The following is a 72,089-nucleotide window of genomic DNA, read 5'->3' on the forward strand; positions in this document are numbered from 1 at the left end:
CCCCTACTAGAATATCTAACAGTTAGTCATATAAACCCCCTGCTAGAATATCTAACAGTTAGTCATATAAACCCCTACTAGAATATCTAACAGTTAGTCATATAACCCCCTACTAGAATATCTAACAGTTAGTCATATAAACCCCTACTAGAATATCTAACAGTTAGTCATATAAACCCCTACTAGAATATCTAACAATTAGTCATATAAACCCCTACTAGAATATCTAACAGTTAGTCATATAAACCCTACTAGAATATCTAACAGTTAGTCATATAAACCCCTACTAGAATATCTAACAGTTAGTCATATAAACCCCTACTAGAATGTCTAACAGTTAGTCATATAAACCCCCTACTAGAATATCTAACAGTTAGTCATATAAACCCCCTGCTAGAATATCTAACAGTTAGTCATATAAACCCCTACTAGAATATCTAACAGTTAGTCATATAAACCCCTACTAGAATATCTAACAGTTAGTCATATAAACCCCCTACTAGAATATCTAACAGTTAGTCATATAAACCCCTACTAGAATATCTAACAGTTAGTCATATAAACCCCCTACTAGAATATCTAACAGTTAGTCATATAAACCCCTACTAGAATATCTAACAGTTAGTCATATAAACCCCCTGCTAGAATATCTAACAGTTAGTCATATAAACCCCTACTAGAATATCTAACAGTTAGTCATATAAACCCCTACTAGAATATCTAACAGTTAGACATATAAACCCCCTACTAGAATATCTAACAATTAGTCATATAAACCCCCTACTAGAATATCTGACAGTTAGTCATATAAACCCCCTACTAGAATATCTAACAGTTAGTCATATAAACCCCCTACTAGAATATCTGACAGTTAGTCATATAAACCCCTACTAGAATATCTAACAGTTAGTCATATAAACCCCCTACTAGAATATCTGACAGTTAGTCATATAAACCCCCTACTAGAATATCTAACAGTTAGTCATATAAACCCCCTACTAGAATATCTAACAGTTAGTCATATAAACCCCTACTAGAATATCTAACAGTTAGTCATATAAACCCCTACTAGAATATCTAACAGTTAGTCATATAACCCCCTACTAGAATATCTAACAGTTAGTCATATAAACCCCCTACTAGAATATCTAACAGTTAGTCATATAAACCCCCTACTAGAATGTCTAACAGTTAGTCATATAAACCCCCTACTAGAATATCTAACAGTTAGTCATATAAACCCCCTGCTAGAATATCTAACAGTTAGTCATATAAACCCCTACTAGAATATCTAACAGTTAGTCATATAAACCCCTACTAGAATATCTAACAGTTAGTCATATAAACCCCCTACTAGAATATCTAACAGTTAGTCATATAAACCCCTACTAGAATATCTAACAGTTAGTCATATAAACCCCCTACTAGAATATCTAACAGTTAGTCATATAAACCCCTACTAGAATATCTAACAGTTAGTCATATAAACCCCCTGCTAGAATATCTAACAGTTAGTCATATAAACCCCTACTAGAATATCTAACAGTTAGTCATATAAACCCCTACTAGAATATCTAACAGTTAGACATATAAACCCCCTACTAGAATATCTAACAATTAGTCATATAAACCCCCTACTAGAATATCTGACAGTTAGTCATATAAACCCCCTACTAGAATATCTAACAGTTAGTCATATAAACCCCCTACTAGAATATCTGACAGTTAGTCATATAAACCCCTACTAGAATATCTAACAGTTAGTCATATAAACCCCCTATTAGAATATCTGACAGTTAGTCATATAAACCCCCTACTAGAATATCTAACAGTTAGTCATATAAACCCCCTACTAGAATATCTAACAGTTAGTCATATAAACCCCTACTAGAATATCTAACAGTTAGTCATATAAACCCCTACTAGAATATCTAACAGTTAGTCATATAACCCCCTACTAGAATATCTAACAGTTAGTCATATAAACCCCCTACTAGAATATCTAACAGTTAGTCATATAAACCCCCTACTAGAATATCTAACAGTTAGTCATATAAACCCCTACTAGAATATCTAACAGTTAGTCATATAAACCCCTACTAGAATATCTAACAGTTAGTCATATAAACCCCTACTAGAATATTTAACAGTTAGTCATATAAACCCCTACTAGAATATCTAACAGTTAGTCATATAAACCCCTACTAGAATATCTAACAATTAGTCATATAAACCCCTACTAGAATATCTAACAGTTAGTCATATAAACCCCTACTAGAATATCTAACAGTTAGTCATATAAACCCCTACTAGAATATCTAACAGTTAGTCATATAAACCCCCTACTAGAATATCTAACAGTTAGTCATATAAACCCCTACTAGAATATCTAACAGTTAGTCATATAAACCCCTACTAGAATATCTAACAGTTAGTCATATAAACCCCCTACTAGAATATCTAACAGTTAGTCATATAAACCCCTACTAGAATATCTAACAGTTAGTCATATAAACCCTACTAGAATATCTAACAGTTAGTCATATAAACCCCTACTAGAATATCTAACAGTTAGTCATATAAACCCCTACTAGAATATCTAACAGTTAGTCATATAAACCCCTACTAGAATATCTAACAGTTAGTCATATAAACCCCTACTAGAATATCTAACAGTTAGTCATATAAACCCCTACTAGAATATCTAACAGTTAGTCATATAAACCCCCTACTAGAATATCTAACAGTTAGTCATATAAACCCCCTGCTAGAATATCTAACAGTTAGTCATATAAACCCCTACTAGAATATCTAACAGTTAGTCATATAAACCCCTACTAGAATATCTAACAGTTAGTCATATAAACCCCCTACTAGAATATCTAACAGTTAGTCATATAAACCCCTACTAGAATATCTAACAGTTAGTCATATAAACCCCCTACTAGAATATCTAACAGTTAGTCATATAAACCCCCTACTAGAATATCTAACAGTTAGTCATATAAACCCCCTGCTAGAATATCTAACAGTTAGTCATATAAACCCCTACTAGAATATCTAACAGTTAGTCATATAAACCCCTACTAGAATATCTAACAGTTAGTCATATAAACCCCCTACTAGAATATCTAACAATTAGTCATATAAACCCCCTACTAGAATATCTGACAGTTAGTCATATAAACCCCCTACTAGAATATCTAACAGTTAGTCATATAAACCCCCTACTAGAATATCTGACAGTTAGTCATATAAACCCCTACTAGAATATCTAACAGTTAGTCATATAAACCCCCTACGAGAATATCTGACAGTTAGTCATATAAACCCCCTACTAGAATATCTAACAGTTAGTCATATAAACCCCTACTAGAATATCTAACAGTTAGTCATATAACCCCCTACTAGAATATCTAACAGTTAGTCATATAAACCCCCTACTAGAATATCTAACAGTTAGTCATATAAACCCCCTACTAGAATATCTAACAGTTAGTCATATAAACCCCTACTAGAATATCTAACAGTTAGTCATATAAACCCCTACTAGAATATCTAACAGTTAGTCATATAAACCCCTACTAGAATATCTAACAATTAGTCATATAAACCCCTACTAGAATATCTAACAGTTAGTCATATAAACCCCTACTAGAATATCTAACAGTTAGTCATATAAACCCCCTACTAGAATATCTAACAGTTAGTCATATAAACCCCTACTAGAATATCTAACAGTTAGTCATATAAACCCCTACTAGAATATCTAACAGTTAGTCATATAAACCCCTACTAGAATATCTAACAATTAGTCATATAAACCCCTACTAGAATATCTAACAGTTAGTCATATAAACCCATACTAGAATATCTAACAGTTAGTCATATAAACCCCCTACTAGAATATCTAACAGTTAGTCATATAAACCCATACTAGAATATCTAACAGTTAGTCATATAAACCCCTACTAGAATATCTAACAATTAGTCATATAAACCCCTACTAGAATATCTAACAGTTAGTCATATAAACCCCTACTAGAATATCTAATAGTTAGTCATATAAACCCCTACTAAAATATCTAACAGTTAGTCATATAAACCCCTACTAGAATATCTAACAGTTAGTCATATAAACCCCTACTAGAATATCTAACAGTTAGTCATATAAACCCCTACTAGAATATCTAACAGTTAGTCATATAAACCCCTACTAGAATATCTAACAGTTAGTCATATAAACCCCCTACTAGAATATCTAACAGTTAGTCATATAAACCCCTACTAGAATATCTAACAGTTAGTCATATAAACCCCTACTAGAATATCTAACAGTTAGTCATATAAACCCCTACTAGAATATCTAACAGTTAGTCATATAAACCCCCTGCTAGAATATTTAACAGTTAGTCATATAAAACTCACACAAAAAAATCTAAACATGCAGTCACATGTTGTCTGCCTTCTAGACCAATACATCTGTCTCGGGTCTTTCTAACACTGGATTCTGTTACTGTAATTGGAGCTGGAATATATTACAGTCTGGATGGGCCTCACAGTCTAGACAGCTCCATTCCTCTCATGTACACAGTTTGTTAGTGCATGTATCTGCCTGTGTCTATGTGCCTGTGTCTATGTGCGTTTGTGTGCGTGTGCGTGTGCGTGTGTGTGTGTGTGTGTGTGTGTGTGTGTGTGTGTGTGTGTGTGTGTGTGTGTGTGTGTGTGTGTGATTGTGGGTGTGCGTGTGTGGGAAGGGAGGGAGGTTACCCAAACAGACCTCTCATCAACATTCCGTGACACTCATCTCATAGATAATGGTGTCTGCTAACCAAACAAATATTAATGAAATCAAATAATGGCTAGGAAACCTGACAGAGGAAAGAAAACGTGTCGAGCTCCCACTTTTCCTCTGCATTATGTTATTGGTAGACGAGCACACACAGCACCAAACCTCACTGCTTCTCTGACAGAGTATATGAGTGTGTAAGAGTATGTGAGAGTGTGTGGGAGGGATCACACGAGCAACTGAAGGGCCTACTTCAAGAGATTTCCCCCTTGAAATTGCCGTAGCAACTGCCCTACTTTCCAGCCATTTTGGGGGCAACCAGCGCACCTATCTAGCGCCCACACCCTCCCCATCCCCCTCTCACACATCCACCAACTAAAAACATCCTTGCCCTGTGTGGGGTTGAGAGCCTCTCCACTAACACTCCTGTTAGAATAACACACTCGCTCCTAAATGCACACGGTGATTGAATAAGAAGTGCCTGTGTTTAGTTTCATATTCAGCTTGTTGGATCATTAGCAAGGGTGCTTGAGGCTAACTACAATTTAGCATAGGACTTACAGTATAATCCTAAACTATGTACATGTGAATTGAATAATGGCACAGCAGTACAAGTAGAGAATAGCACAGTGAGGCTGGTTTGAAGCCAGAGCTTATTTCACAACTTCTGTTATCAAACCCGGGACAAATTGTACCAATCATCATTGTACTACAGGAGTACTACATAAGCCACTCCAAAGCCATTAGGTCTAATAGATACTGGCAGCCAGAGGACAATATGGAGCCATGTCTCCATAATGTCACAACTTGACACAGTGCACGTCAATTAGTCTTGAATTTCAACAAAAACAGCTAGAGCTTAATCTTGATCTACTGTTCTTTCTCCCTATAAACTGTTCTGGACTGGGTGGAGAGATCAGAATCAGATGAGCACCAAAGTTTGAAATAATTTAGAGCTCTTATTATCATGGAGATATAGACCACTGAATTGGAATTGTCTCAAAAACAGGTACAGTTGGTGAAGCAGGGTATCACTACGCACAGTACAAGATATTCCATAATTTCAATGCTATTACGTGTATCAGGTACTGTAGTTTCTAAAAATATCCACTGGAGAGCAGTGTTGCTTTTCAGATATTCTCGTTCTTGGCTCCCGAGGGCACAGATCCAAATTGGTCACAACCATTTAAAAATCTGTGGCTGTGTTGGACTTTCCTCGTCAAATGTTCCTAATACTGAATAGAATACATAGACAAATAAAATTTGCTTGAATTGGATTTCCAAACTTTTGATTTATTGCAGAATACATTGTAGCTGTTGTTTCCAATATTAGTGATAAAACACATTTGACTGGTTAGACACTACACTGGCAAAATGTAAAAGCATTATATAGTCTGTTTTCTGCCTTTCTTCCTGTTATTTATGTATGAAGGGTTGTCAGATGTGTTTTTGATGTGTATCATGTACTGTATGTCATAAAACCAGCATGCCCTCGGGCTGTCATGACACCAGAAACTAATAACAACAGGTAGTCAGATATTCTTTGAAATACACATACATTTTATTGGATGACAGTTTGGCTGTGGATACAACACATTTGAGTTAAAATGGTAAGAGCAGGAGACTTGTAACTCAACAGTAGAAAAATCACATGTGCGTCAACCCAAAGATAAACTGAAAAAAAATGTGTGATTTGTGAAACATTAAGTAAGAGTGTCAAATTTGGCAGAATAGTGAAGTCACTTGTTCTACAACAAGCACAGAATCAAGTAGCAGTGAACTTGTATGTACTGTAATATTGTAAAATCTAGATTAAGAGTTAAGCACTTTCTATTTTGGTATGCAAAAGCTAGCTACAATTATGCTCCTTAATTGCCTATCCACCCATTCAACTCCAGATTCATAAATTACCATATAATTCAACATATTTACTCTCTTTAGCATGCCAGTTGTCATCTTCTTCTGCATTATAAACTAAATACAATGCAAACTTTAGCTAAACATACAATTCTGACATAGCTTTGAATATACAGTAAAGCAGCTACATACAGCATCTTGTGCATTACAATATACTGGAGGCTGCACAAAATACATGGTATTTATCAAAGTAGAAATACATTAAAGAAACAAAATGATGTCTTTTTATTTCCTTCAACTTAGTAGTCATACATTGACCTCCATATAATGGTGGGGATGGGGAAGGTGCAGCTAGATTAACATGACATATAGATTAATATGATATTAGTTATTAGGATGGAGAAAGCACTTCAGGGCTTTCCATAGATTGGACAGATCTGCTCTGATAACAGTGGGTGAGATGAGTGATTGGGACATGTGCAAACGTTGCCTTCACAGTTAATGGTTCATTTGTCATTGCATCTGGAGTTGAAAAGGCTACACTTTTCTCCACACATGGTGGTGTAACATTATCACCACACCTAAACCTCAAACCTAAAAAAGTGTTGTTAGAAATGATGTTTTCTCACCATTCGTAAAGAGTTACTCATGCAAAACGTGCATTGCAGGAGAGTGCCATAGGCAGCATCGTAGATCAAAGCTTGTGCACCTTTTCACATCAACAAATCAACGGAGCCCAACCTAAATTCAGAGTTTTTCCGTGAAGATCTCATTTAAATGAGTTTTAAACCCCTTAGTGTAGGGTTCTCATAGAGGAACACTGAAGAAAGACCATAAACCTTCAAGTAAGGTTATCCTGCATCGTCTGCGCTATAACTTGTTACATCTACGAACTGCAGCTATTGTAGGAAACAGAATAAATTCAAATCCAATGTGACCATCAGTTACTAGTGAGTAATAGACTACCTTTGTCTTGAATCAAGACTAGAGACATGAATTGTATCTATATGGTGAATAGTTCGGACATCTCATCTTAAATTAGGCATTCATTTGTGTAGATTATTGAATGGGCCATAAACTTTTTTCCCAGAGTGAAAAGCTATTAATTGTATCTTTATTTTTCATTGAACAAGGTTATAGATTTTCACAATCTTTAAAAATCAAGTTGTTTTTATTTTGTTGTTTCCTTCCTTCCATCGATACTTGATTTAGAGGATAATACTTTGAACCGCAGCTTCCAGTAGCTGCAGCCTTGAAGCAAATTTAAAATGGAAGCACAGCACAAAAATGTTTAATGGTTGTGTTAAATCGTGGTAAGGAACAATACCTTGTAATTGCAAGGTGTTATTGCTCTTGTATTACTATTGTTTGGGAGAGAAGGGCAGAGATTTGGAACTGTCACTTTATATTATTTGCAGGGTGGTTGAAGGATAGTTTTGAATTGGTAATTACTGTCGTTAGAAAGAGCCAACAAAGATTTACTATCGATCATTTGAATGTAGAATACAGGTTTTTCATAAACCAGAATACAGGTTTTTCATAAACCAAACCAATTTAAAAAATGTAATCTAAACTAAATACAAATTGACAGTTACAAAGCAAACAAAATTATTTACCCACATGGTAATATCTGTAGCACGTATGCATGAGGCTGCAGATATATGATCTTAATTTGAGTCGATTTGTCAAATAATCCAGCAGCAACAGGAAATGTGAATTATTATGTGGATTATAATTAATGGCCATTTTTTGTAGGGTATGATACATTTTAAGTTAGGGCAAATCGAGTCTGAAATGTTAAAGTGGAAATTACAAACTTTAAAAGCCTTTTTAAACCTTGAATATACTAGAAGTTTGCACTTCCTGCTGTGTTCTCATCAACAAAAGAGGGATCAAATTAAGATCCTACATCTGTAGTGAAAGAAACGTAATTGCTGAGTAATTGCTCTTTCATCAGCGCATGACTCTGTAGACTGCTACTGTGAGCCACTAATCAAACTATGGGTTAGGGAAGTTCTGTGGGAGGGGGTGGGAGGGGAAATCTTTGTCCTGTTTGGTCTTGTCACTTGTTTCTTGTCCATGTGTACCTGTCTTACCAATAACAATAAAAACATTTAATAATAAAAACATTTTTTAAAGGATTTTCCCAACCCAAAGAAACTCCATGTTCCATAACAATAACCGGTCATGTTTTAAGGGCAAAGTTATTCAAGTTTCTTTTTTCAATCCCAAAGCAACACACAGGCAACGTTCACTTTCACTCATTGTCGATGAATATGCCATTAAAATTCTGCCTTGACACATGCCATGCATGGCTGGTGAGAATAATGAAATAAGGTGTCTGCGTGAAAGCACACACTCTCTGTTCTGAAGCTGCTAAAATAATAACGCTGAAAATCTGTACAATATTTAAATACTGTATTTACAGAAATAAACATATTTTCAAATGTAATCTTTCCTTTTTAAGGGCCTGCACTTGTACAGAAATCTCCTCATTTGAAATATTCAAAAAGGAAATTCAGTGGCTTTTTGTCCTCCGTTGAATCATAAGCATAACAAATGAAGGCGACAACAAAGCACATGGCAATGGTTATATTCAAATCAGTTTGCAGGTGCAGCTAGCAGCATTGTCAACTCTGCCACTTTTCACATTCAAGGATTTATATTTGGCTGTGGATCAGCGCAACATATTAACCAGTGAGGTGGATTTTTACGTTGTTTGTGAGAAATTAATGTCTTGACAATCAAGCCTGGTGTCTAAACAGGTGGCTGTTAGTCTCTCTATATTTCTAACACATAGATTTGTTCGCAGTACACAATAAACCATTAAACATATATTGTTGACAGTATAGGAGACTGTCTGACTAAGTTTGACCAAACATTTTTAAAGCTAATGCACCAAGTTTGTTTTCGTATGGTTATAGAACTCCTTTTTATGACATCTTGGGCCTAACCACAGGAGACAGTAGAGATAAATACAGATTCGAAAGCTATCCGTGTCAAACTTATTCAACGGAGGGCCGAGTGTCTGCGGGATTTCGCTCCACCCTTGTACTTGATTGATTAATCAAGGTCACTAATTAGTAAGGAACTCCCCTCACCTGGTTATCTAGGTCTAAATTGAAAGGAAAAAACAAAAACCTGCAGACACTCGGCCCTCTGTGGAATGAGTTTGACACCCCTGCTGTAACGTTTTACTGTTGAACCACTGCCTTCCCTCGTCATCTCAGGTGGTCTCCAACCATGACTCAAAACTCTGGTCTGATGAGTAGGTTAAGTATCTGAATGCTAGTGTATATAACTGCATGTTCATGGAAGCCCCAGGGGTTCGGTTTTAAATGTCTTAATAATCATAGGAGTTATGAAAAGACGGTCCCATGAGCCAGGGTTGAAGAGGACACTGAGGTTTGTGCAGCATTGTGTCATAGCATGATGTTGTCGCTGTAAGAGGAGTACTACAGTATCCACTACAGTATCCATCTACTATGACCTAAAACAGCTACAGCACACAACGACAGATAACACACAATGAACCTGAAACAAGGCTGCATGTATCAGTAGCAAAATCTGCAAATCTGTGTAAATCTCTAGAGCAGAGCACATCAATATAGCCTGCATTTAAGACTACACACAATACATACACAGATGGTAGAAAACCTGAGTGCTTGTTTGTTTCTGACCAAGGAGTTAGCTAAAGCAGAAACAAACTAGCACTTATCATGCTACAGGGAATTTGAACAGGCCTAAAGATCAATATACTGCTACAGCATTCTAGCCACTGTCCCCTGGTTCATTGTGTGCTGTGCTGCTGGAGGTTTCACTTCCTATGACCTTTTGACCCTCTGGTTCTGTCACCCTATTTACTGAGCGAGGAAATCGATGCTAGCCTTGACAGTACGCGAGGTGGCCACGTCCACCGCCATGGCCCGGATCTCCGTGTCCCCGAACTGCATGTGCGTCTGGATCTCACGGCGTGCGGCGCTGGTTTCCGTACCGGTCACATCCAGCCGCAGCGTGCCGCACTTCCTCACGCCCGGCTCGCTAATGAAGCCCACGCCCTCCTTCTCCGAGCAGTAGATGTGGATGATGATGACCTGCTGGCTGGGCTTGGCGGGCGTGTAGCTGCGCTTCACCGTCTCGCCCAGGGCCACGGACTGGTCGCACGCAATGAAGGTGTCGAAGACATCGGTGCACCAGCGCTTGCCGTCCTTCACCAGCATCTTGTCAAGTGGGTGCTTGCCCTCTACGTAGCGGTTGAGGACGCCCACGCCGTAGGTGAGGGGCGAGCGGCGCACCTTGATGACGCTGGGGTCCAGGCCAAAGAGGACGGCCCCCTTGAGGATGGTGAGGCCCACGTCGTGGGGGATGATGATGCGACTGCGGCCATGCAGCATGTTCTGCACCGCCTGCTGCAGCAGCGGCGACTCAGCGAAGCCGCCCACCAGGAACAGGAACTTGATGTCACACACCTCCGGCTTATCAAAGAGGTCAGCTGAAAGGAAGAGAGTTTTTATTCAACAGGAGTTCTACTCTACAGTATGTGAAGTATTATTAAAATGTCAATTTTCTGCAGGTATACACAGATGTGTTATGCCATTAGTAACTCCATTAAAAACCTCTTCAACAAACCAGTTTTTTACTCTAGGAATTCAGTAATGTGACCCACTTCTTACTTTCTGTCCAAAAACACTGCATGCATTATTGTAGTAGGTTGGTTTATTCTAGGTGGGAGTACTGGGAAAACTGCTCAATGTACAGTGAGAGGAACCCTTAGGGGTACAGTGTGCACTCCCCAAATGACTCTTCGGGATCTCAACTCCCTTGAGCTTGGAATGGGATGGGCATGCTTTCAATTAAGCCTGGGTGGGAAGCTCACATACTGTATGGAGATGATCTAAACTGAAAACATAATCATGCTTTATTCATCTAGGTCAGTTGAGATATGTCTCTTTTTCAAGACCGCAGCAGGGCCAATAGATTAGATTAGCATTAGATAGGCTGCAGTATTGCTAAACCTAAGATTGCTAAACCATTGGGAACCTCAGCCATTTTGAATGTAAGTTCAGAAATCTCAGCTCATAAAAATGGATGACTGACACCATTTCCACACTGAGTCTTTCACTCATGCTGATTTGCCTTTCAGGTTTCAACCCTTGCAGGCAAACACATTGACAGCTTCCTACTGTATAATCATCACAGGCTACATCTCTCAGATACAGAAAAGTTTTGAGAATGACACAAATATTAATTTCCACAAAGTTTGCTGGTTCAGTGTCTTTAGATATTTTTGTCAGATGTTACTATGGAATACTGAAGTATAATTACAAGCATTTCATAAGTGTCAAAGGCTTTTATTGACAATTACATGAGGTTGATGCAAAGAGTCAATATTTGCAGTGTTGACCCTTCTTTTTCAAGACCTCTGCAATCCGCCCTGGCATGCGGTCAATGAACTTCTGGGCCACATCCTGACTGATGGCAGGCCATTCTTGCATAATCAAAATTCTGACAAGTTTGTCAGAATTTGTGGGTTTTTGTTTGTCCACCCGCCTCTTGAGGATTGACCACAAGTTCTCAATGGGATTAAGGTCTGGGGAGTTTCCTGGCCATGGACCCAAAATATCAATGTTTTGTTCCCCGAGCCACTTAGTTGTCACTTTTGCCTTATGGCAAGGTGCTCCATCATGTTGGAAAAGGCATTGTTCGTCACCAAACTGTTCCTGGATGGTTGGGAGAAGTTGCTCTCAGAAGATGTGTTGGTACCATTCTTTACTCATGGCTTTGTTCTTAGGCAAAATTGTGAGTGAGCCCACTCCCTTGGCTGAGAAGCAACCCCACACATGGATGGATACTTTACTGTTGGCATGACACAGGACTGATGGTAGCGCTCACCTTGTCTTCTCTGGACAAGCTTTTTTCCGGATGCCCCAAACAATCGGAAAGGGGATTCATCAGAGAAAATGACTTTACTCCAGTCCTCAGCAATCCCTGTACCTTTTGCAGAATATCAGTCTGTCCCGGATGTTTTTCCTGGAGAGAAGTGGCTTCTTTGCTGCCCTTCTTGACACCAGGCCATCCTCCAAAAGTCTTCGCCTCACTGTGCGTGCAGATGCACTCACACCTGCCTGCTGACATTCCTGAGCAAGCTCTGTATGGGTGGTGCCCCGATCCCGCAGCTGAATCAACTTTAGGAGACGGTCCTGGCGCTTTCTGGACTTTCTTGGGTGCCCTGAAGCCTTCTTCACAACAATTGAACCGCTCTCCTTGAAGTTCTTGATGATCCGATAAATGGTTGATTTAGGTGCAATCTTACTGGCAGCAATATCCTTGCCTGTGAAGCCCTTTTTGTGCAAAGCAATGATGACGGCACGTGTTTCCTTGCAGGTAACCATGGTTGGCAGAGGAAGAACAATGATTCCAAGCACCACCCTCCTTTTGAAGCTTCCAGTCTGTTATTCAAACTCAATCAACATGACAGAGTGATCTCCAGCCTTGTCCTCGTCAACACTCACATCTGTGTTAATGAGAGAATCACTGACATGATGTCAGCTGGTCCTTTTGTGGCAGGGCTGAAATGCAGTGGAAATGTTTTTGGGGGATTCAGTTCATTTGCATGGCAAAGAGGGACTTTGCAATTAATTGCAATTCATCTGATCACTCTTCATAACATTCTGGAGTATATACAAATTGCCATCATACAAACTGAGGCAGCAGACTTTGTGAAAATTTCTATTTGTGTCATTCTCAAAACTTTTGGCCACGACTGTATATGTAGTCCCTCAGTGTTTAAAAAAAAATGGGGTTTGTATTAGTAAGAGCTGCTACTCACTGAGGTGCTGAATGATGTGGTCTATTGTGGGCTTGAAGAGGGCATTCATGGCATCAGGGTTCATTCTCAGCATGCCCTGGGAGGACCACTTCACAAAATCCACACTGCAGAGACAAGAGAGGAGAGATAAGCATGCCATTATTGACCTGCTCTGATTACCAGTAGATTGGTAGGCTACTGTAAATGCACTGATACAATGCACCATGAACCAGTCTTCCTTCTCTGTCAGTACAGTATGTGGCCTATGATGTCTTTAGGAAACAAAACCTTTTTTACAGTCCCCTGAATGGATATAAGGAAATCACTGTGTCTTCCACTACGTTTTACCCCTTGTGCTTGGTATATTATCTATATGGAGATTTAACACAGTGAGCTCTCTATGGAATATATTGGTGACCCGTTTCAGGAAGCTGGGCATATGTCACTAGTTCACAGGAGAGACATTTGAACATATGTGTCCTTGCTACTGAGGCTTTTATGAAAGATATGTTAGCCAAGGAGAACTGCAAAAGTGTTGCTACTGCTCTCAACAACATTGCTGCCCTGAATTTCAGTGGGAAAAAGTTGTGTTGGACTACTTTCTGTACACCGTCAGTGTGAACCGGAGTGACTTGACACAACAGGCCAAACAACCGTTCATCCATGTATATGGGAAAGAGTCAGATATTATACGTTTCTAATTTCGTCAGAAAGTTGTTTTAATTGGAAGTTAAAGCATACTGTTAGCTAGCTAGCCAACGTTAGTTTGCTGGCTCGCTGTGTTGTAATATTATTTGTATCTCAGAAAACCATTTGCATTGCTAGTTATAGCCTAATGTTAGCTAGCTAGTTGGTTACTCACACTGTTTAGCACATAGCCCCATCCATCTCTGGATTCCCATATGAGGCCAAGGCTTAAGAGGGTGTGAACGATGCTGAAGGGGTTTAGACAAAGACGAGCTCTCAAGTAGGAAAACATTCAAGGGCCATTTTCTCAAAGGTGGGGTTACAGCTTTATCAACTTTCAAAGCAGAATAACTTTCCCATTGTTCCTCAAATGCAGTGTATGATATACCATGTTGTGGCTTTGAGTCTCTTCTTTTATCCAATGTAAAAAAACACAATTTAAAATGTTGCTAGATAAAACCCAAATTGAGTTGGTGGGTTACATTTATGTCTGTAGGAGAACAATGGATAAGTGGTGTCTGCCTCAATACAGTAGCTCACGTGAGTTCCTTTCATGAGACCAGTGTTTTTTTATATGTACTGTATACTCCTTCCCCTCACTCTGCTCTTGTTGCAACATTTTATTTAACCTTTATTTAACTAGGCAAGTCAGTTAAGAACCATTTCTTATTTACGGCCTACCTCGGCCAAACCCTAACCCGGACGACGCTGGGCCAATTGTGGCCCTACGGGACTCCCAATCACAGCCGGTTGTGATACAGCCTGGAATCGAACCAGGGTCTGTAGTGACGCCTCTAGCACTGAGATGCAGTGCCTTAGACCGCTGCGCCACTGGGGAACCCATATAACATATCTTATAGGAGTATATAGAATCCATCTGGTATCGTTTGAGTATTCTCCCAGGTGTTTGTGAGTGTGTGTGCTTGCCATGGCACACAAACACACACTCTTTCACACAAAGGCTTCTCCAACAGAGTGAGACAAAATTATTTACAGTTATGACTGAGTCAGAGGACCCACAGGACCGCTGGAGGCTCAGGTTTCGGGAATCTGAATGTCTTTAAGGGTCCCATGAGTTTCATAAGAGATTAAAATCTGTACGCATGCAAGACATGACTGTTAACACCCAGACTACAGGGTGGTATCAAAGTGAGATACTAGTCTAGTGTATGTACAATACACTAGACTAGTGTAAGTAACTGACTAAGTATTCTCACTCAGGTTCATTCAGTTCAAAGTATTTCAGCCAAGACACAAGTCTGAAATGCTTTCTTCCTGCCTACACACTGTAGTATGTACAGTAGTAGTTTTACCCTAATTAATGTTTGGTGCAGTATTGTGCACTTGAATTCACAAAAAATGACTGAATAACATTCAAATAAAGCTTGCTTACATAAAGACCCTGTATCACTCTGATATCACTCTCTAGTCTGGCTGAGTATAGAGACCCCTGCTGTCTCTTAATGAGCTGACTGTGAGGTAGTGGGGTGGGAAAGGTGGTGAATTCTGAATTCCCTGGTATATAATGGAAAATATATGGTAATATGTCACAAGTTGGTCATTAAATGTTTGGGTAATGGAATTGAAATCTGTGCAGAGGAAGCTTGTGTGTATTCACATGGATACATACACCAAGTAAACATGCACTGAGTGTACAAAGCATAACTTCCTAATAGTGAGTTTCTTCCTAAGAATGAGCTTAAAAATCATTCTTTAACCTGTCTCCTCCCCTTTATCTACACTGAGTTTATTTTTGAGTTTATTTTTACAGGGACAGTGCACATTTATCAACGTTTCTGTAAAAGTGCCGGTTTATCCAACCGGCTAATTTTCCACCGCAATCCCTGGGCAGGTTATTAAAAACAATTACAATAACAATACAGACAAACAACGAGCAGTGAGCACATGCAGAGCAACATAGAACAAGCAACACGTAGCACACAGACAGAGGAACATAACACGAAAAGCAACAAAACAAAATATATAAAAGCAACAGTGTTTCCACATCTCACAAGTTACAGACAACATGGAAAGTGGCAATACACAGCTAGGGATTATGTTCACAAGTCTGATTGGCCTTTAGCCATGTCTTCATGTTTTTTGTGAAGGTGTGATAGGTGGTGCAGTTGTGTGTGTCTGATGGAAGTGTGTTCCTGACATGGGAAGCTCTCACAGAGAAAGCAGATTGACTAAAGGTGCTCTTCCTTAACGGAACTATTCAGTCACCTCTCATGGCAGACCTTGTGGATCTGCTGCCATGGGTTTGGGTTTTCTGTTTAACAAAAGTAAGTGGAGGGAGAGTCAGGCCATTTAGGATCTTGAATACAAGACATGCGTCAGTGTATTGCAAAAGATTTTCCCAACTCAGGAGCTCATGCTTTCTGAGGATATAACAGTGATGATGGCTATTGGGCTTCCTATCAAGCACTTTGAGAGCCTGTTTGTAGAATGACTGAATGGGTTTTAATGTTGTACAGCAAGCTTGGGCCCAACTGGTCAAGCAGTATGTTAAGTGGGTATCATAGATTTGAAGTACAGTTTTGCTACCTCTGTAATCAAACAATTTTGTAGGAATCGGAAATTAGATTGGTTGAATTTGGTTATTTGAGTTACCTTTTTCACCTGCTTCTGACTGTTGAGGTGGATTTAACAAGTGACATCAATAAGGGATCATAGCTTTTACCTGGATTCACCTGGTCAGTCTATGTCATGGAAAGAGCAGGTGTTCCTATTTTTTGTACACTCAGTGTATATTACATCTGACAGCTAAGACATATTATTCAGACACATGCTTGGGTAATCGGGTATTCACTCAATAGGGAGTTGATTGAGCTCTAGACTTTCGGTGTGCGCGGTATCCTGTACCAATCCTCCAACCCTTCTCCCTAATCACACACACACTCACTTGCTCTTGCGCAGGGCATGTTCCACACTGTGACCTCTGAACTTCTTGTAGTAGTCGATGAACGAGAAGGGCAGGTTGATGTTCAGGGGGTTCGTCCTGTCCGGGGCCGCCGCCCGTTTCCTGGACTCAAACGCGATCATCAGATCCACCCAGGCAGCCGGCCGCTTAATCTTAAACTGGTCGATGAAGTCGGGCCCAAAGATCTTACACAGGAGCTTCTCAAACTCATAGTCAATGCCAATGGAGCCATAAGGACCGCCTGAGAAGGCGAAAATGAGTGTCGGTCAATAACAGCTCAAATGACTGGTTGGTTGCATGGACCCTGATTAAGCCTACCGCTAGACTTCTGCTATGAAAGTATTTTTTAGTCTAGGAGTCCAAGCATCTACCCCACAATGCAATATAACAGCCAGAATAATGTGATTGTTGTTGTGTTGAGGACACTGCCTAGATCCATCTCAGTGTGACATGCATATAGCAAGAGCTGCTATATGAGCATTGAGCAGTCTCTGTACCTGAGGCCTTATAGAGCTCCTTGAGATGTCCCTCGGGGAGCTGTATCTGATGGACCGTGAGGTCAACCGTTCCGCCACCACAGTCAACCACCACATAGCGGTCACCTGGCGACACGGAGCGAGAGAAACGTCATTGGAGGACAAGGGGCAGAAGACTATAGCGGTAGCCAATAGCGCCTCTGAAGCATGACTTCTAACATTTTCGTCTAAAAGCAGCTTCTGTTTTTGGGACACACTCAGAGGATGTTGAACACGAGTAGTCATGATACTGTCACGGCCTAAAATCCCAAGTGGGTACTGGCGACCTAGATACAGTGCAGCTACTATAACACTGGGACAACAGGGGCATGGAGGAGGGAGATAGAGGAGAAACCAATTGCTATACTGGATTTCAGTCCTTTCATACAGTGAATAACCTATATTATCACCGTGCCCACACTGTCACAGTGGTCAGTAATCACTATGTGATCATTTAAACCAGTGATTCCCAACCTTTTTTGCTTACTGTAGCACCAACTGAATTTTGCTCTGCTTGGAGTACCCCTGAAGTACCCCCTCATGTGCATTTTACCAGTAAGCCTATGGTCTCATAAGTCTTTTCAAGTACCCCCTGTGGATAGGCCAAGTACCCCCAGGTGTCCTAGTACCCCTGGTTGGGAACCACTGATGTAAACAACCATATGATCCCTGACATGTCAACATCCAGCCAAACCTACAGGAAGCATTTGATTAGTAGAGGAAAGTAATAGATTAGACCGTGAAAGCATGAGGTTATAAGCAAAAACTAGAAATATATTAAGTAGAGAAGATCCTCCCACTCAATAAGCATGTCGTTGTTTTTTAGGGTAGTGAATAACCAGCACGATGCATGATCAGCAGTATAAGAAACAGCAAGAGCAAATACTGTAGAGAGAGGAAGGAGGGAGAGAGAAACAGAAGCGTAAAAGAGAGAAAGAGACTCTACCTTCTTCCAGCTCCGACCAAAGCTCCCCTATGACATTTTCCACCAAAAAGGTACGGCTCTGCCGTTTGCTCCGGACATGCTCCTTGGCTGGTTATTGACAGAGAGAGAATGACCGAGTGTGAGAAGGGTGAAAGCGCTTTGGTGAAGCTGTGTGGGTCATACAATGTAAGTCAAGCAACAGGATGATAGGGCTATATGATGTCTAGATGTGAAGTCTGCGATAGAACTCTAGAACATGGCTTAACCGCAGGTACCCATCTCAGAGATTCTGTGTTGACAGTTTCTAGTGTTTCAATTCATGTATTCATATTGAAACTGTGCTTTATCAGTGTGTTGCTGATGAAATGTTCTTCCTACATAGGGAAAAAATGTGTTAGCTGCAAAGGTATGAGAGAATAAGGACATTTTACACTCAATATTCAAAACTGGAGAATTCTCTTATGATCAGTACTTATGGGCTAATGATGGGATTAATCACATATGGACCTTGTAATCACTGGCTGAAAACACAAAGAGACAGTAGTAGTAGCATGACCACAGCGATCAAGATGTCAGAAGGACATTTCCTCCAACAGAGGGGGAAACACAAAGGGGAAGGAGGAATTTCCTACTCCTATTAGTTCTCAGGAAGGCGTGAGAGTGGGGTCTATCTATGTCACCATTACCTCTTCCATCGACATGTCAAAACACAGACAACAAAACGAAGAAATAACCTTCCAGGAACGCTGTGAGAATGTTGTGAGTTAGCGATGGTGGAAGCTGCTCGAGGAGAGGAGCAGCCGTTATGGGAAAGTTCATGTCAGGAGGAAACAGCAGCAGCTGGACAGAGAGTACACTTCTCTTCCAACACAAAAAGAGTTGTAACATCCTGTTGGAAACCCCAGTATTAGACGTGGGGATATTGACTTGCGCCCTCTTCTTTTTTTCCGACCTCTCTCTGACCTCTGCATTGCTACTGGAGGCAAGGCACTAGGCCTACACACAATCTGACTATTCATCGCAGGGTTTATTTCAAACCAACTTAATATTCCATAATTATTATTAGTAAAAGATATATCCATTGGATGGCGCTACATTGACCTCGCTAGTTCTGAAATCCTGTATATAGCCTTGGGACACTTCGAGCACCATTTTGGACAATAAACTAAGCATTTTACAGGAATGTAGAGATATACAGGAAACATACAAACTCTGCTAGTCTTACAGTATGTGTTCATAAGCTGACCAGACACAGCCTGAAACAGGCCATTACAGAGTCTATAAAGGAAAAACATAGGAACACATCTGCTCCAAAGAGACACCAATAGCCTTCAGCTGTGTTACAGCATGCGGTTAGAGCGTTGTAAACCATGACGGAGGCAATGACCATTCCATTAATGCAATGATCTTCATCCAAGAACCGCAAGGCAACAAGTGTCCAGCTACAGAGCGAATACTGTTTTCTTATTGTTGCACTGAGTATTCAGAATCAACAATAATTGTCTATACAGTACAGTAAATCATCGCTCATCTCAGATCTTATTAAAGACAGTATACCATGTACACTGTTGTCTTACAGGGTTTCCTCTACTGAATGTGTGGGTGAATCATATTGAATTCAAACTAAAGCTGCAGTACTACTATAACAAGTGAATCACATTCAGGAAATATGTTAGACAGATGGTAGAAATTATATATTTGTCATAAAATACTTGGCATTCAAGGACTGAATATAGTTTTGAATTGACACCTTGGATAAATGTCAGCCTCTCACCCGGATCACAGACAACAGGAAGAATGGATTCAATCAGGGGTGTCATGAACCCCAAAAATGTAGCTGTCTGTATCCTCCTAACTGGAGGTTATTTTTTTTAAAGGACTGGTGGTTATTTTTTTCTCTGCATCTCTGCTAAAATCTGGGTAAAGGATTGAAAGGATTGTGAGTCTTATTCAGTACGTTTCGTAATTGCTTGCTTTTTTTGTGCGTGCCAGCTAAGACTTGATGGATAGCCTGAAATGTAGTAGTTATGAGGTTGAGAGACTGAATTTATCCAGGCTAGCTAAAGCCAACTTCATAAAATTGCTAGGTGGCTAGTAGTATTACAGAGAAGAAAATTTTTATTTTTCATTTTTAAACAGGACAAATCTGAGGGGGCACGTGCCCCTGTGACGTCAATTGAACCAACATAGGTGTAAACACATTCCCCCTGCTGATGAGCTGTTGAACTAAAAGAAAAGGGGAGATGAATAATTGCCATGCATGCAAGTGAGTGCTACTGTGAGTGGCATTCAGTCATATCCCCAGTCAATAGCATAGAGAGATAGGACTGAAGGGCACTACGCTTCTAATTCTCTGGTTTAGATCATCTGTGGAGAACAAAAACTCTTTCCCGAAACAAAAAAGAGTGATGAGTGAGAGAGAGGAAAGGCTTGAGTGAGTCATTTGCTATTGCTGATTCACATGCTGTCAAATTAGATTGGATTTCATTGGATAATACGGACCAGCTCTAAGGTGGCATTATTTACTGTTTGAATGACCTTCTGTACAATCAGATATCAGTATATTTGCCATGTTACATCCTGAATACAAAAAGTCATTGAAATATACAGTACATTGGCCAATGTTCCCATAGTATTCATTGGAATTTTAGGAAAAAGAAGCAAGGGCAAATAGACAGGGAATGTGACTATTAGAAATTTGTCCATGCATTTTTAGTGTCTGAATATGACAATAAAAGTGATGTTAGAGCTGAGGATATTGTCACATACATGTTTTCCGTTGAAAGGAAATGTATGTTTAAGATTAATTGAAGGCACTGGTTGTTTGAGTATTAGCATAAACTTACAATACCACAATAAAAAAAACTACAATATCACTGTAGTAACCTGTGACCTGACTTCAGTGGAAAGATGGTTCTGCCCTGCCAACCAGTTATCCAGACTGAACTCAACAGATTTAACACTTGTGGAATTATAAGCATGCTTGTCAACCAATAACCAATCTATAGATCAATATTAATATGAGAGGCACATACTGTATGAAATCGTCACATGGGGATGCAAAATGTTAATATGGTACATTATTGGGATGTTCAATGTGATGCTCATATTGTTATTGGCCTGTGGGGTCGCAGGGTGGGATTTACCCTGGGTCATCCCTGCCCCCACATTCTCAGTGGGGCTGAAACCATTCTGGGTGGTCTTGGTGCCAACGTCAATCATCTGGTGGAGGCGGAGCTTGCGGCAGTAGATGGAGGCTGCCTCAGGCTCAAGGGCGATGATCAGCTGCTCTGGGTTGTCACGGGGAACCAGACCAGCCTAGAGGAAGGCAGAGCACAGACAGGAAATACAGGACATCTGCTTTTTCCTTAACAGGACCCCAATAAAACTAGCATTGTGAATAACTGTCCTAGTAAGTTGCTGTGGTCAACCCTCATTGCTAAGTATTCAGGGTATGCTAAGGATTCAAGATACCTCCAAATAGGAAGTAAGACAATATGGCCATCAGTACTCAAATAATACATTTTGTAAAAGCAAATATACTGTCTACATACACTTATACAATACTGTGTAAATACCATCTACAGCTGGAACCATTTAACACAACCATAATTAATATAAAACAATCTAGTTCACTACTAAATGATAAATAGCTTTTAGGAAAGTATGGGGATCTGGGCAAGCCACAGATTTGAACAGGAAAATACTCAGTGATAAATCATGCGATCCTAACATAAAAGGAATTTCCAAAAGCTATTACATTTCCTCAAGCAACCACTGATTTTGCAGCATTCGAACATCAGAGACAAATGAGACCTATCGATCAACAGAACAATGGAGACCTATCGATCAACAGAACACTGGAGACCTATCGATCAACAGAATAATGGAGACCTATCGATCAACAGAATAATGGAGACCTATCGATCAACAGAGACAAATGAGACCTATCGATCAACAGAACAATGGAGACCTATCGATCAACAGAATAATGGAGACCTATCGATCAACAGAGACAAATGAGACCTATCGATCAACAGAACAATGGAGACCTATCGATCAACAGAATAATGGAGACCTATCGATCAACAGAGACAAATGAGACCTATCGTTCAACAGAACAATGGAGACCTATCGATCAACAGAACACTGGAGACCTATCGATCAACAGAACAATGGAGACCTATCGTTCAACAGAACAATGGAGACCTATCGATCAGCAGAACAATGGAGACCTATCGATCAGCAGAACAATGGAGACCTATCAATCAGCAGAACAATGGAGACCTATCGATCAGCAGAACAATGGAGACCTATCGATTAACAGAACAATGGAGACCTATCGATCAACAGAACAATGGAGACCTATCGAACAACAGAGACAAAGGAGACCTATCAATCAACAGAACAATGGAGACCTATCGATCAACAGAACAATGGAGACCTATCGATTAACAGAATAATGGAGACCTATCGAACAACAGAGACGAAGGAGACCTATCAATCAACAGAACAATGGAGACCTATCGATCAACAGAACAATGGAGACCTATCGATTAACAGAATAATGGAGACCTATCGAACAACAGAGACAAAGGAGACCTATCAATCAACAGAACAATGGAGACCTATCGATCAACAGAATAATGGAGACCTATCAATCAACAGAACAATGGAGACCTATCGATCAACAGAACAATGGAGACCTATCGATCAACAGAACAATGGAGACCAATCAATGAACACATGCTGTGCAGGCTGGTTTGTGTTTCTATCCACAATACACACAGAAAAAGACAGACTACGTATAAAATCTGAGCATTGCATCACATCTCTCCGCTCTGTGAGATCTGCATGTTGTGGTGAAGGAGCGGAGGAGAGGGAGGAGGACAGTTGAAGAGGGAGGAGCGGGTAAGGGAGAGGTCTGCCTGCTTCCCCCAGTGCCAATAATAAATGATCAAGCCAGAGGATGCTGAGTCACTGCAGATACGCAGCCTCCCCCCCACCGAACATCCTACCCCTCTTACTGTACCTCAATCCCCACTGCAGATAACCAGTGGTCAAGCCATCTAAAAAGCCTCTCTCCTTTCCGTCTCACATCTCTCCTTCGCCATCTCTCTCTATTTCTCTCTCCCCTCCCTTCTCCCTCTCTCTCCCCAGCCCATCCTCTTTGTTCACTGCAGAGGGGAGGGTGGTGTCTCTATCCAGTGCTGCAGCCTCAGACAGACTGACACACCCATTCCACTGGGCTCAGACGTCATTTCAATGTCTAGTTTTGATTTACATTTGCACATTTGAGTCAACTAACATGAATTCAATGTGAAATCAACAAAACATGTCGCCATGTCGTTGGATTTAGCTTAGAAGTTGGGTTAAAAAAAATACCAAATTTATTTAGCAGATGCTCTTATCCAGTAAGTGCATACATTTTCCCTTACGTTGATGACTTTTTGCAAATCCAATCAGTTTTCCAAGTTGTTTTAACGTCATCAAGTATAATTTTTGTTGTTGAAATGACGTGGAAACGTTGATTCAACCAGTTTTTGCCAAGTGGGATTTGACCTTCTCTCATGTACTATACCCCCCACCCCCCCCCCAGTCCCCCGTCCCTCTGCGCACACCCATTCCTCCAGGGCTCTCCCCTGACATTCCTCTACAGTCTACACAGAGTACCACACCTATCCTACCATGTGCTCATCCTACAGCTCTGCAGCTCCCTCCCACCCCTCTTCTCCTCTGGGGGGGAAACAAACAACCCTGCCTGTGTCACTATGCTGTGATGCTGTGATGCTGTGAGCCGGCATGTCTGTATCGTGGAATAGTATACACTGGAGTTTCACTATACCGTCTAATGATCTGTAGTACCAAGGTATTTGTCATAATATTTATTCCCACAGTCTATTGAGAATTCTCACAATAGCCACTTCATTCTCTTCCCCTATTCCCATCCTCAGTATGCACCCACTACCTGCTATCCCTTGTCCCACTGTCCTATCCTCATCTCCTCTCTCTCTTGGGACGACTCATAGTGATGAAGTAATCCCTTTCCCTGTTGGCTCACTCCAGCTCTCCTCCCTCTCCTCTACCGCAGTCGTGGATCAGTCTGTCTGCCCCCATACAGGAGAGAGGGAGGTGGTCTGCCACGGCAGCTCCAGAGCAGCCACCCACCTCTCTCCTATCTGCGATACATCACCGCAGCGGCAAAGCTAATCATGCCCCGTCATCACTTTCTTTCCCAAGTACCTGCAGTACCTTTGTCAAACGACAGATGGCTTTCCTCTTAAGAGCTAGTGGTGAGACTATGCGGAAGCATCATTTACACGGAGGGGTAATCAGTGGATGTATTGATCCCGTGTCGTCACGTTGAACAGTCATTTACACGGAGGGGGATAGATGGTTTGATCTGCAACAACATTGGCGTTTGAAATGTTGAGAGCAGACTACAGCAGACAGACAGTTCTTCCAATTGAATGTTTGACTGTGTGTCTGTGTGTGTATATGCATGAGCGTACGTGCCTCTCTGTGTGATTGCATGCGAGTGCACATGGACGTGTGTTGATTGACAGGGGCCCACCTTGTAGGCTGCCTCCCTCATGAACTGCTTGGCTGGCATTTTCCAGATGGCTGGCACTGTGATGACCCATCTGATGTTTGTGTTGTCAAACTCTGCACCCGCCTGGTCACTTAACTCCTGCACGGGATCACATTAAACACGGTATCTCTTTTCCCTGACCCACCATAACATCAGCACTATCACTGAGTATTAAGAGCTATTTCTAATTCATAACAGATACATGTACTCAATATACACTGAGTGTACAAAACATGAGCTGAGCTATGATCCCTTATTGATGTCACTTGTTAAATCAGCTTCAATCAGTGTAGATGAAGGGGAGGAGACGGGTTAAAGAAGGATTTCTAAGCCTTGAGACAATTGAGACATGGTGTATGTGTGCTATTCAGAGGGTGAATGGGCAAGACAAAATACTGAAGTTCCTTTGAACGGGGTATGGTAGTAGGTGCCAGGTGAACCGGTTTGAGTGTGTCAAGAACTGCAACACTGCTGGGTTTCTCACGCTCAACCGTTTCCCGTGTGTATCAAGAATGGTCCACCACCCAAAGGACATCCAGCCAACTTGACACAACTGTGGGAAGCATTGGAATCAACATGGGCCAGCATCCCAGTGGAACACTTTCGACACCTTGTAGAGTCCATGCCCTGATGAACTGTTCTGAGGGCAAAAGGGGATGCAACTCAATATTAGGAAGGTGTTCCTAATGTTTTGTACACTCAGTGTATTGTTTTGCATAAAAGATAAACCGTGCAGTAGAACCTGTTAATACTTTACCTTAAGTGCTTGCTCCTTGAAGAACGCCAGAGCGTATGCAAAAATATCAATAGCTTTTACTCTCTTCCCATTGGCTGCATGGAGTTCTGTGTCTATGGAGAGATTCTGATTGGGGGAAAGAAACGATGACAGAGAAAACAAAAGTTCCATGTTATCGTAATATTTGAATTGAAACACCATACAGACATCTACTGATAAACACTAAGACAGATTGAGCCAACATACTTGAATAGCCTTATCCAAATCATGTCCATTCATAATTCTATGGTGAAATATGTGCAATAACACTAGCCTGAGCCAACAGTTACTGGCTGTGTTTCCTCCTACTTGGCACAGAACACAGAACTTCAAGAGCTTGCTGCAAAGTCAGCTCAGGGCAGCCAAGCTGCCAGCCCTGCACAAGGGCAGACAGTAATAAGGGACGTGTGTGTATATGTGTGTGTATGTGTGTGTGTGTGTGTGTGTGTGTGTGTGTATGTGTGTGTGTGTGTGTGTGTGCATGTATGTCTTTACCGCAGTGGTGTGGAGTTTCATTTTGAACTTCTCCAGGTAGAGCCAGTGCTTGGAGTCTGTAGGATCCAGGTCATGGTAAAAGTCACGTGCTGCGTAGCCGAAACTATGGAACTTCCTGTCCGGGGTCAGGAGGATGGTGGTAGGCGTCTTCTGATTGGATACTCCGGGGTCGCCGCCCTCCCAGCGTCTAGGAAAGGCCACAAAACATTTAAACCAATGAACAACTGAGTTATGGCAGCTAATTGATACATTTTTTACAACAAATAGCATATTTCGGCATCTTGTGCTTTATTAGGGGGACATTCTCCAATTTGGTTGTGGGTGGGCCTCTATCTTTCATCTGTTTACTTTTTATCTTATTTTCATCTATCTTTAATCTGTTGAAACCACCAGACAGTTCCCTGCAGTGCAGTTTCTCTATTTGTGTCAAATGGCTCAATATGTCTGAATAAGGCAGAATGCATTTCAAAGCATTAATGTATCCTGTCCATATTACAACCTGAACAAAAATGTCTGCAGACAACAGACACGTCTCAGGTCAATCACACAGACTACAGTAGTGTGTCCTCATCAGTCCCTCATTGTCAGTCAATAATGGCTTTCTGAACCTCAAGTCAAATCAAATACAATTTTATTTGCCACATGCTTCATAAACAACAGGTGTGGACTAACAGTGAAATGCTTACTTACAGCGCCCTTCCCAACAATGCAGAGAGAAAGAAAATAGAGAAATAATAGAAAAGCAATAACACATAATAATAAAAGTAATAATAAATACACAATGAGTAGTGATAACTTGACTATATACACGGGATACCAGTGCTGAGTCGAGGGGTACGAGGTAATTGAGGTAGATATGTACATATAACTGGAAATAAAGTGACTTGGCAACAGGATAGATAATAATCAAATCAAATTTATTTATATAGCCCTTCGTACATCAGCTGATATCTCAAAGTGCTGTACAGAAACCCAGCCTAAAACCCCAAACAGCAAGCAATGCAGGTGTAGAAGCACGGTGGCTAGGAAGAACTCCCTAGAAAGGCCAAAACCTAGGAAGAAACCTAGAGAGGAACCAGGCTATGAGGGGTGGCCAGTCCTCTTCTGGCTGTGCCGGGTGGAGATTATAACAGAACATGGCCAAGATGTTCAAATGTTCATAAATGACCAGCATGGTCAAATAATAATAATCACAGTAGTTCTTGAGGGTGCAGCAAGTCAGCACCTCAGGAGTAAATTTCAGTTGGCATTTCATAGCCGATCATTAAGAGTATCTCTACCGCTCCTGCGGTCTCTAGAGAGTTGAAAACAGCAGGTCTGGGACAGGTAGCACGTCCGGTGAACAGGTCAGGGTCCATAGCAGCAGGCAGAACAGTTGAAACTGGAGCATAATAAACAGTAGCAGATAGTTAAATAGTTAACCAAATAGCTACCCGGACTAACTATTTATCAGTCTTATGGCTTGCAGGTAGAAGCTGTTCAGGGTGCTGTTGGTTCCAGACTTGGTGCCGTGTGGTATGACAGGGAGCTCAGCCCCAGGTATGTACTGGGCCGTACACACTACCCTCTGTAGTGCCTTGCGGTCGGATGCCAAGCAGTTGCCATACCAAGATGTGATGCAGCCACTCAAAATGCTCTCAATGGTGCAGCTGTATAATTTTTTGAGGATCTGAGGGCCCATGCCAAATCTTTACAGAATCCTGAATGGGAAGAGGTGTTATTGTGCCCTCTTCACGATTGTGTTGGTGTGTGTGGACAATGATAGATCCTTAGTGATGTGGACACCGAGGAACTTGAATCTCTCAACCCGCTCCACTACAGCCCTGTCAATGTGGATGGGGGCGTGCTCGGTCCTCAGTTTCCTGTAGTCCACGATCAGCTCCTTTGCCTTGCTGACATTGAGGGAGAGGTTGTTGTCCTTGCACCACACTGCCAGGTCTCTGACCTCTTCCCTATAGGCTGTCTCATCGTCATTGGTGATCAGGCTTACTACCGTTGCGTCGGAGTTGTGCGTGGCCACGCAGTCATGGGTGAACAGGGAGAACCGGAAGCGACTAAGCAGGCACCCCTGAGGGGCCGTGTTGAGGGTCAGCGTGACGGATGTGTTGTTGTCTACTCTCACCACCTGGGGGCGGTCGGTCAAGAAGTCCAGGATCCAGTTGCAGAAGAAGGTGTTCAGTCCCAGGGTCCTTAGCTTAGTAATGAGCTTAGTTAGAGTGATGAGTTGAACACTGAGCTGTAGTCAATTAATAGCATTCTCACATAGGTGTTCCTCTTGTCCAGGTGGGAGAGGGCAGTGTGGAGTGCAATAGAGATTGCGTCACCTGTGGATCTGTTGGGGGGTATGCAAATTGGAGTGGGTCCAGGGTGTCTGGGATGATGGTGTTGATGTGAGCCATAACTAGCTATTCAAAGCATTTCATGGCTACAAATGTGAGTGCTCCGGGGTGATAGACATTTAGACAGGTTACCTTGGCGTTCTTGGGCACAGGGACAATGATGGTCTACTTGAAACATGTAGGTATTACAGACTGGGTCAGGGAGAGATTGAAAATGTCAGGGAAGACACTTGCCAGCTGGTCAGCGCATGCTCGGAGTACGCGTCCTGGTAATCCGTCTGGTCCTGCGGCCTTGTGAATGTTATCCGTCTGGTCCTGCGGCCTTGTGAATGTTTAAAGGTCTTACTCAAATCAGCTACAGAGTGCGTGATCACAAAGTCGTCTGGAACAGCTGGTGCTCTCATGCATGATTCAGTGTTGCTTACCTTGAAGCGAGCATAGAAGACATTTAGCTCATCTGGTAGGGTCACGTCACTGGGCAGCTTGCATGTGGGTTTCCCTTTGTAATCCATGACAGTTTGCAAGCCCTGCCACATCCGACGAGCGTCCGATCCGACTTAATAGGTTTCAGGCTTAGTCCTCTATTGACGCTTTGCCTGTTTGATGGATCATCAGAGGTATTAGCGGGATTTCTTATAAGCTTACAGATTAGTGTCCCGCTCCTTGAAAGCGGCAGCTCTAGCCTTTAGTTCAGTGTGGATGTTGCCTGTAATCCATGGCTTCTGGTTGGGATATGTACTTACGGTCACTGTGTGGACGACATCGTTGATGCACTTATTAATGAAGCCGGTGACTGATGTAGTAAACTTCTCAATGCTATCGGGTGAATCCCGGAACATATTCCAGTCTGTGTTAGTGAAACAGTCATGTAGGTTAGCATCCACTTCATCAGACCACTTCCGTATTGGGCACTGGTACTTCATGTTTGAGTTTTTGCTTTTAAGCAGTACTCAGGAGGATAGAGTTATGGTCAGATTTGCCAAATGGAGGCCGAGGGAGAGCTTTGAATGTGTCTCTGTGTGTGGAGTAAAGGAGATGTAGAGTTTCTTCGCTTCTAGATGCACATACTGGTAGAAATGAGGTAAAACAGATTTCAGTTTCCCTGCATTAAAATCACCGCCCACTAGGAGCACCGCCTCTGGATGTTCTTGTTTGCTCATTGCCCTACACAGCTCATTCAGTGCGGTCTTAGTGCCAGCATCAGTTTGTGGTGGTAAATAGACAGATACAAAAAAATATAGATGAAACTCTCTTGGTATGGTCTACAGTTTATGAGGTATTCCAACTCAAGCGAGCAGAACCTCGAGACTTCCTTAATATTAGATATTGCGCACCAGCTATTGTTAACAAAAACCCTCTTAGGCCTCACTCCCCCCTATCTAAGATACCTACTGCAGCCCTCATCCTCAAAATACAACATCCGTTCTGCCAGTCACATTCTGTTAAAGGTCCCCAAAGCACACACGTCCCGGGTCGCTCCCCGTCTCCGCAGGAGGCCTTTTGCCTTCTAGTAGGTCGTCATTGTAAATAAGAATTTGTTCTTAACTGATTTGCCTAGTTAAATTAAGGTTAAATTAAAAATTAAAAATGAATAAAAACAAAGAGACACAACATGACCTACACACTAATTGTGCTACACTAGTTCTAGATAAATGAAGGATTAGTTACTATAATTAGTTTAGTTCCCTTGGAGATGAGAATATGTTTGCTAAGTGCCCTGATGAGATTATGGGTCAGTCTCACTGGGGGAGAAGCCTGCTGTGAGGGACTCATTTGGAAGATTTGGGGGAAACCACTGGATGCACACTGCTAATCTAAATTAAGACTCTTATTTTTTGTATTAACTTTTATTTATTCAGGGTATGTCACGCCCTGACCTTAGATATCTCTGTTTTCTATATATTTTGTTTAGGTCAGGGTGTGACTAGGGTGGGTACTCTAGTGTTGTATGTCTAGGGTTTTGTATGTCTAGGGTTGTTGTAGGTCTAGGGGTTTTGTATTTCTATGTTGGCCTGATATGGTTCCCAATCAGAGACAGCTGTTTATCGTTGTCTCTGATTGGGGATCATATTTAGGCAGCCCTGTTTCCCACTTTCTGTTGTGGGATCTTGTCTATGTGTAGTTGCCAGTCAGCACTCATTTGTATAGCTTCACGTTTCGTTTTGTTATTTTGTTAGTTTGTTCAGTGTTCATTCTTTAAACAAATAAGAATGTACGCATACCACGCTGCGCCTTGGTCCGATCCTTATAACAAACGGGACAGGGTAGCCCAATTGAGACCAGGGACTCATTCCCAATGGTGCCCTGAGTACAAACATTTTTCTCACAAAATGTAACATTACAAATATGATTTTAGGCTCTTTTGTGCATAATCTGTGTTTATCATTCAACAGCATTTTATCATCATCATTGTCATTGTCATCGTCATCATCATGCTGGATGGTATGTCCACAGCCCTATAGACGGATGGTATGTCAACTTAATAGATGGATAATAGATGGATAATTCTTCTCCTAATCACATCACAGCATGATCACGCTATATAACTCCATAATCTTTTTTAATGATCTATGTTTGGTTAAAACATATACCCTAATTAACATGATAATTTGATACAATCAAAAAATCTAAACCTGTAGCCTATTTATTCAAAACTCATTCTGATGATTCAGATTTGCAACAACAACATAGTCGTTGTAACTGTCACATTGAGGCGAACTGACAATGTGACAGTTAGTCGTCGTAACAGAACTTAAAACATGGTTGTGATTCAAACTGTTGATGAATGCAAATAACTCCACAGTATAGCTAAATTGGTTAACATGTAAGAACATGACAGGTGAAAAATAGCTAGCCTACTGCATAACACGACCGTAGATGGTCTGGAATGGAATATGCCTCACTGAAAATAGCTCTGGAGGGAGTGAAGGTCTGTAAATGATGCATTTCTTTTCACTGTGCGTAGTCTGTAAGACAGGCATTTAGTGCAGTGGGAGGCCAGACAAGCTTATATTCAGACCTCTGACAATCACCATTTAAAAGCCTTAATGCACGTACTGTAGCCTACATATCAGTAAATTGTGGCTTACTGCAAAATGTAGCAAGAACAGAAATTATATCTAAAAAATATACACACAATAAAAAATATTGTCAGTTGAGAGAGTCAGAGTGTTGGCAATTTCCAGAGGAACTGGCAGCCATGTCCGAATAGCTGTTTTCATCTCAGGTTGGTTTTCTATCGGCAATTAGATTCCTGCTCCATTGTGAGGGCCAGCAACAGTGAGGACAGGGAAGGAATGCTAATGGCTATGTCATAGAGATGCAACTGGCTAATGCTCACTATCAATACAGCAATGCATTCCTCTTCTATTCAAAGAGGCGTTCTACACTGAAATCTCTATCATAAGAGAACTACAACATTAAAGCAGCCCCAAACAGTTCCCTCGAGGTATGGGCAAACTTTACAGATCCATTCGGGAGGGCTTATTATTGTTTCTGTAAGGATTTGGAGAGCAGATGGTTCAATCCAAAGGAAATCATCTTGGGGCTCCGGCTGTTTTCACTGCAAGGTCTGGCAGCACCTGTAAAAATATCTTACTAAACTGTTACCTGATGTCTGGAGTTAATGACCCATGACAGGAGAGGTTTCCCCAATAGACAATTCTCCCAGTCTGTGTCTCTCTGTGTTGTATCACCCTAAGGATGTGACATTAATGATACTCCATTTTATCTAGTACTCCTACAAAACAACTTAATTCTCAGAAAAATGACCAAGACACGGGGCCTCCCGGGTGGGGTCTAGGGCACTGCATCGCAGCGCTAGCTGCGCCACCAGAGACTCTGGGTTCGCGCCCAGGCTCTGTCGCAGCCGGCCGCGACCGGGAGGTCCGTGGGGCGAAGCACAATTGGCCTAGCGTCGTCCGGGTTAGGGAGGGTTTGGCCGGTAGGGATATCCTTGTCTCATCGCGCACCAGCGACTCCTGTGGCGGGCCGGGCGCAGTGCGCGCTAACCAAGGGGGGCGGGTGCACGGTGTTTCCTCCGACACATTGGTGCGGCTGGCTTCCGGGTTGGAGGCGCGCTGTGTTAAGAAGCAGTGCGGCTTGGTTGGGTTGTGTTTCGGAGGACGCATGGCTTTCGACCTTCGTCTCTCCCGAGCCCGTACGGGAGTTGTAGCGATGAGACAAGATAGTAATTACTAACAATTGGGGAGAAAAGGGGGCAAAAAAAAAAATATATATTTTTTTTTTTAAATGACCAAGACACAGAAAGATTTGTGTTATTAAGCACATAATTGCTACATCTCAGTGTAGGGGCTAGTGTAACTGTTCTACCTAGTAGTCTAACCGACAAACATCTTTTTTTTTTACTATTACAGAATTTACGAGTTTCACCTTTGACAGATTTTCTGATGTTAGAAAGTGTTACCTATTTTCTGTTGAAATTTTGCAAGAGGGAAAATGCAGATTTTGGTCGAAAGTCATGCATAAAACTGTAACATGTCGTGTATAGAGTTTCCAGACATGTTCTCTATGGACAACTCCTAAGAACTATTGTTGATTGCCAGTTAAATATCAACACGTTTAGCTATAAATTGAAAAATGACTCAAATCAACAAAAACCTGCAACCACACTGGCCTTCTACGGATAAGATTGGCCACAGCTGCTCTAAGATATATCATGAATTCAAAGTTCAAATAGGGCCCCTTAAAACTAGTGCATGAAACCATAGAAAAACCTGTCTGTTTTGTGAGGAACTGCAAGGTAAGGAGGTTGGCCCTGGTGCCTGCCTGACACACACAGGGAAAAGAGTTGACCTGTGTGTTTTATGGGTCAGAGGATCCTACAGATCTCAGGATGGCAGTCTAGCTGGTTCCTCAGCTAAATGAACCAGCTCCTCCTACCAGTGCTAACAAGAGCATTACACTGACTGGGGTCATGACATGACGTCTGCCAATGAGGCATTGATGAGAGAGGGAGCAAACACTGTTTCTTCTGACCTTTAAGGACAGTCATTGGAATGAAGTTAGAAGCCTCCATGGTCCTTTATATCTCCATTTGAGACATGGAAATAACCAAACAATGCTCCTGCTCGACCTATCAACAGCCACAAAAGTTTCTTCATAATGAGTGCTAAAGAATCAATGTTTCAATGAAGGTACTATTCAATCCATACATACATATCTCTGAAGTGGAGAAGCCCTAGAATAGCTTAGAATCCTGAATTCTAATAGTCCAAATAAAATCAAGTCCCAACAACACAAGATCATTTTCTGCCAACAATAAGTGAAGAAATAAAAATGTATCCACCACAAAAAGAGCCATAGATTGAGTATCCTCATTCCCCTCCTTCCCTACATCCTAGCAGAGTGGTCCTGCTGCCTGGAATGTTCTACATACATTCTGGCAGAAAGCAGAGGGGCCATTCCTCTTCCATAAGTGACTGACAGGCCAAACAGACAGATTTATTTACATTTTTTAACTAGGTAAGTCAGTTAAGAACAAATTCTTATTTTCAATGACAGACTAGGAACAGTGCCTTGTTCAGAACAACAGATTTTTACCTTGTCAGCTAAGGGATTCAATCTTGCAACCTTTCGGTTACTAGTCCAACGCTCTAACCACTAGGCTACCTGCCGCCCCAGATACAGGTAACTGCCAAAATAATGAAAACACTTGTGTAAATGAGGGATACAAAGTATATTGAAAGCAGGTGCTTCGACATAGGTGTGGTTCCTGAGTTAATTAAGCAATGGACATCCCATCATGGTTAGGGTTATGTATAAAAATGCTGGGCAGGCCATTCTTTTTTCCATTATTTTGGCTACCATGGCTATGCCCCAAAAGGATGACAATGAAATAGAGGAGCAATAATTTGATAAACACCTTTTACCTGGCTATCAGCAACCCTTCTGTTATGATTACGCCTAAATAAGACCTAAATAAGAACAGAAAGCAGCACCACGCATGCAATGTCTCCTGCATCACCTGCCAGGGAATATTCAATAAGACTCTGCTGCAGAACAACCTGACCTGAGTGCACCTCCCCATGACTCCCTCAATCTATCTTGATCTCTTTCTCTCTCTCTCCTCCTGCTCCCAGCGACTGCATTGCAGCGTTGACTTGGCTCACCTCATGGTGTGAATGCATTCTGGCTCCTTAGTGAAGGCGTAAGCGTAGCCGCTGGAAGTGGTGCCAAAGTCGACAGCAACCACCACGATGAACGAAGGTCCTGTGTGGGCATTCGAGTCCGTGTCATTTTGCTGAGGTGGGGAGGACAGAAAAGTGGAGTCAACAAACGGAGAACGTTTAAGGAGATGTGTTATTTATTCTGGATGGAAAAGCTGGTGGCTAGTTTAACGACTTAAAAAGACTGTGTGGTGAATCTCTCATACCAATCTCTCATTCCACAGTAATGGAGTTGTTTATACAGACTTCATATGGCTCTATCTCCATGCAGAATATTCCATGGTGGGTTTCTTACCTGAATGTGTGAGGGTGACAGTGGGGTGATGCCAGGGTCACCCATGCTCTTTGCTGGAGAGGGAGTTGCCATTGCATCTGAGGAGACAGAAACAAGTAGATACAACATGAGTCAACTTAACTTAGCAACAACAAACAACAGAAAGCTTCATCAAAATCATCTGATTTAGGACATACATTATGTCCATTAGTACACTGCCAATCCCTGTTCCTCAACTATTCAAATAAATTGTGCAGCTGTGATCTTAGTTTTGATTGTTCAGTCGTCCTCTGATAATGCACTACAAAGAATGTTACCATTCTAACCTTTTGTTTGAAACTCCTGGCTATCTAACAACTCTTCTTTCAAGATAAAACGGCTGATGCACCTGCCTTTTAAACACAATGGCATTTGAATTGAATGAAAGTGTGTCCATTTGCCACCACTTTCATTAGCTTCACTTAATAGTGCTTGTGAAAAGGCCCTTTGACAATGCACAATAATAGTGCTTCCTCTGTGTTTTTAAGTGTCTGGGGATGGTCTCAGTCTCAACGGGACATCGCGCTATCGGTCTGTTTTCCACATCGCTCGCCCTTTTCTCGCCCTTACAGAGTGACTGAGTGGTCCGAATCCCCACAATGTACTGCTTGGTAATTACTGTGTGGAATTACGGACCACCTGTGGATAGACTCCATCTTCTCCACCCCCTCCCCCATACCCCCTCCTTTAAATCCTAACCTTGAGTCATATTTTAAAGGGGCAATCTGTATTTGCTACATACATTTTTGTGATTTTTAAATGAATGATAATTACCCATTGATTCTTGGAGAATATAACGTATAAAGGCCGCATGACCTTACCCCATCAGAACCCAGAATATAAACATGTTTAACTTAATTGTTTGTAACAAAAACAAAAAAAAGCCTGAAAACATGGTTAAAACAATAATTTTGATATCATGCATGGTCAGTCCTTGTATCCATAGCTCTGTCTATGAATTTGATCGAGAGTGGTTACATTTCTCCAGCCCCATCCCTCAGCTGTTTGCCAAAAACAGTGGCAGGGTATACGCTTTGTTACTGTTTGTGGCTCTAGTGGTAAATGTGTTCCAGTGCAGTCTGTGTCGTTTATTATTAACCTGGCAGTATAAAATACTTCATGAGAAATGTCATTCAATTGTATTGAGTTCCATACAAGCAGTTGCAAAATGTCAATGCAGATGTTTTTTCTGACTAATTAGTGCAAGTTGATTTGGGCATCTGGGTGAGAATTTTCTATTTCTTTCTTTAGAATTTCCTTGAATAACCCAAGAAATCCTTAACTGTACGTAATACAGGTCAACCAGAAACTACAGTATTGTTGAAGTCGATCAATCACTCACAATCTCATTAAGGATATGGCAATATAAATGTAAGTAATTTACATAACTGGCGACAGCAAATACATCAATTCATTGAATTGTGTGGTGCCTTCGCACTTACAAAACATATGTAGTGTTTTAACAATATACAGTATAATGATTTCCTTCAACATCCCCCACTATTGTGTTTAAATCCTATTGGTAATGTTGGACTCTGAAAAGGGGTCTATAAAGGTTTACTTTATGTGTATTCATCCTAAGGTGAGACATGGAAATAACCAAACAATGCTCCTGCTCGACCTATCAACAGCCACAAAAGTTTCTTCATAATGAGTGCTAAAGAATCAATGTTTCAATGAAGGTACTATTCAATCCATACATACATATCTCTGAAGTGGAGAAGCCCTAGAATAGTTTAGAATCCTGAATTCTAATAGTCCAAATAAAATCACGTCCCAACAACACAAGATCATTTTCTGCCAACAATAAGTGAAGAAATAAACATTTATCCACCACAAAAAGAGCCATAGATTGAGTATCCTCTTTCCCCTCCTTCCCTACATCCTAGCAGCTGCTGCCTGGAATGTTCTACACACATTCTGGCAGAAAGCAGAGGAGGCCATTTCTCTTCCATAAGTGACTGACAGGCCAAACAGACAGATACAGGTAACTGCCAAAATAATGGAAACACTTGTGTAAATGAGGGATACAAAGTATATTGAAAGCAGGTGCTTCCACACAGGTGTGGTTCCTGAGTTTTTTAAGCAATTAACATCCCATCATGCTTAGGGTTATGTATAAAAATGCTGGGAAGGCCATTATTTTTTCCATTATTTTGGCTACCATGGCTATGCCCCAAAAGGATGACAATGCCCCCATCCATTGTAACTGGATGGTTTGATGAGCATGACAATGATGTAAACCATATGTCATGGCCGTCTCAGGCAACAGATCTCAACCCAATTGAACACTTATGGGAGATTCTGGAGCGGCGCCTGAGACAGCGTTTTCCACCACCATCAACAAAACACCAAATGATGGAATTTCTCATGGAAGAATGGTGTCGTATCCCTCCAATAAAGTTCCAGACACTTGTAGAATCTATGTCAAGGTGCATTGAAGCTGTTCTGGTGTCTGGTGTTTGTGGTGTCCCATGCCCTATTAAGACACTTTATGTTTGGGGCCTCCCGAGTTGCGCAGCAGTCTAAGGCATTGCATCGCAGTGCTAGAGACGTCACTATAGACCCCGGTTTTATCCTGGTCTGTATCACAACCGCCCGTGATCGGGAGTCCCATAGGGCGGCGCACAATTGGCCCAGCTTTGTCCGGTTTAGGGGAGGGTTTGGCCGGGGGAGCTTTACTTGGCTCATTGTGCTCTAGTGACTCCTTGTGGCGGGCCAATCGCCTGTAGGCTGACCTTGGTCGTCAGATGAACGGTGTTTCCTCTGATACATTGGAGCGGCTGACTTCTGGGTTAAGCGGGCGGGTTTTAAGAAGCGCGGTTTGGCGGGTCATGTTTTCGAAGGACGCATGACTCGACCTTCGCCACCCGTTGGGAACTTGCAGTGATGAGACAAGATTGAAATTGGAGAGAAAAAGTGGGTAAAATAAATAAACAAAAAATACACTTTATGTTGGTGTAATTTTGGAATTACCTTTATGTGTGCTGTGTCTATAAAGTCGAAAACATTTTCAGACTCCCCCGACTACCAGAAAAGGATTGCAGCAGATGGCAAGATGTGGGAAAAAAATATTCAATTCATTGGTGCATTGCGATACAGAAACTATGTTGCTTGAGTGAGCACATGAGCTGGAGCTGAACTGAGTGGAAAGAGAGGCTTTCGTTTTTTGAACTTGGACTTTTTTCTCCTCTCTGCAGGAGAGGCTTTTACTTCCTGTTCTCGTCACATTCCTCTGTTTCCCCAGACGACTCTACATTTTTCAGACCCTCAGTGCAGATGTCAGACTGGGTGTTTACAGGAGAACTAGGCCCCAATTTATGACTGCACAATGGAGGTTTTTCGATAACACATATGAGCAGCAAGAACTGGAATTTAAAACTCGATGTTAAAATTACAAGTTTATAGAAATTACATTACAAGTTTATAGAAATAAATAATCTTAGGCACTAGCAATGTATTACCCTGTGTGAAAATCTGGTATTCTATAGGCAAAGGCAGAGTTTTGATATGTCACATACAGCGACCACACTACCACACACTATCACACTAACAAGTTGTAAACTAATAGTAATTTGAATCCTTAAGACACAAATGGTTTGGATATATTAAAATAGAAAGCGAAAATGTACCGATTCATCTAAAAACGGGTTCTTTTCACCTCTAGAAAGAAGCCTGGGTACGTTGACAAGCTCATCTTTTTTCTAATGACATTGTTGTGTCTTCCAATGTGGTTTTCATAGCCCACTCTGTGTGACGAAGGAAAAAAAGAGGCTAATAATCCAATCCAAGCGTTGAACCTCTGGTCCTGTGGCACACTGAGAAATGAGGTCAGAGCCTCCTCTTGCCACCTCTGCCCCGATAGCTAGGCTCACACCGCCTCCTCAATAAGGCAAGTGTGAGGGGAAGGGAAGAAATGTCTTCTCTGATTTTCTCGTCTTTTCATACTAAGATTACAGGGCCAGAAATGTCATTGCTGCTGGTATGAGAGAAAAAGAGAAAAGATGTATAAACACGACGGGCAAACACATTCCTTGTAATGCTGTTGCGGTTCAGCGACGCATGCAATCACCAAAAACTGGTCCTATGAGTAAAGAGGCTAGAGGGATGACGGTTAGCACACGTTTTGATTCATAAAAGAAAACACATCATCTAGTATCATCTAGTATCATCTGCCCGGTTTATCAAGTAGTGAGTTCACGGTTGGTGCATTACGTCTGTGTTGAACCCATCCTTCACAAGTCATGATCTATAGACAAACATACTGTAATATGCCTTCATGAACGGCAGGAGTAGAGGACTCGATACCTCACAGTGCAAGGCCTGATTAACTTTGCGTTTTGCATCATACCGGCTGTATTTCTGTATTTTGAAAGTTATATATCTTGAAAACTTGACTGCTGACATGCAACACATTTGGGGACTATACCAACAATGGACTAATGAAACAAATACCAAAAGATAGGTTTTGGGTAGAGTTTTTCTTTAAGCTAGTTGAAATAGGTCACTGGAGCAATAAACCACATTTTCAAAACATTATTTACATTTAGCGCAAAAAGAAACACCAAATTGTAGTTAAGTAACAACTATTGAGCAAGTGCATGTTAATACTATACCACAGTCCACACCGAGGCTAATTTAAAACAATATACAAGTGAGATTCTTGTCTCTTTGCATGTCTGATTAGATCTACTTGAAATCCGTTGCACAAGTTCCAGAGTAGATCTCAAGGTTGGCCTCATAGGCACTCAGACGTATTACTTCATCCTTAAATGACTACAATGATAGGACAGGTGCATGTGCATTGTGCATGTAATCAATTCAATACATAGTTGTATGTATGTTATAGTGGCATGTATAGAATCTGTAAACATCAGAGAATGTGTTGATGTTGACAGACAGGATCAACAGAGGTTCTCCGGAAAGTGGACACTGATTGGGCCAGCACGAACGAAGCAGAGCAGACACAATTTATGCCACAATCAACAACACCTACAAAGGCAAAGAGATGCCCCATTACATTTACTGTCACAAAGATTCAGTGCCACACAAAACATCCCTTTCAAAGGGCTACATTCATGTAGATGAAGGGAAAATGAGACTGGGCGGCTCTCCTTTTGAGAGAATGTCCCACTTCTTCCCCCATCATGCCATGTGGCAGCTAGTACAGCAAGCAGTCAGAGGGAAATTGGGGGAAAGAGAGCGAGAGAGGGAGAAAGAGAGAGAGAGAGAGGGAGAAAGAGAGAGAGGCCTCTTTCATCCTCCCTCCCTCTTTTCCAACTGCATCCAGCTGGCCAAGTGCCCAGACACACAGTGCAGGGCAGCAGCCTGACAACAGCTGTGGCCAACTGAGTTTCTAGCACCCTTCATAGTCTGCACACACACACTTGCATACATATACACACACTTATGTCTAACTGATTCCAGACCTGCTTTTCAGGTGCCCTACTACAACTGCTTCTGTATAAGGCCTGATTTTCAAAAATAAACACAACTGTATGGATAGCGGTGGAAGGTAATTCGGCATGATGTTTCAGAGAAGATTTAGCCTATTTAGTGAGAAATGCAACTGGTTTCAAAATAATAATAATAATAATAATTTACACACTAAGTCGGTAAAAGTGGGTAAATGTACATAATTTGTCAATACAAATGCAATTCCAGTGTGATGTATATTAGGAAAATTTACATATTCTCCCTCCATGTCCTTCTACTGTATGTGTATTTATTATGGACCTCCATTAGTTCCTGCCAAGGCAGCAGCTACTCTTCCTGGGGTCCAGCAACATAAAAACAGTTATATACCATTTTAAAAACATTACAATACATTTCACAGCAGATTTCACAATACATTAAGTGTGTACCCTCAGGTCACTACTCAACACAAAATCCATGTGTATGTGTGTGTATAGTGCGTATGTTATCATATGTGTGTGTATGTGTGTGTATAGTGCGTATGTTATCATATGTGTGTGTATGTGTGTGTATAGTGCGTATGTTATCATATGTGTGTGTATGTGTGTGTATAGTGCGTATGTTATCATATGTGTGTGTATGTGTGTGTATAGTGCGTATGTTATCATATGTGTGTGTATGTGTGTGTCTAGTGCGTATGTTATCATATGTGTGTGTATGTGTGTGTATAGTGCGTATGTTATCATGTGTGTGTGTATGTGTGTGTCTAGTGCGTATGTTATCATATGTGTGTGTATGTGTGTGTCTAGTGCGTATGTTATCATGTGTGTGTGTATGTGTGTGTCTAGTGCGTATGTTATCATATGTGTGTGTATGTGTGTGTCTAGTGCGTATGTTATCATATGTGTGTGTATGTGTGTGTCTAGTGCGTATGTTATCATATGTGTGTGTATGTGTGTGTCTAGTGCGTATGTTATCATGTGTGTGTGTATGTGTGTGTCTAGTGCGTATGTTATCATATGTGTGTGTATGTGTGTGTCTAGTGCGTATGTTATCATGTGTGTGTGTATGTGTGTGTCTAGTGCGTATGTTATCATGTGTGTGTGTATGTGTGTGTCTAGTGCGTATGTTATCATATGTGTGTGTATGTGTGTGTCTAGTGCGTATGTTATCATATGTGTGTGTATGTGTGTGTCTAGTGCGTATGTTATCATGTGTGTGTGTATGTGTGTGTCTAGTGCGTATGTTATCATATGTGTGTGTATGTGTGTGTCTAGTGCGTATGTTATCATGTGTGTGTGTATGTGTGTGTCTAGTGCGTATGTTATCATATGTGTGTGTCTAGTGCGTATGTTATCATGTGTGTGTGTATGTGTGTGTCTAGTGCGTATGTTATCATATGTGTGTGTGTGTCTAGTGCGTATGTTATCATATGTGTGTGTATGTGTGTGTCTAGTGCGTATGTTATCATATGTGTGTGTCTGTGCCGGTGTGTCTCTTCACAGTCTCATTAACTTGCTAAATTTCCACATTATTCATTACAAGATTTAGTTGAGGTTCAGGGTTTAGTCAATGATTTGCCCCAAATACAATGTTTTTAGTTTTTGAAATATTTAGGACTAACTTATGTAAATCAAATCAAATTGTATTAGTCACATGCGCCGAATACAACAAGTGTAGACCTTACAGTGAAATGATTACTTACGGCCCCCTAAAAAAATACGGATAACAATAAGAGATAAAAGTAACAAGTAATTAAATAGCAGCAGTAAAAAATAACAATATATACAGAGGGGTGCCGGTACAGAGTCAATGTGCGGGGGCAACGGTTAGTTGAGGTAGTATGTACATGTAGGTAGAATTATTAAAGTGACTATGCAGAGATGACAACAGAGAGTGGCAGTAGTGTGGAGGGGGGGGGGGGGGCAATGCAAATAGTCTGGGTAGCCATTCGACTAGATGTTGCAAGAAGTGCTGAGGAAGGTGCTGGTTCTAAACCTGCCTTGGACTCAGAAATCAATCTATAGATCTGTGTCTAGTGCAAACGATATCCCAGCAGTGGAGAATGTGCAGATCGGACAGAAATACACCACCTCCGCTGCACTGAGTGAAGCATGAACTGATTACCATAGAACACAACTAGGTTTAACTTGATCAGCATATCCTCACCTACTATAGATAGTGCTGTAGACATGCATAGCTCAACCTTTCCCCTATATTATCTGCAGATAATATAGGTCATAGGTTGTACTGGCATATGTTAAGTAATATACACTCTATGGTATAAAGCTTAAAAAAGGGTTCTTCGGCTGTCCCCATAGAAGAACCCTTTTTGGTTCCAGGTAGAACCTTTTTTGTGGAAAGGGTTCTACATGGAACCCAAAAGTATTCTACCTGGAACCAAAAATAGTTATTCAAAGGGTTCTCTTGTGGGGACAGCTGAAGAACCATTTTAGGTTCTAGATAGTGACTAGTCTTCTAAGAGTGTATGAGAGGAGTGAAAAACTAGGGAATATAACTGATGAGAAATTGAGGGGCTTCCAACCATGACTTCTATTGCATGTTTTCAATGATCAAGGTACAATGCAGACACCACATGGTTTCTCTGAGGAAGGATGAATGCCCTCTTGTGAGTGTGAGAGTCCTTCTGTGCTGGTGTCAGGTATCCTCCAAACAGAGCGGAGGAGACGGGGAGGTAGGGATATCTGCTCAACTGTTGTATAATAAACATGTCCCGCTAGCGTCTCCCAGCCGGATCGTTTAGAGAGAAAAGGCCTCGTTCCAGATCAGTCTGGAGGTAAATCAGTGTGACATTTTGACAGCAGCGCAACATCTGCCTGAGGAGTTTCAAAGTACACAGCTCAGTGGCTATATACATTGTGCTTTTGACTGGCCAACCGAGCAGGGGAGCGGCTGGGAAACCCAGATAGTATGCCAGTACAACCTATGACCTATGAATGACAAGATGGTGGGTACAGGGAAGCAAAAATAAACATAAACAGATTTGTCAATTTGTCAAGGCTGGCTCAATGTATATGCACTTTTTGTCATTTTGATGACAAAGTACATTTTCTCTTAAATTTGCCCAAATATACTTGATTTATGTGGGACAGTCTACTGCACCCCATAACACCCTATAACAGGGGTCGGCAAACCCCAAAGTTTTTAGTAAAAAGAAATAAAGGAGTTTAATTTAGGAAAATGAATCGGTTCACAAGTATTCCCACGAATAAAAAAAGAGACGTGATTTTGTCTCAACGTAATCAAGGTATTCAATTATTGTTATTTTTTGGGGCTTAGTTGTGGTCAATTTGCAGTGTTCAAAATCATTATTATTATTATTATTATGTTCCAGGCCCCCGACCATCCGCTCCGACAACAATCGGCCTGCGGCTGAATCTAGCCGCCTACCCCTGCCCTATAGCTTCCCTCGGTTCTATTTCTAGTCCACTATTCCCAACTATGTGAGTACATGTAGCTGTTCAAAATAACATGCAATGTTCAACATCACACATTCTGATAGATAACTGAGCTCAAACATGAGAATAGTGTCAAGGTCCATAGTGCCTGGTCTTACTACCACAACAACGATATGGAACAATGGTGAATGGCATTTGAAAGAAAGAAAGAGTGAGCCTTGTTTCCTACAAGGGCAGAGCATTTAGGTCATCCTAAGGAAATTCCGAAAAACCTCTCCAAACAATAGACTTTCTCCTTCTTCTTCTTCTCTCTCTCTCTATGCTGGAGACCCTTATAACAACAAAACCACGGCAAAATTCAATTTGACACAAAACAGATTCAAATAGCTGCCCATTATGTACATATTGCAGACACGTCAACACTGCACGTTCAAAAGCATCCTCTATCAAAAACATCAATTTGGCAAGCTCATGCTCAAGATATCAAACTTTACGTAATCATGACCCATCAGTGCTTTCATGCTTTCGTCAATTTCAGTGTCAAACTAAACAGCCAATGTGTTTTCGGATCCCCTCCCATGATTTTCTTGGCCCCAGATGCTCCGAAGGCAGAACTAAAGCTGAATAATTTAACACAGTAGAATATTCTAAGCCTCATTTTTACCAGAGCCTATAATTCATTGTGGTAACACATAGCGATGGTGCATTGAGTTAAATCTGGCTGAGAATCTGCCCAGGTGTTTATTACAGTATTTCCACCAAGACACCATATATTCAACTGCTGTAAGTTTTTAGGTTGTCCTGCATTTTTGGTGCTTTTTGTTGTTTGAAGTAAGGTAGCGAAGAGCAACACCTTTATAAAGGTTCTGATGTAAATCTCTTAAAGGTCCCAAACACTATGAAAGGTGGATGCAGACATTGCCCTGATCTGTTTCACCTGTCCTTGTGATTGTCTCCACCCGCCTCCAGGTGTCGCTTATTTTCCCCGGGGTATTTATCCCTGTGTTTCCTGTCTCTCTGTGCCAGTTCGTCTTGAATGTTTCAAGTCAACCAGCGTGTTTTTCCCGTGCTCCTGCTTTTTCTATTCTCTTTTGCTAGTCCTCCCGGTTTTGACCCTTGCCTGTTTCTGGACTCTGTACCCACCTGCCTGACCATTCTGCCTGCCTTGACCTCGAGCCTGCCTGCCACTCTGTACCTCCTGGACTATGAACTGATTTTGACCTTTTGCCTGTCCATGACCATTCTCTTGCCTACCCTTGGGATACTAATAAATATCAAAGACTCAAAACATCTGCCTCCCGTGTCTGCATCTGGGTCTCGCCTTGTGCCCTTATAGCTATGGGATGTATACAACTGAGTATACCAAACATTAGGAACACCTTCCTGATATTGAGTTGCACCCCCCTTTTGCCCTCAGAATAGCCTCATTTTGTCGGGGAATGGACTCTACAAGGTGTCGAAAGCGTTCCACAGGGATTCTGGCCTATGTTGACTCCAATGCTTCCCACAGTTGTGTCAAGTTGGATGGATGTCCTTTGAGTGGTGGACCATTCTAGATACACGCGGGAAACTGTTCAGCATGAAAAACCCAGCAGCGTTGCAGTTCTTCACACAAACCAGTGCACCTGGCACCTGGCACCTACTACCATACCCCGTTCAAAGGCACTTCAATCTTTTGTCTTGCCCGTTCAATCTCTGAATGGTACACATGCACAATCCATGTCTCAATTGTCTCAAGGCTCAAAAATCCTTCTTTAACCAATGTTCTCCCCTTCATCTACACTGATTGAAGTGGATTTAACACATGACCTCAATAAGGGATCATAGCCTTCAACTGGATTCACCTGGTCAGTCTATGTCATGGAGCAGGTGTCGTTAATGTTTTGTATACTTAGCGTACATTGCTGTGGGATGTGGAAGAGCTTGTATCTGACAGCATTGGGATGGGAGTGAGAGATGTGACAAAACCAAGACCAAGAGAATACACAAATACAGTCAGTGTTTATATACTTGGGATTCCATTGAAACATATGAAACCAATTACCGCTTCATTGGACATCAAACAGGTGTGTGCTTCAGTAGGCTTTGGTTTCTAACATTGAACTGGTTAGAGTAAAAAGACTATAGCCTTCTGTGGAGTAAATTGAGTTTGATGGAGGAGAGCGACAAAGACACATACAGAAAAAAGTTTACAGTAATTTCATGAAGGGCCTCTTGGGTAATCGAAAAGATGTCATACTGCTGATGTCTAACGGCTGTTTAAGTCTTACTCTACAATCCAATGTCTTGTGAAAAGCGGCTCCCTCATACTTCTCAACAGAATGGGTGCCTCCTCTTGAGGGTAAACACAGCCAATATCTTAGTCATGACGTAATGCTGATCATAGGACTCCTGGTACCTTGCCAGTTTATTTGCATCGCAATTCACATTTTCAACCTTGATTTTGGTAAAGAGGAATATCACATGCTGAGAGGGTGAATTCTCTCAAAGTACATGTTCCATGATAAAATACTAGAGCTTATCAGGGATATTGGTCAACTATCCAATTGGGTGGCACTTTACATGAAGTTGCTCTCATACCTGTGTAGTAACACTGTAATTACACTAGTATGCTCCTTATTCCACTTGTCTGAGCAATTTCTCGTGTAAAACTTAGCAACCATGTTATTACTGTAGTAATTACAGCATTATTACACTGGTATGAGACCAACTTAATGTAATGTGTTATCCAAAAGGGTCACATATAGAATAGCTATTCAACATATCTATTTCCATGCAACAAAAATGTGATCATAATGTCACCCATTGTCACCTAGTCACGACATTAATTAACGTTTCGATAGAGAGGACACACCTGTTGTCACGATCGTCGTTGGGAGAAAGAGAGGAGGACCAAGATGCAGCGTGGTGAGTATTCATTTTAATCGAATACTTGAACAAAACAAAAACAAAAAAACAACAAACAAACGACAACGAAACAGTCCCGTAACGTGAACACAGAAACACAGTAACAGGAACAATCACCCACAACCCCACAATACAAAACAGGCTACCTAAATATGGTTCCCAATCAGAGACAACGACTAACACCTGCCTCTGATTGAGAACCATATCAGGCCAACACATAGAAATAGACAAACTAGACATACAACATAGAATGCCCACTCAGATCACACCCTGACCAAACAAAACATAGAAACATACAAAGCAAACTATGGTCAGGGCGTGACACCTGTGTTGTGGTGGGCTCTCTGGTGTGTGTCTCGTCTAGGAGTGGCGATTGGATTTATCTGACCGTAAGGGCTCGCCACAGTGATTTCACAGCTCTGTTTGCGTCGGTGTTACAAAAATTCAGCCGTACAAAAGTAGGTAGAACTACGTAGAGCTACGCAAAGGAAGCTCCATCGGATCTGTTGCGTAGACTGTGTGGAGCCCTTTAGGGCCTCTGAGAGACAACTTCCTGCCTGGCCCTGGCTCATCAGGTTCAGCCCCCCTACCACTTTGTCTCAAGAACTCCCAGTTATTGGGTTGACCTCAAACAGAAATGCTAATGGCTAAGGCCTTAAATCACCTCTGACTGCAGCCTTACCCCCTCCCCTGGTCTGAACTCCTTTCCCAGCCACCAACCCCTAACGCCCCATCCATTTCACAAATAGATGCCAACGATGGCTGCAAGTGAGGCAATTTGCTTCAATACATTTAAGTAAATTAAAAGGGCAATTGTATACTAGAGCTCAAGGGTCTCGTACAGAGGCTGTACATGTTTAATATAACAACCACTTTATCACTGTGGTAGATTAACTTCTGATGTGACACTACTGGTGTTGTGCTGTAAGAATGCCCCGCTTACTTCAGCAAGAAGCCAATGATGTGTTAGTTGCTATGGGAACCTACGGGAACCTCGTGTGTTATGTGTGAGTGAGTGCAATGACATGACAGCACACCTGTGGTGCAATTTGTCTGCTCATGGTGTGCTGCTCATGACTGCTCATGGTGTGCTGAGTCACATTGAGGTATTGTAATACATTGTAAAGTCCTTTTTCAATGCTCGTCACTGTCCACCTATTCGTTAGCCAGCTGGTTTATGAGCTGGATGACATTGTAGTGAGTCATACATCACTATCTTATGGTAAAATGTCTCCTTAACGCAAGGCATTTCAATGTCACCTCTGAACTGTTGTCTGACCTGACCTCATCACATTTACACTCTTCTGTTCATTGATATTCAAAATAGGTTCCTTGCATGCATGGTATGTGCAATGCTGACCCTATTCTTTGAAAACACTACAACTGTTCCATCCTCTCATTGATGATTGCTGTGGAGGAATCACACATTGGTTGGCTGGAGCCACGTGTGGGAGCGTACATAAGTACTTGTAGAACAGCTGGACAGAACACACAGAAAATAGCCCAGTGATGAGCTCCACTTTGTGCAGCTCAGCAGACCAGAGGAAAACTGGGCTTAGCAACAGGGCTAAAAGTTGTCTATCAAAGTGAATCTGATTGAGTATACTATGACCTAGAAATTCAATCTAGAGAATCCACCCACAGCAAAACACTTGGTCTGATTGAAGAGCTTTCAGATGGAAACGAACTAGCTTGTGATATAAAAGTAATCTGTCACATTCTGTTTTAATGCCTTGTTGCATCAAGCTGTCGCCAATACTATCTACAAAGGTAATACAGGATTAATCTGTGTTTTTGGAATCTGCAATCATATTAATATCACAAACTAAATAAATCTCTTGAGTATGACTCCCCAACCCTCTCTGAGCTCTCCCTCTCTCTCTGCTTTAAATGTGTAGAACATGTCTGGCTGTCCCTTAGGGAACACAAAGCTCTCCGTTAGTGCAGTCATTGGGTGTTCCCACTTGGCTAAAGCCAATTAAAAAGATTTCAAAAATGTGTTTTGATTTTGCTCTTTAAATGTGCATTGCAAGTTATGATAGTGAAGTCGGGAATAAGAAGTAATGATAATTTGAAACAAGTCATTGCAGTTTTGGGTGTGTCTACTAGCTCAATCAGAGGGGTTTTTACATGCTATATGTCATCTCTGGGATTTGTATCAGCACACTAATAGGTACTTGAGGCATTGAGCTGAGCTAATAATCAGCTCTCATGATGAGATGGTCCCTGTAGCTAAGGTAACCAGCTGAGTGCAAAATCAATTCATGTCAATTTGTTACCTTCACACATTATACTGCACACAATTACAGAACCTAATAAACTCAGCAAAAAAATAAACGTCCTCTCACTGTCAACTGCGTTTATTTTCAGCAACTTAACATGTGTAAATATTTGTATGAACATAACAAGATTTAACAATTGAGACATAAACTGAACAAGTTCCAAACATGTGACTAACAGAAATTGAATAATGTGTCCCTGAACAAAGGGGGGGTCAAAATCAAAAGTAACAGTCAGTATCTGGTGTATCCACCAGCTGCATTAAGTACTGCAGTGCATCTCCTCCTCATGGACTGCACCAGATTTGCCAGTTCTTGATTTGGAGGTGGAGGGCCCGTCATGGTCTGGGGTGGTGTGTCAACACATCATCGGACTGTGATGTTACCACACTCTTCCACCAAGGCACCTGCAAGTTCCCGGACATTTCTGGAGCGAATGGCCTTAGCCCTCACCCTCCGATCCAACAGGTTCCAGACGTGCTCAATGGGATTGAGATCCGGGCTCTTCGCTAGCCATGGCAGAACACTGACATTCCTGTCTTGCAAGAAATCACACACAGAACAAGCAGTATGGCTGGTGGCATTGTCATGGTCATGCTGGAGGGTCATGTCAGGATGAGCCTGCAGGAAGGGTACCACATGAGGGAGGAGGATGTCTTCCCTGTAACGCACAGCATTAAGATTGCCTGCAATGACAAGCTCAGTCCGATGATGTGTTGACACACCGCCCCAGACCATGACGGACCCTCCACCTCCAAATCGATCCCGCTCCAGAGTACAGGCCTCGGTGTAACGCTCATTCCTCCGACAATAAACGCTAATCTCAGACAAAACCGCAACTCATCAGTGAAGAGCACTTTTTGTCAGTCCTGTCTGGTCCAGCGACGGTGGGTTTGTGCCCATAGGTGACGTTGTTGCCGGTGATGTCTGGTGAGGACCTGCCTTACAACAGGCCTACAAGCCCTCAGTCCAGCCTCTCTCAGCCTATTGCGGACAGTCTGAGCACTGATGGAGGGATTGCGCGTTCCTGGTGTAACTCGGGCAGTTGTTGTTGCCATCCTGTACCTGTCCCGCAGGTGTGATGTTCGGATGTACCGATCCTGTGCAGGTGTTGTTACACGTGGTCTGCCACTGCGAGGACGATCAGCTGTCCGTCCTGTCTCCCTGTAGCGCTGTTTTAGGCGTCTCACAGTACGGACAATTTATTGCCCTGTCCACATCTGCAGTACTCATGCCTCCTTGCAGCATGCCTAAGGCACGTTCACGCAGATGAGCAGGGACCCTGGGCATCTTTCTTTTGGTGTTTTTCAGAGTCAGTAGAAAGGCCTCTTTAGTGTCCTAAGTTTTCATAACTGTGACCTTAATTGCCTACAGTCTGTAAGCTGTTAGTGTCTTAACGACCGTTCCACGGGTGCATGTTCATTCATTGTTTATGGTTCATTGAACAAGCATGGGAAACTGTGTTTAAACCCTTTACAAAGATGATCTGTTAAGTTATTTGGATTTTTACGAATTATCTTTGAAAGACAGAGTCCTGAAAAGGGGACATTTAGTTTATTAGTCAAACACTGCATATCAATAATCATAAAAAGACAACATTACTCCTCTGACTGTGACCCTGAATAGTATGGGGACTCCATTGTCCCGTTCTTCTGCGAAGCTCAAATGTACATACTGATCGATTCCACAGTGACTGTGACCTCTATATCAGTTATTCTTAAGGTAGCTATCCCCCTTTCCCATTCCCAAATATGATTGGTGTGTGCTGTACAGACTGAGCAGCAGACCATGCTGGGCCAGGGGCCACCCATACTCTCCCCCATCTTCCTCTTCTTCAGGGGGAGTCCGGATAAACCAGGGTAGACTGAGAGCAGACATGGAGGGAGAGATCAGGCCACGTCCCACTGCGTCTGCCTCATCCCAATAATGCAGCTGAGCTCACGAAAGTAAGTGCCGTATATAAAGGTCCCACAGTTAGCAGTGCATGTCAGAGTAAAAACCAAGCCATGAAGTCGAAGGAATTGTCCGTAGAGCTCAGAGACAGGATTGTGTCGAAGCACAGATCTGGGGAAGGGTACCAAAAACATTCTGCAGCATTGAAGGTCCCCAACAACACAGTGGCCTCCATCATTCTTAAATGGAAGAAGTTTGGAACCACCAAGACTCTTCCTAGAGCTGGTCGCCCGGCCAAACTGAGCAATCGGGGGAGAAGGGCCTTGGTCAGGGAGGTGACCAGGAACCCGATGGTCCCTCTGACAGAGCTCCAGAGTTCCTCTGTGGAGATGGGGGAACCTTCAAGAAGGAAAACCATCTCTGCAGCACTCTACCAATCTGGCCTTTATGGTAGAATGGCCTGACCAAAGCCACTCATCAGTAAAAGGCACATGACAGCCCGCTTGGAGTTTGACAAAAGGCACCTAAAGGACTCTAAGACCATGACAAACAAGATTCTCTGGTCTGATGAAACCAAGATTGAACTCTTTGGCCTGAATGCCAAGTGTCACATCTGGAGGAAACCTGGCCCATACCTATGCTGAAGCATGGTGGTTGCAGCATCATGATGTGGGGATGTTTTTCAGCGGCAGTGACTGGCAGATTGGTCAGGATCGATGGAAAGATGAACGGAGCAAAGTACAGAGAGATCCTTGCAAACCTGCTCCAGAGAGCTCAGGACCTCAAACTGGGGCGAAGGTTCATCTTCCAACAGGAAAACAACCCTAAGCACACAGCCAAGACAATGCAGGAATGGCTTCGGGACAATTCTTTGAATGTCCTTAAGTGATCCAGCCAGAGTCCGGACTTGAACCCAATCGAACATCTCTGGAGAGACCTGAAAATAGCTGTGCAACAACGCTCCCCATCCAACCTGACAGAGCTTGAGAGGATCTGCAGAGAAGAATGTGAGAAACTTCCCTAATACAGGTGTGACAAGCTTGTAGCATCATACCCAAGAAGACTCAAGGCTGTAATCGCTGCCAACGGTGCTTCAACAAAGTACTGATTAAAGGGTCTGAATACTTATCTAAATGTGATATTTCTATAAAAAATATATATATACTTTTTTTATAAAGAAATGTACAAATGATACATTTGTGACATCAATATATATATTTTTTATGATTCAATACAGTAATATGAGATCTGTATGTAAAACATTTACATTTTAGTAATTTAGCAGATGCTCTTATCTAGAGCGACTTACAATGTGGATTCATCTTAAGATTGCTAGGTGAGACAAGCACATATCACAGTCAAATATACATGATACCAACATTCCATTCCAACTAAACAATGGATGTATAGCGTTTAAAAATATATATATATATATTTTCATACACATCTAAAATCTATGAATAAAAAAATCTGAGAACAGTAATATTTTACACACACATAAAGGTAAACATTTTTTTTTAAAGAAAAAACACAAATGTGAAAAATTGGTATATAGGCCTATTTTTTATAAATATAAACTCTTCATAAATTATCTGGATCAACAATGAAGACCATAAAAATAATACATGGCTAGGCCTAATTCATAACACTGTGGAACAAAACTATCGCTAAAATTTTCTCTCTAACCAGCTCTGAACACCAGAATGTATGTTAATATTATTACTGTATAATTTCACCCTGATGATGTCAAAAGAGCTAACAAGCTGCATTCATCGTCATTGTATGACATCAGTCCCCCAGGAAAGGGCTCAATCGGTGAACGAGCCTTTGTGTGCGCGCATCCTGGCTGCCCACAAAATGAACAAAGGTCTCTTTATCAGCAACTTCAATGTGTCACCGTGGGAATGTGAAAAACAATCATGGATCGGGATTTGATCCGAAAGCCAAAGGTTTTTCTGATGGCTGCTCAACTACAAAAGTTTCTTTATTTTTCCTTTATTTAACTAAGCAAGTCAGTTAAGAACAAATTCTTATTTTCAATGACAGCCTAGGAACAGTAGTGTAGCGTCCATGACAGCCTAGGAACCTGCCTTGTTCAGGGGCAGAACAACAGATTTTTACCTTGTCAGCTCAGGGATTCGATCTAGCAACCTTTCAGTTACTAGTCCAATGCTCTAACCACTAGGCTACCTGCCGCCCCAGAGTAGGCTACATGTTTTGTGGAACATATGAGCAAACAAAGTTAAGCCATTCAATAAACTTTCACAACACCCAACCCCAAAGGTAGGACAGGCAAATGGTCAAGCCTCAAGTTCATTGTGAAAACACCGTAATTAACATATTAACAACTGGGTGTCAACAAATAACAAGCATGCTCAACATCCTGTGATGAAGTGTGATAAGCAGGACATGACAGACCCCTCTGTTCACTTTGACTTCTCAATGAGCAATCACAATCACAAGAAGGACAACAGACTTTCACTTTTGGATTTCAAGCACATCCAGCCAAAAAGTATATAGGGCCTACTGTACACAATTATTCTCCCCTCCAATTTTACATCATATAGGAGTGGTGTCAGATGATTTAGCCTACTTGCTGCATTCAAAACAACTGTGAACTCGGAAATCAGAGATTTCCAACTCCAGTGCGTTCACGACAACTTGGAATTCGGAAAAACGGTATCCGACTGGAAAAACTCGTTTTGAACAGTCATCAAACTCGGAATTCCATGTCCTAAACTCGAGCATCTTTCTAGAGCTCTGTCTTTCCGACCTGAAGATCACTGACGTCATGATTTGACCTCGTTTTCTTCCCGAGTTCCCAGTTGTCTTGAAAGCACCATTTGTCCTGCAGAGGAACCGATATGACATAAAAGTAAATAGTCCTAGTCCTAAATGACATGTTAGACATGAAAACCTCGAAGAAAACGTTCAATAAGTAAAGCAACATGAAAACTTGAGCACTGGTTGAGATTGAAGACAATTGAAATGCAGTAATTTATCCGCCCATTACGCAGATAGTGTCCATAATAGAGGAACCAACCATTCCTATCGCTGCATTTATCAGCGCACTCAGACTATATAGCGATTACTTCTAATCAGACGTTTTAACCACATTGCTGCGAATGCGACACCTGGGGTGGTGGTGGGGCACGCAGACTTTTGCTGCATTGTGTCAAGCCTCCGGTGGGATTGACCATGTGACCAAACTCTGCTCAGTTATGGAGGACCAAACTATAGGCTACTGGGCGGGTATTTATAGTTTTTCTGCCCAATGCAAAAGGGCGTTAGTATGTGTGCCCATTTTCTGGGACTACAGGAGAAATGTTCTGCAGAGTAATATTATGATTCTAATAATTAAATGTATTGCTGTCGAGGTGGGTTCTCAGAGGTAGGCTGTTTCCTTCACGTTGCGGCAAAGCTCTCTTGAAGCTGCATGAACACGACTATAGCCTATATCCTATGCTTTCCAAGAATATTCATTATAAACCTTTGTATAAATTGCAATTTCTCATAAATATAACAAGAGCGAATACCTCTATACCACCACCATCACGTAACCCGGACGACTATTGCACAAATCAAACGTGAAAACGGAAAAGGAGTCTCCTGGCAAGGTCTCAAATAGGCTCCGAATGCGCACTGAATGAGCGCACCTATAGAGTGTAGCCTTGATGCTGCATAATAGCGTGAGGCCTCTGAAGAATACTTCAGGATCACAAGAGGGTTAGAAAGAAGCATTTTACCTGCTATTATGTTGTCTGTTGCCGATTCTTTCTCAGTCATCATGCCCAGCTGTTGTATCGTTCCTTGAGTCTCCCCTAAACAGTTACACATGCAGTTTGTCCTTGTTTACTTGCCAGTCTGAATCATTAGATTGATGAAAAAAAGCTAAATTATCTCACTCGGATTATCCCCCTTAAACCTGCTTTCTTTCTCTTCAGTTCTTTTAACTGGAAAATAGGACTTGCTATGGATGGCGCGCTAAAAAGCCCATTTAAAGGATGCACAGCGGGGTTGACCCATTCAGCTGAAAGATTGTTGTCGAGTTTGGCCGATCTACACCTCCAAAGAAATGAGGTCTGCTACCCAGGCTGCTACTTTCCGATCGTTAGGTAGCCCTCTGTCCCGCCCCTCCCGTCAGCTCGCACGGCTGTTCTGGCAAGGAATGTCTCCCAATAATCCAGAGCTAAAAGTCGACAGTAGGGGCTGCAAGGATGCAGCACTAGCTAGCCTATACCTCATCATCTATATTTCTGCTGTCCTGCAGTTGCAAATGTTCATTAGTCATCTCCTCATTATGCAAATAAGAACCCCTCCCAAATCTATGAAATGGTTTTCAGGTTAGCCTACCTCTCATGTTTTTATTTTTGCCTACAACATCAATAAACTTGTACTGCATCTTTCAAGCTTGGTAAAATGCACTATGCTTGTGGGTTTGTAGTAGGCTACATTCATGAGGACCCTTGATGATAAACACTTTGAGTTCAATACAAAATTAGATGGTCAAGGCTGGACTCTTTAGAATTTTTTTTTTGGAGCAATTATGTATGTACAAAAAACATGTAGAGTACCAGTCAAACGTTTGGACACACCTACTCATTCCAGGGTTTTTCTTTATTTGAGCTATTTTCTACATTGTGGAATAATAGTGAAGACATCAAAACTATGAAATAACACATATGGAATCATGTAGTAAGCAAAAAAGTGTTAAACAAATCTAAATATATTTTAGATTTTAGCTTCTTCTTCAAAGTAGCTACCCTTGGTCTTGATGATAGCTTTGCACACTCTTGGCATTCTCTCAACCAGATTCATGAGGAATGCTTTTCCAACAGTCTTGATGGAGTTCCCATATGCGGAGCACTTGTTGCCTCCTTTTCCTTCACTCTGCGGTCCAACTCATCCCAAACCATCTCAATTGGGTTGAGCTCTGGTAATTGTGGAAGCCAGGTCATCTGATGCAGCACTCCATCACTCTCCTTCTTGGTCAAATAGCCCTTACACAGCCTGGAGGTGTGTTGGGTCATTGTCCTGTTGAAAAACAAATGATAGTCCCACTAAGCGCAAACCAGATGGGATGGCGTATCGCTGCAGAATGCTATCGTAGCCATGCTGGTTAAATGTGCCTTGAATTCTAAATAAATCACAGACAGTGTCACCAGCAAAGCAGCCCCACACCATCACACCTGCTTCTCCATGCTTTACGGTGGGAACCACACATGCGGAGATCATCCGTTCACCTACTCTGCGTCTCACAAAGTCAAGGCGGTTGGAACCCAAAATCTCAAATTTGGACGTATCAGACCAAAGGACAGATTTCCACAGGTCTAATGTCCATTGCTCGTGTTTCCTGGCCCAAGTTAGTATCTTCTTTTTATTGGTGTCCTTTAGTAGTGGTTTCTTTGCAGCAATTCGACCATGAAGGCCTGATTCACGCAGTCTCCTCTGAACAGTTGATGTTGAGATGTGTCTGTTACTTGAAGCATTAATTTGGGCTGAAATCTGAGGTGCAGTTAACTCTAACGACCTTATCCTCTGCAGCAGAGGTAACTCTGGGTCTTTCTTTCCTGTGGCGGTCCTCATGGGAGCCAGTTTCATCATAGCGCTTGATGTTTTTTGCGACTGCACTATGGACTTGGTCTTTTACCAAATAGAGCTTTCTTCTGTATAGCACAACCGAATGGCTCAAATGCATTAAGAGGGAAAGAAATGTCACAAAATTACTTTTAACAAGGCACAACTGTTAATTGAAAGGCTTTCCAGGGGACTACCTCACGCAGGTTGAGAGAATGCCAAGAGTGTGCAAAGCTGTCATCAAGGCAAAGGGTGGCTACTTTGAAGAATCTCAAATATGAAATATATTTTAATTTGTTAAAAATACATGATTCCATGTGTTATTTCACAGTTTTGATGTCTTCACTATTATTCTACAATGTAGAAAATAGTAAAATAAAGAAAACCCTTGAATGAGTAGGTGTCCAAATGTTTGAAAGATACTTTATATACAAAAGTATGTGGACACCCCTTCAAATTAGTAGTTGCTGACAGCTGTATAAAATCGAGCATATACCCATGCAATCTCCATAGACAAACATTGGCAGTAGAATGGCCTTTGCTGATGAGCTCAGTGACTTTCAACATGTCACCATCATAAATCAAATCAAATGTATTTATAAAGCCCTTCTTACATCAGCTGATATATCAAAGTGCTGTACAGAAACCCAGCCTAAAACCCCAAACAGCAAGCAATGCAGGTGTAGAAGCACGGTGGCTAGGAAAAACTCCCTAGAAAGGCCAAAACCTAGGAAGAAACCTAGAGAGGAACCAGGCTATGAGGGGTGGCCAGTCCTCTTCTGGCTGTGCCAGGTGGAGATAACAGAACATGGCCAAGATGTTCAAATGTTCATAAATGTATATTTTCTGGGTCAAGGTTTCGCTTTTTCAAGAGAGGCTTTATTACTGCCACTTTTAGTGAGGTTGGTACACATCCGGTGGATAGAGAGCCGTTTATTATGTTCAACATAGGAGGGCCAAGCACAGGAAGCAGCTCTTTCAGTAGTTTAGTTGGAATAGGGTCCAGTATGCAGCTTGAAGTTTTAGAGGCCATGATTATTTTCATCATTGGGTTAAGAGATATAGTACTAAAACACTTGAGTGTCTCCCTTGATCCTAGGTCCTGGCAGAGTTGTGCAGACTCAGGACAACTGAGCTTTGGAGGAATACGCAGATTTAAAGAGGAGTCCAGAATTAGCTTTCTAATGATCATGATCTTTTCCTCAAAGTTCATGAATTTATTACTGCTGAAGTGAAAGCCATCCTCTCTTGGGGAATTCTGCTTTTTAGTTAGATTTGCGACAGTATCAAAAATACATTTCGGATTGTTCTTATTTTCCTCAATTAAGTTGGAAAAATAGGATGATCGAGCAGCAGTGAGGGCTCTTCGATACTGCACGGTACTGTCTTTCCAAGCTAGTCGGAAGACTTCCAGTTTGGTGTGGCGCCATTTCCTTTCCAATTTTCTGGAATCTTCAGAGCTCGGGTATTTTCTGTATACCAGGGAGCTAGTTTCTTATGACAAATGTTTTTAGTTTTTAGGGGTGCAACTGCATCTAGGATATTGCGCAAGGTTAAATTGAGTTCCTCAGTTAGGTGGTTAACTGATTTTTGTCCTCTGACGTCCTTGGGTAGGCAGAGAGAGTCTGGAAGGGCATCAAGGAATCTTTGAGTTGTCTGAGAATTTATAGCACGACTTTTGATGCTCCTTGGTTGGGGTCTGAGCAGATTATTTGTTGCGATTGCAAACGTAATAAAATGGTGGTCCAATAGTCCAGGATTATGAGGAAAAACATTAAGATCCACAACATTTATTCCATGGGACAAAACTAGGTCCAGAGTATGACTGTGGCAGTGAGTAGGTCCAGAGACATGTTGGACAAAACCCACTGAGTCGATGATGGCTCCGAAAGCCTTTTGGAGTGGGTCTGTGGACTTTTCCATGTGAATATTAAAGTCACCACATATTTGAATATTATCTGCTATGACTACAAGGTCCGATAGGAATTCAGGGAACTCAGTGAGGAACGCTGTATATGGCCCAGGAGGCCTGTAAACAGTAGCTATAAAAAGTGATTGAGTAGACTGCATAGGTTTCATGACTAGAAGCTCAAAAGACAAAAACGTCGTTTTTTTTGTTGTAAATTTAAATTTGCTATCGTAAATGTTAGCAACACCTCTGCCTTTGCGGGATGCACGGGGGATATGGTCACTAGTGTAACCAGGAGTGTAACCAGGAGGTGAAGCCTCATTTAAGTAAATTCATCAGGCTTAAGCCATGTTTCAGTCAGGCCAATCACCAAGATTATGATCAGTTATTAGTTCATTGACTATAACTGCCTTGGAAGTGAATGATCTAACATTAAGTAGCTCTATTTTGAGATGTGAGGTATCACGATCTCTTTCAATAATGGCAGGAATGGAAGAGGTCTTTATTCTAGTGAGATTGCTAAGGCGAACACCGCCATGTTTAGTTTTGCCCAACCTAGGTCGAGGCACAGACACGGTCTCAATGGGGATAGCTGAGCTGACTACACTGACTGTGCTAGTGGCAGACTCCACTAAGGTGGCAGGCTGGCTAACAGCCAGAATTCCACCTTTCCAACAAGTCAGTTCATCAAATTTCTGCCCTGCTGGATCTGCCCCGGTCAACTGTAAGTGCTATTATTGTGAAGTGGAAATGTCTAGGAGCAACAACGGCTCAGCCGCGAAGTGGTGGGCCACTCAAGCTCACAGAATGGGACCGCCGAGTGCTGAAGCACGTAGTGCGTACAAATCATCTGTCCTCGATTGCAACACTCACTACCGAGTTCCAAACTGCATCTGGAAGCAACGTCAGCACAAGAACTGTTCATTGGAAACTTCGTGAAATGGTTGTCCGTGACCTAGCAGCTGCACACAAGCCTAACATCAAAATGTGCAGTGCCAAGCGTCGGCTGGAATGGTGTAAAGTTAGCCGCCATTGGACTCTGGAGCAGTGTAAACGCGTTCTCTGGAGTGATGAATCATGCTTCACCGTCTGGCAGTCCGACGGACGAATCTGGGTTCGGCAGATGCCAAGAGAACGCTACCTGCCCGAATGCATAGTACCAACTGTAAAGTTTGGTGGAGGAGGAATAATGGTCTGGGCTGTTTTTCATGGTTCAGGCTAGGCCCCTTAATTCCAGTGATGGGAAATCTTAACGCTACAGCATACGATTACATTCTAGACGATTCTGTGCTTCCAACTTTGTGGCAACAGTTTGGGAAAGGCCCTTTCCTGTTTCAGCATGACAATGCCATCGTGCAAAAAGTGAGATCCATACAGAAATGCTTTTGTCGAGATCGGTGTGAAAGAACTTGACTGGCCTGCACAGAGCCCTTACCTCAACCTCATCGAAAACCTTTGGGATTAATTGGAACAACGCCTAGTCGCCCAACTGAACCTTCTGAACCTGAACCTCTCTCTTCACAAGAGAAGGTCACAGTTGGCTTGTGGGTTATCTTTCATTTATTTGGCGTGGGCTACGGCCAAACAGTAGCCTGTGTAAAGTTGGGTTAATAAACCGTCAATTCGTAAACTCAATCCTCTGTCTGGACAATTGTTCCTTTATGATCTAGTCAGGTCATTACAGTATTACCACGACGACTGGCAAAACATTTCGTCTTTCAATCACCCATGTGGGTATAACCAATGAGGAGATGGCATGTGGGTACCTGCTTCTATAAACCAATGAGGAGATGGGAGAGGCAGGACTTGCAGCGTGATCTGCGTCAGAAATAGGAATGACTTCTATTTTAGCCCTTGGCATCGCAGACGCTCGTTGGTGCGCGAGCAGTGTGGGCGCAATAATTGAATAACATGTATTTCTAATTTTATTTTTGCAACGCTCGCGTCTGGTCAGCATGTAAGAGTTGGCTAATGCTAATAAGCTAGCATTAGCGCTCAGCATCCTTAAGCTATTGGGTGTCTGTCAGACAGAGTTATTTAACAGTATATTTAGTGAGTGGGCAAGCTAAGGATGTTGATATGTCATAATATTAGGAAAAGTGTTTAAATCCACTGAGTGTATCCATTTATTTCAACTAGATATTTAACCCTGTTTAAAATGGGCAATGTTGGGGGGGAAGAACTGACTAAATGAAATGAATCATAGAGGTCTTATAACCTAACGTTATTCCATTCTACAGGTAAACATGCTTGGCTCATGTCTGTTATTTCCATATAGGCTATGTAACCATTTGTAAAAAGCTGCACATTAAATTGGTAAAATTATTTAACTGAGCTTTTATATTACTCTTTATTCACTTAGCTACTTACTTTTCCTATTGTTGCTGCATTGATTAGAGGTTAAGCTGCAAGTAAGCTTTTCATTACGCTGTGCACTCCATTCGGAAAAAGTATTCTGACCTCGACTTTTCCCACACTTTGTTACGTTACAGCCTTATCCTAAAATAGATTACATCTGTTATTTTCTTCGTCAATCTACACACAATACCCTATAATGACAGAGTAAAATCAGGTTTAGAAATTTTTGTAAATTTATTGGTTGGATGTGGAGCATCGATGCACAGCTATTTTCAGGTCTCCAGAGATGTTTGATCAGGTTCAAGTCTGGGCTCTGGCTGGTCCACTCAAGGACATTCAGAGACTTGTCTCGAAGCCACTCCTGCGTTGTTTTGGCTGTGTGCTTAGGGTCGTTGTCCAGTTGGAAGGCGAACCTTCGCCCCAGTCTGAGGTCCTGAATGCTCTGGAGCAGGTTTTCATCAAGGATCTCTCTGTGCTCCGTTCATATTTCCCTCGATCCTGACTAGTCTCCCAATCCCTGCTGCTGAAAAACATCCCACAGCTTGATGCTGCCACCACCATGCTTCCCCGTAGGGATTTTGCCAGGTGTCCTCCAGATGTGACACTTAGCATTTAGGCCAAAGAGTTCAATCTTGGTTTCATCAGACTGAATAATCTTGTTTCTCATGGTCTGAGAGTCCTTTAGGTGCCTTTTGGCAAACTCCAGGCGGGCTGTCATGTGCCTTTTACTGAGGAGTGGCTTCCGTCTGGCCGCTCTACCATAAAGGCCTGATTGGTGGAGTGCTGCAGAGATGGTTGTCCATCTGGAAGTTTTCTCCCATCTCCACAGAGGAACTCTGGAGCTCTGTCATAGTGACCATCAGATTCTTGGTCACCTCCCTGACCAAGGCCCTTCTCCCCCGGTTGCTCAGTTTGGCCGGGCGGCCAGCTATAGGCAGAGTCTTGGTGGTTCCAAACTTCTTCCATTTAAGAATGATGAAGGCCTCCGTGTTCTTGGGGACCTTCAATGCGGCAGAAATGTTTTGGTACCCTTCCCCAAATCTGTGCCTCGACACAATCCTGTCTCTGAGCTCTATGGACAATTCCTTCGACCTCATGGCTTGGTTTTTGTTCTGACATGCACTGTCAACTGTGGGACCTTTATATAGACAGGTGTGTGCCTTTCCAAATCATTTCCAATCAATTTAATTTACCACAGGTGGACTCCAATCAAGTTGTAGAAACATCTCAAGGATGATCAATGGAAACAGGATGCACCTGAGCTCACTTTCAAGTCTCAGCAAAGGGTCTGAATACTTATGTAAATAAGGTATTTCTGGGCCTCCCGGGTGGCGCAGTGGTCTAGGGCACTGCATCGCAGTGCTAACTGCGCCACCAGAGTCTCTGGGTTCGCGCCCAGGCTCTGTCGCAGCCGGCCGCGACCGGGAGGTCCGTGGGGCGACGCACAATTGGCATAGCGTCGTCCGGGTTAGGGAGGGTTTGGCCGGTAGGGATATCCTTGTCTCATCGCGCTCCAGCGACTCCTGTGGCGGGCCGGGCGCAGTGCGCGCTAACCAAGGGGGCCAGGTACACGGTGTTTCCTCCGACACATTGGTGCGGCTGGCTTCCGGGTTGGAGGCGCGCTGTGTTAAGAAGCAGTGCGGCTTGGTTGGGTTGTGTTTCGGAGGACGCATGGCTTTCGACCTTCGTCTCTCCCGAGCCCGTACAGGAGTTGTAGCGATGAGACAAGATAGTAATTACTAGCGATTGGATACCACGAAAATTGGGGAGAAAATGGGATAAAATGTTTTTTTTTTAAATAAAAAATAAAATAAGGTATTTCTGTTTTTAATTTATGATACATTTGCAAACATTTCTAAAAACCTGTTTTTGCTTTGTCATTATGGGGTATTGTGCGTAGATTGCTGAGGATTTTTTTTTTATTTAATCAATTTTAGAATAAGGCTGTAATATTTTAAAAAATTAAAAAAGTAAGGGGTCTGAATACTTTCCGAAGGCATTCTATTTGACAAATAAACAAACATGAACTTAAGAGGGAAAGGGGAGTGAAATGTTATATTCAGATAGCCTAGGGAAGCGTTTCCCAAACGTTTCCCAAAGTCGGTCCTCGGGACCCCAAGGGGTGCACGTTTTGGTTTTTGTCCTTACACTACACAGTTGATTCAAATGATCAAAGCTCGATAATAATCATATATTTTGAGTGCAACTGCACGCGACCCAATCGTAATGTCTTTTGTAAATTTGGGTTGACTTTGGAGATCCCTATGGGGCTAGTTAGGGACCATCGGTAAATTACACAATGTACATGGGACAATATTTTAAAATTCCAATAGCGAGGGGGCGGAGCTAGCATGTTGGAGTGAACCGATGTGTGAGAGAGGCTCCTGCAACTTTTTTGCGAAACAATCTAACTTATCCTACTTTACATCACTTTCTAATACAATATTGTAACTTTCTATGTGAACATGCTGAGTAATAGGCGACCAAAGGACAATAAATCCTCATCGGAGGCCTCCTCCCCACCAAACAACGAGACAGACATGGCGGAAGGCACAGGTAACAACGTGCGACATTCAGAACTTACCCGGGCTCTGGGAGAACTACGTGTTGCTATAGCTGAGGATTTTAAGGCTACTATTACTGAACTGGACACCAAAATCGAGAGCACCATTCGAACGGTCGCTTCGCAGGGCCAGAGTATTGTGGACCTTGAGAAAGCTTCTGAATTCAACGCTGGTAGGATCGACGAGTTAGAGAAGCTATGCTCGTCACTGCAGGATAGTGTGCAGAGGATTTCTGTGAAAGTGGTCGACCTAGAGGGCCGGTCCAGACGTCATAACCTTCGCGTTGTTGGTCTGGCAGAGGGGGTGGAGGCTGGCTCTCGCCCCATCGACTTCTTCGCCAAGCTATTGAGGGGTGCAATGGGATCGGATGTTTTGGCTTCGGATCCCCAGCTGGACCGTGCACATCGCGCTCTTGTCCCAGTGCCTGGACAGGGCCAACATCCTTGCCCAGTAATCATCATTTCAGGACCAAGGATCTTATCTTGTGTGAGGCTCGAATCAGGGGTAACCTGTTAAATAAAAGACATCCCTTCCGTGTCTATGAGGATTATGTGCCCGATGTGGCAAAGCATCGCACCGGCTACAGAAATGTCATGACCAAACTCTACAAACTCCATCTTCGCCCAGCCTTGCTCTTCCCTGTAATTACCCCTCCTTCCGGTGAGAAGATTTGTCTCTCCTCGGTTTTGGACGCAGAGAAGTTTATCCGGGAATATACACCAATCCCCCGTACGGGTTAGAGTGCCTTGTCATTGTGTGTTAGCATCTGCTCATGGACTCGAATCCATACTATTCCATAAAGGGTGAAACCTTATTAAACTGTCTCAGCAAGGGCTGCCAACTTTAGGTTTCTTGTCGCTACCGAACATGTAAGACGCTGAGCCGACCAATGGAGGGCAGTCAGAGTTCTCATTTAACGTTCATTTCATGTTCATTCCGGCTGGACGACTGACCTGTCGTTGGAGTTCAGAGCGATTCCTGTTTGAATGGCTTTCCAGGTTTGATCATTGACACTTTCGGATGGATATACTAATATTCCCCCATTTTTGTTTTGTTTCGTTATTTATTTCTCAATTCTTACATTATTCTTATTATCATGATTGATTGCAGAGGACTGGGGGTGATGGTTGGGGCGGGGCAGACGCAGACACCTGGATAGCAAGTTGGTGTTTTGTGCCGTTCTGCCTCTGTCAGAGCCGTGGGCCGCTCTCCCAATTTAGATTCCCACCAGCCTTCTGTGGTGCTTGTGTTTATATGTGTAGGTGTGTGTCCATATAATTATTATTTGTAGTTTATTTTTTTTTATTTTTTTCTTTTTTTTTTCTTAGCATTTTATTATTATTATGTATGTGTATATTTTAAGTTAGTGTAGATTATTATTTTGGGGTATGAATGTTTGTGTAGATATGTATATGTATGTGCGTATACTTGCGTGTGTATGTATGTATGTGTGTGTATGTAGTAATGTATGTATGTGTGTGTGTATGTACTGTATATGTGTGTGTATGTATGTATGTGTATATGTATGTGTGTATATATGTGTGTGTGTGGTATGTATGTATGTGTGTGTGTGTATATATATATATATATATAATCTTTTGATTTTTTTTTTGATTTGGGGGGGTACTTTTAGCAAAATCCTTGTTCCGATCTCCTAACCCACAATATGTATATGTACTGCTGTCTACGTCAGTTGCTGATGGTTTATGTTTAGACCGGCATTGCTTAGCAATATAATCTTGCGATGCTATTGTAACAGTATAACTTTAGACCGTCCCCTCGCCCCGACCCGGGCGCGAACCAGGGACCCTCTGCACACATCAACAACTGACACCCACGAAGCGTCGTTACCCATTGCTCCACAAAAGCCGCGGCCCTTGCAGAGCAAGGGGCAACACTACATCTAGGTTTCGGAGCAAGTGACGTAACTGATTGAAACGCTACTAGCGCGTACCCGCTAACTAGCTAGCCATTTCACATCCGGTACACTCACCCCCCTTTCAACCTCCTTCTTTTCCGCAGCAACCAGTGATCCGGGTCAACAGCATCAATGTAACAGTATAACTTTAAACCGTCCCCCCGCCCCGACACGGGCGCGAACCAGGGACCTTCTGCACACATCAACAACGGTCACCCACGAAGCATCGTTACCCATCGCTCCACAAAGGCCACGGCACTTGCAGAGCAAGGGGCAACACTACATCTAGGTTTCAGAGCAAGTGACGTAACTGATTGAAACGCTACTAGCGCGTACCCGCTAACTAGCTAGCCATTTCACATCCGTTACACTATATCTTGCTTATCTCAGGGATTGACCCAAGATGACACTTAAGTGCGCAATATGTTTAAGTTGCAACTTATTCTGTTTAGGTTTATTAGATGCTAATTGAATAGTTTATTCACGGGAGCCTCCTCAGTTCATATGTTAGTAGAAGTTATAGGATAGTGAGAGGTGAACGTATAGTTGGGATTTTATTTTTGTTTTACCTCTTGTTCGAGGTCGCGCCGTGCATTTTTGGCATCGGCCAGACAACGTGTGTATTGTTTTTTTTGTTTTTTTAAAATTCTCTCCTATTTGTGTATGCCTGTTAAAGGTGGGTTGAGTGGGGGGTAAATGTTGGGGGACAGGGTGGAGAGTTAAGGAGCTTGCCGGGGTGGGAGGGGTTGGTTGGATACTGCTCGGGTGTAGGTGCTACATATGCTGATCGTGATGGTTTGGTGCGATTTCTTACCTTTTTATTGAGTTACATGTTATGCAGGCCACCATGGGAACTACAAACAAGAGGAGGGCGGGGCTTACATTTACTTCCTGGAATGTCAAGGGTTTAAACGAACCAATTAAGAGAGGCAAGGTCCTAGCCCACTTGAAAGCACTCTCGTCTGATATAGTATTATATTTTTGCAAGAAATCCATCTGAAAAACAATTCTCATAGCAGACTTAAATGTAGGTGGGTGGGGCAAGTGTATCACTCCAACTTCTCTGCCAAAACGAGAGGCACAGCGATTCTGGTACGGAAAGGAATTCCCTTTCTACATAAAACCACTATTGCGGATAAAGAGGGTCGTTATGTGATCGTAATAGGAGAGATCCACTCTACTTCTGTAATTCTACTAAATATCTATGGGCCAAACATTGATAACCCCTCTTTTTTCAAAAGAGTCCTTGCCCTGATTCCAGATATCGCCCATACTAATTTGGTAATTGGAGGGGACCTTAACTGTGTGCTAGACCAATATTTGGGTAGATCCTCTGCCCGGCGTACCCCTACCTCCTATTCAAGCAAATTCTTGAATACCTACATAAAAAATTCTAACTTATTTGATATATGGAGGATCTCTAACCCTACGGGTAGGGAATACTCCTTTTACTCTCATGTTCACAATGTTTATACCCGAATTGACTACTTTTTGGTTGATGCGAAATTACTCCCCTATACCTGTAATGTGAGGTATCATGATATTATAATCTCTGACCACAGTCCACTCGCATTCTCCCTGAGATTGAGTGACATCGTATCAAACGACAAGGTCTGGAGGTTGAATCTTAAGCTCCTCACACAACCAACATTCTGTGAACATCTTAAAGACCAAATTACATTTTTCTTTGATACCAATGACAACATAGAGACTTCCCCAGCATTATTGTGGGAAACACTGAAGGCTTATTTGAGAGGCTGTATCATCTCCTTTCAGGCCGCCAGGAGTAGGCAAAACAGAGAAAAATTTGTAGAATTGGAGGGACAAATTCACTTACTAGATAGGGAGAATGCTAGCCAGCCATCAATGGAGAAACATAAAAAATTACCTCTTTAAAATTGGAATATAATCAGATTCTCTCAGCTAAAATTGCTAAATCTTTTCTCTATGCCAAGCAAAAATATTTTGAGTTTGGTGACAAACCACACAAATTACTCGCCAGACAACTTCGAAAAAATGTGAGTGACCGAATGATGCACAAAGCTAAATTTGCATCTGGGGAATTACTCTCTTCCCCCAAAGACATCAATGACAGATTCCGTCAGTTTTACAAGACTATATACATCTAAAGCGTATCCTAATCCCTTAATTATGCTAAACTTTTTGGAGGACTGTAATCTCCCCTCCCTGAACCAGGATTATTCCAACTTCCTGAATAAGGAAGTTGGAAGAAATGGAGAAATTCGAGAAACAATTAAATCTCTAAAGAGTGGCAAGACCCCGGGCCCAGATGGATACACTGGTGAATTCTATAAAACATTCAGCAACATGCTCTCTCCCTACCTGCACAAAATGTTGGTTCAGGCCAATGAGGATGGAGCTCTCCCACCTACTAAAGATCCGGAAGAGGTAGGGTCATATAGACCAATATCTCTCCTTAATACAGACCAAAAGATTTTAACTCTGGTTAACAGGCTTAGCACTTTAATGGGCAAATTGGTCAATTCGGACCAGACCAGCTTTATCCTTAACAGACACTCATTCTTCAATCTCAGGCGCCTCTTCAACATTATGTATTCTCAGAGGTTACCTAATGTGGACCTTGCCGTTATATCTTTTGATGCCGAAAAGACCTTTGACTAAGTTGAGGGGTCCTATCTATTCAAAGTCCTACAGAAATGTAATATTGGAGATGGGTTCATAAATTGGATCCAGCTTTTATATAGGAACCCCTGTGCGAGAATACTCACTAACCAATCATTGTCGCCCCGATTTAACCTTTATAGAGGGACAAGGCAGGGTTGTGCACTGTTGCCTATGCTCTTTGCTCTAATTATTGAACCTCTCGCTCAGGCGATCAGATCTCATGCAGCAATACACGGCTATAATACTAAAGATACTCTAAATAAGATTTCCCTATACGCAGATGACATTCTCCTCTATGTAACAGAACCCCAAGCTAGTATTCCAGCTATTCTTGATGTGATTAATTTGTTTGGTACCTTCTCGGGATACAGAATAAATTGGAACAATAGCGAATTAATGCCCATATGGTTGCAAAACACCTCTTGGTTAGAACATCTTCCAGTTAAGTTATCTTCAGAAAAATTTACCTACCTAGGAATTGTAGTTACCAAAACAATACTTCTCACTATTTAAAAATAATTTCCCCTCTCTGGTGCAAAAACTCAAGGCAAACATACAATTTTGGAGAAGTCTCCCAATTTCTCTGCTCGGAAGAATTAATGCCATTAAAATGGTCTTCCTCCCACAACTGCTCTACCTATTCCAGAACATCCCAGTATTCATACCTACGTCCTTTCATAAACAACTGGACTCAATTATCAATCCATTCATCTGGGATTATAAAACACACAGGATAGGTAAAAAACACCTCTGTAAATCCAAGATGGAAGGAGGATTGTCTCTCCCAAATGTTATATTTTACTATTGGGCCGCTAACCTCTGCGCTGTTACTTTTTTGCTGGATGACGCACTTCCGTCATCCAGCTGGCTTAGTATGGAGCGTGAGGAGTGTCACCCCTTCTCTATTGGCGCTGTGATTTTGTGCCTGTCAATCTGGAGATGTCACTTTATCGTAACAATCCTATTATACATAGCACAGTCCGAATCTGGAAGCAAATTAAAGTCCACTTTGATCTTAGAACAATATCATTCATACTCCCTGTTGCGAGGAATCCCTCCTTTGCCCCCTCTAACCTTGATAACACCTTTGAGCGATGGGGAGAGCTAGGGATAAATACCATAGGAGATCTATATAGAAGGGACCTTTGCCTCATTTGAGTTGCTGAGGGAAACTTATAATCTTCCCAGAAGTAACTTTTTCAGATACCTACAGATTAGAGACTATGTTAGAAAACACCTTCCGACATTTGGGAACGCTAAACCTTCCATGTTTGACGGATGCACAAAAATATGCCCCACCTCAGACAAGCTGATATCTCGTCTATATGACGCTTTTCAATCTGTTAGCATAACTTCTACAGATGCCATTAAGGCAAAATGGGAGGAAGAACTAGGGACTGACATTTCTGTGGCAGACTGAGAAGATAGCTTGGAGTATATCCACACCTGCTCCATTAACTTCAGACATCGTCTCATACAATTTAAGGTATTACACAGATTACACTATTCCAAAACTGAACTGCATAGGATATTTCCTGATACATCCCCTATGTGTGATAAATGTCAGGCTGCACAGAGTACACTACTCCACTGCTTTGCCCTATGCTCTAACTTGTATGGTTATTGGTGTGTAATTTGTAGGATACTCTCCGAAGTTCTGGAGACTTCAATTGACCCAGACCCACTTCTGATAATCCTGGGAGTGTCTGATTACCTAAACGGACTAACCAACCCCCAAAAACAACTCATCTCTTACAGTCTCATTTCGGCAAAAAAAATGAATCTTGTTGTTTTGGAAAAGGAAGGAAGCTCCCTCTTCCAAATTATGGCTCAGCGAATTGTCAAACACTGTACACTTAGTAGAATTAGATATATTCTGAACAATAAATGATCAACATTTGATCAAATCTGGCAGCCTTTCCTCTCTTACTTGGACCAGTCCGCGCTGTGAATTTGTACATTTTAACGCACTCTCAATTGTAATATTTGAATCTACCTTTGGGCAGCATGTGCTCGCCCCGGCACCCGAGCAGTTGGGGGTTGGGGGATAAGGGGGTGGGGAGAAGAGGGATATAGGGGGGGGCATAAGGAGGGTGACATCTACCCTCTTTCTTTCTACCTGTCCTTGTTCTGTATGTCTTGTTTTGTATTATTTACTTTGTACCTAAAACTCTGGGTCTTGTTGTTTTTGTCTGCTCTTTTATGTTTAGATAAGAATTGCATACTTGTCTTTCCTACCTATACACCATTCTTGTGTGTGTTCAATAAAAAATATTTGAACAAAAAAATTATAATAAATAAATAATTCCAATAGCTCCAAATTTAAATGACTTGAAAACCTCAAACCAACTATAAATAGTAGAAATTCATTAAAACAATTTGAAACCATTTAATGTGAAAACTAAAAGCTTTCTCATTTACATTGTGTAATTTTTGGATGGTCCCTAACTAGCCCCGGAGATAGGCTATCTAAAGTCAAAACAACTTTGCCATGGTCGCACACCCACCGGCTGAAGCTAATTGGCAAAATCATTTGTCTAAATCTTCCGACCTGCGAACACACACGAGACACCTCCATGAAACCACAACCCGAAACCAACTCACTTTTGAATTCAATCATGGCCGCTAGAATTTCTTAATGAATCAAATCTAAAACAAGGCCAAATCAGAAAGTGCAGTTGTCCTTTACAACTATCTAATGACATGTTGCACCTCTACCTTGCTACCTTTCAGATGAGCCAAGGAGGATAACAGATGAGAACAACAGGCCAGTGGAGCACTTAGAACAGCAGCAGTCAGGGGCAACTGGTAGGGAAGAGGATGCTTTAGGTGACCCAGACATAGGCCCAAAACAAGTTAAGCTACCCCAGTATCCCCTTGACCGTTTTGGATAGCGAAACTAAAGAGACACACCAGACAAGACAAAGAGACAGCAACAGAAGAATATAATATGATGGAGAGACACCAGAAGAACAGAACAGGCCATAACAGAAGGGGAAAGACAAATGAGACAGTAACAAACAAGAACCTGAAACAGCAACAGACAAGACACAGAGAAAGGGACAGAAGAGGGCAGATGGAGAGAGAACAGAGGTGGGTTGAGCACACAATAGACTGTGTCACTTCAAGCTGCTCTATAGATTTTAATTTGTTTATTTATTTGCACACATAACAGGTGAAATACAGACAGTGAAAAAGTTCAACATGGTTTATAAAGAATTTGCAGTGTTTGTGTTGTGCATGCAATTGGTTGAGACACAGCATTCTCTTGAATACAGGGTGGGTGTCATGTTTTGTCTGATAAATAAAGTTGAAGTTTCAACTTTCAAATGGTACCACAAAGATGTTTGGAGGTCCGCACATCAGAGAGTGTTGATTTGAACGGGAATATCCATTGTTATAAGCTAAACTGTCAATCCTCAATAGGGAACCTATTGAAATCTGACCGTGTGGTGCAAGGACAACAACCTCTCCCTCAGCGTGATCAAGACAAAGGAGATGATTGTGGACTACAGGAAAAAGAGAACCGAGCACGCCCCCATTCTCATCGACAGGGCTGTAGTGGAGCAGGTTGAGAGCTTCAAGTTCCTTGACGTCCACATCACCAACAAACTAACATGGTCCAAGCACACCAAGACAGTCGTGTAGAGGGTACGACAACACCTATTCCCCCTCAGGAGACTGAAAAGATTTGGCATGGGTCCTCAGATCCTCAAAAGGTTGTACAGCTGCACCATTGAGAGCATCCTGACTGGTTGCATCACTGCCTGGTATGGCAACTGCTCGGCCTCCGACCGCAAGGCACTACAGAGGGTAGTGAATACGGAGAGTTGAGAGAATGATTTATTTCAGCTTTTATTTCTTTATTCACATTCTCAGTGGGTCCGAAGTTTACATACACTCAATTAGTATTTGGTAGCATTGCCTTTAAATTGTTTAACTTGGGTCAAACGTTTCAGATAGCCTTCCACAAGCTTCCCACAATAAGTTGTGTGAAT

At 42.0% G+C, this 72,089-nt stretch overlaps 1 protein-coding gene across 1 annotated transcript; it reads right to left on the reverse strand.

Annotated features, from left to right (window-relative positions):
* Positions 1 to 10,506: 10,506 nt before the first annotated feature.
* Positions 10,507 to 55,204, reverse strand: LOC120017919 (heat shock 70 kDa protein 12A-like). The gene is made up of 12 exons (XM_038960877.1): positions 54,866 to 55,204; positions 35,189 to 35,265; positions 34,837 to 34,967; positions 26,367 to 26,553; positions 25,854 to 25,958; positions 25,079 to 25,195; positions 21,651 to 21,822; positions 18,526 to 18,612; positions 17,562 to 17,666; positions 17,047 to 17,305; positions 13,476 to 13,579; positions 10,507 to 11,138 (listed from the first exon to the last, which is right to left on the reverse strand). Exons 1-12 carry the CDS (start codon positions 54,954 to 54,956, stop codon positions 10,507 to 10,509), a joined length of 2,067 nt encoding a protein of 688 aa, XP_038816805.1. The 5' UTR covers positions 54,957 to 55,204.
* Between the last annotated feature and the right edge of the window lie 16,885 nt (positions 55,205 to 72,089).

Source organism: Salvelinus namaycush, chromosome 22 (assembly GCF_016432855.1).
Source record: "Salvelinus namaycush isolate Seneca chromosome 22, SaNama_1.0, whole genome shotgun sequence".
NCBI lineage: Eukaryota > Metazoa > Chordata > Actinopteri > Salmoniformes > Salmonidae > Salvelinus > Salvelinus namaycush.

Bases quoted from the DNA above. Each gene is read 5' to 3' on its own strand.
- LOC120017919 (XM_038960877.1), bottom strand. From the start codon at position 54,956: ATGTGTAACTGTTTAGGGGAGACTCAAGGAACGATACAACAGCTGGGC. The intron at 35,266-54,865 runs GTAAAATGCTTC...CTGTCTCCTCAG, and splicing joins AACAGACAACATAATAGCAG to ATGCAATGGCAACTCCCTCT. The intron at 17,306-17,561 runs GTACAGAGACTG...TCGCCTTCTCAG, and splicing joins GGAGCTCTATAAGGCCTCAG to GCGGTCCTTATGGCTCCATT.